Source organism: Phascolarctos cinereus, unplaced genomic scaffold, assembly GCF_003287225.1.
Source record: "Phascolarctos cinereus isolate Bilbo 61053 unplaced genomic scaffold, phaCin_HiC Scaffold_1;HRSCAF=81, whole genome shotgun sequence".
NCBI lineage: Eukaryota > Metazoa > Chordata > Mammalia > Diprotodontia > Phascolarctidae > Phascolarctos > Phascolarctos cinereus.
The window spans coordinates 254,263,907-254,335,995 of NW_027555514.1; positions in this window are offsets into that span (position 1 = coordinate 254,263,907).

A 72,089-nucleotide genomic window follows, 5' to 3' on the forward strand; every position below is an offset into this window, starting at 1 on the left:
GCATGAAAAGGTGCAAAAAACCCTATTGCAGTGGAGGGAATGATGGGAGGGTGGGTGATGGGCATCACTTAAGCCTTAATCTCATCAGTACTGGCTCAAAAAGGGAAAAATATATGTAATCAGTTGAATATAGAAATCTATCTTACCTTATAGGAAAGTAGGAGAGGAGAAGATTAAGTACAGCTGAGTATGTGTGGAGGTGGGGACTGAGAAAAGAGAAAGTTGACCAGTGGAGGTAGTAGACAGAAGCAAAACACTATCAATGAGGGAAACGCTAAAGGGAGAGAGAGAGCAAAAACAGGAGGACAAATAGAAAGGAGGGAAATACACAGGTAGTAATCATAATTTTGAATGCAAATGGAATGAACTCTCTCACAAAATGAAAGTGGATTGCAGAGTGGATTAAAAAAAAAAACAATATGTTGTTTACAAGAAACATACCCAAAGCAGAGAAACACACAGAGTAAAGGTAAGGGGTGGGTGCAGAATCTGTTGTGCTTCAGCTGAAGAAAAAAAAAAAGCAGGGGTAGCAATCCTGAACTCAGAGAAAGCAAAAGCAAACAGATTGAAATTAAGAGTTAAGGAAGGAAACTACATCTTGCTAAAAGGTACCATAGTCAATGAAGCCCCAAGTAGTACAGCATTAAAATTCTTAAAGGAGAAGCTAAGTAAGTAACAGTCTCATGACCAATCAAGAGACAGAGAACATTACGAAATGCAAAATAGATCATTTTAATTTCATTAAATTAAAAAAAATGTTTGCACAAATAACAGCAATGAAACAAAAATTAAAAAGAAAGCAGAAAACTGAGAAATAATCTTAACAGCAAGTGTCTCTGATAAAGGCTTCATTTTTCAAATATATCAAGAATTGAGTCAAATTTACAAAAACACAAGCCATTCTCTAATTGATAATGGTCAAATGATATGAACAGGCAGTTTTCAAATGAGGAAATCCAAGCTAGCTGTAGGCATATGAAGAATGCTTTCAATTATTTTTTAATAGAGAATGCAAATTAATACAACTCTGAGGTACTACCTCACAACAATCAAATTGGCTAATATGACAAAAAAAAGGAAATGATAGAAGTTGGAGAGGATATGGGAAAATTGGGACACTAACACACTGTTGGTGGAATTGTGAAATGATCCAAGTATTCTGGAGAGCAATTTGGATCTGAAGCAAAGTAAAACGAGCAGAACCAGGGAAACACTGTAGACAATATCAGCAACATTGTATAGTTATCAACTACAAATGATTCAGCTCTTTTCAGCCACACAATGATCCAAGACAAATACAAAGGATTAATGGAGAAAATCCATGTTTAGATAAAAGAACTGATGAACTCCTAATGGAGATCAAAGCATACTTTTTTCACCTACTTTGTTTTTCCCCTTTTGATCTGTTTCTTCTTTTACAACTATCATTAATATGAAAATATGTTTTTCATGATAGCACATTACATCTTATATCAAATTGCCTACCATGTTGGGAAGAGAGAGAGAAAAATGTAGAACTGAAAATCTTGTAAAGATGAATGCTAAAAAATTGACTTGACATGTATTTGGGGAAAAAAATAAAATACCCCTCCAAAAATAATGAAGAAAAAGTCATTTAACATTTCTGCTCCTCAATTTTCTATCTAAAAAAAAAGGAGTTTGACTAAAGGCCCTCAAATGTATCTTTCAGCTGTAAGTCTTATGTGCATTCTCATATTTGTACGTTAAAATCTCCCACTATTTTAAAATATCCATTTCTTCTTGCAAGGTTTTTTTTTTTCCAAAATGAATTTTCTTGTGGTACTATTAGGGACACATTCATTTAAGAATGACATATTTTCATTTTGTACTTAACTTTTAATTTGACATCCTTCCTTATCTCTTTTAAATTTTTTTTGGTTATATTCAACTTTGTCATTAGTTCCATTTCTCCTTTCCATGCTTTTGCAGTAGCACAGTAAATATTAGACCAGACTTTATTTTTGAATATATTTAGATGAGTAATTCTTAAATGTTTTGCCTCATGAACTCATTGGCAGTATGGTGAAGCCTATTGGTTTTATTTTGTTATTGGTATTAATATCAGTAATAATAACAATGAGAAGGATGCTGTGATAAATTTCAGTTATAGTGAAGTGAAAAGTTTTGTTTTAGTTACAGTTTAGTGAAAATAAAGATTTATTTATTTTTTCCAAGTTCATGGACTGCCTGATGGGAATCCATGGACTTTTTGGGAGCACGTGAACCTCAGATTAACAACCCCTGATTTAGGTCTCTGTAGATTAAATGTGTTCCTTGTAAATAAAGTGTTGTTAGAGTCTGCCTTTTAATCTAAAATTAATCTTTTGTTTTTTTCTTTATTGTATTGTTTATATTTTAGCTATTCATTATTCACGTAATAAGCACTTATGAAATGCCTGAAATGCTGACGCACTGTGAGACGCTGGGAATACAAACTAAGCTATATTTAAGGTTCTGTTACTTTTGCTAAATTTATTTTTCTTTTATTTATACATTTTATTTATATATGCACATGCATATTTGCTTATTAAAGACTGGGTATTCCTATTTTGCCCAGGCTGAATGCAGTGACTCACCACCCAATCCCATTGCTGGATTTTTCTTTTCCTTTCTTCTCCTTTCTTCCTTTCTTCTCCTTCCTTCCTTTCTATTTCTTCCTCCCCTTTCTCTCCTTTCTTTCTCTCTCCCTTTCTTCCTCCTTTCTCTTCTTTCCTTCTTTCCTTCCTTCCTTCCTTTTTCTTTCTCTATTTCTCTTTGTTTCTCAAAGAAATATTTAGTGATTTAATCCAAAACAACATTCTGAGATATTTCACATCTTGTTAACAAATATTTTATCTATAATTTTAAGTACATATCTGTGTTGTTAAGAAGTTTATTTATTGTTAAAACACTTCCTTGAAGTGGATTGTCTCTCTGTAAACTTTTCAGATACTTCTTTCTTCTTAAATATCTAGGTCATATCTTCATAAACAGGCTAAGTTTTTCTGGGTTCACAATTCTGATTTCATAGTCCATGCTTCTTAATTATGTTTATACTGTATTTTAGTTTCTGTGGTACTTTTTTTGTCCTTCAAAAGTTCATTGTGGTCCTACCTACAGTTCCTTGATAAGTGATTTCTCAACTTCTGACAACTTCTGGAGTTTCTTTCTTGTTTTGACAGCACTGAAACTTAATTATGATGTGTCTAGGCATGTAAAGTTTTGATTCCTTCTAAATTCTATTCACATTTCATCAGACATTTTTTTCACCAGTTTCGGAAACTTTTTTTTGATAGTTTCCTATAATATAATGTTGTAGATATTTTGAATTATTACAAGCTATTATTTCTAAATTCCCTGGGTTGTCAGCAAGCATTTCCTCCAGCTCTGTCACATGGCTCTGTATGTTTTCTCACAGTTTGGAAAATTCAGGTTTTGTTGTTGTTATATATTTGTGGTTGCTCTGAATTGTGTGAAATTCTATTTTCTACTACTGTGAGTCTATTGTTCATTGCTTCCCGGGATTTTTTTCCCAAGTTTTCTATTGTATTCTTTATATTGGTTATGAGAAATTGAAGGTCCTTTAGGGCAGGGGTTGTCTGACTTTTTTATTTGTACTTTCACTCCCTAGCACAGTACCCAGCATGTATTAAATGCTAAGTAGACACATTTGATTGACTGATCACATTCTTCATTATTTTATCTCATTCTTCTGCTTCCACCTAATTTAAAAAACTGTTTCCTCTTATTATGTTGTTATAATTATAATTTTCATGCTATTACTTGGTTTTGTGATTTTCTTAGTACTAAAAGTTCTCAGTTAGCCTGATTTAATAGTTCACTTATGCATTTAAAGATATCTCCTACGATGTTTTGTATAGGTTATTTTTCTGCCTCCCTTAATCCTGGTAGCTTAACTGATTCTTTACTCTTTGGTATTTTAAAAATTCTATTAGCACTAATCAACATTTAATTTATTTTAAATTTAAATTGTTTTATCTTTTCTGGTTGTATTCTAAAAGGTTATGTAGTGATATAGCACATTTCAGCATGTCATTTTGATATTTCTTTCAACTTGGTGTTTCTCTTGTTTGGGAATATTTTAATAAGCATTTTAAAGCATCTGCTATGTGCCAGGTACTGTGCTAAGAGATTGACAAAGATTTTATTTGATTCTAATAACAATATTACAATAACACTATGTAGGTGCTATTTGTATCCCCATTTTACTGTTGAGGAAACAGACAAATCAAGGTTAATTAATTTGCCCAAGATCACACAGCTAAGTAAGCTGTTCTCATTTAAGCTGTTCCTACTTTCAGACCCAGTGCTCTATCCTCTGCTCCACCTAGCAACTGCAAGTCTATGTTGTATGTGTAAGGAATTTGACTTCCTTCTATCCCTCTCACAATTTCCCACTCAAATTTCTTGGATAAGTCTACAATATAGTTATAACTAAGGTGGGTCTGTCCGAGCTTTCCCGAAGATCTCAACATGCACTTCCCCTCCACCAACAGCTCTTTTCTATAATGGTTTAGAGATTACGGTCCCTACACCACCCAGAGACCACAGTCTCTTCTGGGCCTTCTCCAAACAGATCCAATATATTATATTGGATCTTCTCTTTCTCTTGTCCTCACGTAAAGAACCGACTCTGGCATCTCTCTATATGGGTCCTTCCTCCAACTAGACAAGTGGGGATCATATAAGTCTCTTTGGAGGATGGGTCAACCCTTTTCCTACATGGACTGCAATTGTATTTGGACTATCTTCTGTACCACTATTGATGATACAACCCTCCCGCACCTGCCCCTGGTGAAAGTGTCTGATCCCTACCAATATTATTTTTATAAACTCTTACCAAATGCTTGTGTTTCTCTGCCTTGATAAACTGCATATTTTTCTATTTAATAGTTCCTTGGAAAGTGATAAAAGTTGGAGAAGAGATGGGAAAATTGGAATACTAGTGCATTGTTGGTGGAGCTGTGAACTGTTCCAACCATTCTGGAGAGCAATTTGAAACTATGTCCAAAGAGCTATTGAACTGTGAATACCCTTTGACCCAGTAATAGCACTTCTAGGGCTGTATCCCAAAGAGACAATAAAAATGGGGGAAAGACCCACATGGACAAAAATATTTATAGCAGCTCTATTTGTGGTGGCAAAGAATTAGAAATTGAGGAGATGTCCATCAGTTGGGGAATGGCTGAAGAAGTTGTGGTATATGAATGTAATGGAATAATATTGTTCTATAAGAAATGATGAGCAGGCATACATCAGAAAAACCTGGAAAGACTTGCATGAACTGATGCTGAGTGAAGTGAGCAGAATCAGGAGAACATCATACATAGTAACAGCAATATTGTGTGATAACTGACTTTGATAGACTTAGCTCATCTCAGCAATGCAAGGATCTAAGACAACTTCAAAAGATTCACAAAGGAAAATGCTATCCATATCCAGAGAAAGAACTATGGAGTCTGAATGCAGATAGAAGCATACTATTTACTCTCCTTTTCTTTTGTTGTTTTGTTTTTGGTTCTTCTTTCTCCTGGTTCCTCCCATTAGTTCTAATTCCTTTTTTTACATTGTGACTAATGTGAAAATATGTTTAATGTGAATGTATAAGCAGAGCCTATATCAGATTGCATGCTGTTTTGAGAAGAGGGGTGGAGAGGGAGGGGAAGAAAATTTAAAACTCAAAATCTTATGAAAGTGAATGTTGAAAACTAAAAATTAATTATATAAAAAAGAGAAGATAATGAATGATAGTACACAGAAGTTTAAAAGAGAAGCGAGGGAGAAACTGAGAGAAATATTGTTAGCTTCATTTTCCACAATAAAGAAGTCTATTAAAAAAAAGAGTTCCATGACCTAGTTACCACAGTCATACCTTACTTTGTAACTTTGTAAAAAGCACACACTTAAATCCAATTCATGCACAAGTCAAGACATCACCTATCATGCCATTGGTACTCTTTGAAAACAAAGGATTAACATCAACATTGTGATTGCTTCCATTTCCCCATCAGCTGTTACTTTCTAAAAAGGTGGGACAGGAGTTATAATTGTAAACTGAGTGTTGTATTTGGAATCAGAAGGACCTGAATTTAAATTTGACCTAAAACACTTATTAGATATCTGAATTTGGGCAAGGCACTTACCCTGTCAGCCTCAATTGCCTCATCTGTAAACTGTGGAAAATAATAATACCTATATCACAGGGTTGTTTGCAAGGACCAACCAACATAATAGGAGTGAAGTACTCCAAAAATCATAGAGTAATATATAAATGTTAGCCATGAATTAGTATTATTATCCTATTGTTGTCTTATTCTGGTATTCCAGGTTGACAACTGTTTCCCCCACCCACGCACCCATATATTCTAACCACATACTTTAAAAGGAGTAAGAAAATATTGATTTAATTCATGAGAATTTTTTTTCATGATTTTCTGGTTTGTTTTTCCTCTTTGCAACAGGGACATGGAATATATTATTTTCAAATCCTATAAATGATTGGCCTTACTACAGATGAAATAAAATGGAAGATAAGAAATTGCTAAGTCAGTGAAAGTAAAAAAATAAATAGATAATTGGATATTGTCTTATAAAGTTGGAAAGATTATACACTTGATTAAAATAAATGTTATTGTATGTCTCATTTAAAATAGATGATGAAAAAGATACATATGAATCAGTGAATGAATGATAAAGCACTTATTTACCACTTATTATGTGCCAGGCATTGTCTTTGGTCTGGAAGACAGAAATACAAGAAAGCAAGAGAGTTCCTGCCTTCATGCAACTTACATAATCATGACAAAGACAATATATAAAAGGGATCTAAAGGCTGCATAGTTAAGGAATATTGGGGAAGTAATATGGAGACATAATTAAAGGCAAGTTAAGGCTAAAAGCTCACTTATCAGAGGCCAGTATCCTAGAGGTGAGCAACCCAAGAATGTAGTCCAAAGTGCCAATGGGAAGGTGATAAGACAGATGAGGAGGATAGCTGGGGTGCAGGCAAGATTTGGAAATATCTCAGAAGTACTATATGCTATAGAACAAAGACTCAACTCAATTAGCTTCTATTCACTGGGAGAAAATGTATTGAAAGAAAGTTAAAAGAAAGGAGTATTAATAATGAATGATATAGGGAGATTCAAATTTCCCTCTTTTCCCTTTATCCTCATCTCAAGGCTCCAGTAGCTGAAGGTTAGCTAACCTTCTCTTCATTCCAGACCCCACCCAGATGGGGCAGCCATTGTGTGCTGCTCAGGCTTGGGGGTGCCATGAATTCTTTGAATAGATTGGCCAAGACTGGTGGAGGGGAGAAAATAATCAAAGGTCAGGTCCAGCTCAGCATTGTAATTTTCATTCTCTCACTGACTGTTGGCCAATCAGAGTTGATTGCTGACCTGGGGAACACTTCTCTTCCAAAAGGGAATATAAACTAAGAACCCACTTCCACGACAGTCTTTGATCTAAGACAGAGATGGCCAAATGACAATCCTTTTTAGTTAAAGTACCCAGAAATTATGTCTCTTGAACTTTTAAAATACCACAAAGTCAGAAAAAAGGTGATAGCAACATGGAACCCCCCTTCCCCACAAACATAATGAAAATCACCTCACTGCCTACCATACAACCCATGATTTCAGTCCTATTTTTTTTGTTCTGCCTTGAGAAAACACTCTCTTGATGCACATTAAAGTCATAAATACTTTATCTTCCTATTAAGAGTTCAGCCAAAAGTTCAGTCAATCAACTGAAAACTGTTAGTGGTTGATATATTAGAAAACAAAAATAAAAGTGATAAATGTAACTAGAAAGCAATTGCATTCTTCATTTACATATCACTATCCCCATATATTGTAGTCTTTATGGAAGCAAACACTAGAATTAAAGATGAAAAGTTATTTCCATTAAAAAATATTCCTGCTAATTCACTAAGGAAAAAAAAAATTCCTCCTCTGAGTATTTTTTAACAAAAAAGCATTTTTTTCCCATCTGAGCAGGTGGTGAGGAGAAATATGAAGTCAGTCCCTTCAGCATGTTTTAAGCGACTCGAAGATGCAAAATACATATCCCAGTCTAAATTATTTTTTTTTTACTAAAAGGATGCTCTCAGATCTATTTCTTTCAACACTGAAGTTCAACAGCTCTGAAGTTAAAAGTGTTTATTCAATGAAATTCATCCTGGCATGGTCCTCCTAAAGAAAGAGCAAAAGTAAACTGAACCCAACAGAAGATGGAGAAGTACTTTGATATAATCCTGTCCCTGGTATGTGACTCTAGCAGATAGATACCTTCTTAGCCTTTTTTCTCCCCACCCTTCTCCGAGGGAGACTTCAATTTCTTGTGGAATGGGAAGCAGAAGGTTGGGACCTGAGTCAACCACTCTGCTTTCCTCAGAAGTAGTACCAAAGTGGTGGTCCTGGTCCCAACCCTGTGCTTCCCATCCTGTCAGGAATTAAAGAATCCCTTGGAGAAGGATGACAGAAGAAAGTAGGAGTACATCTATCTGGTGCCTTAAATATTGTTTGTCTAAGAGATATGATTGGATTCCACCCAATTTTTGGAAGGAATAGGGACCTCAAGATCTTTAGGTCTTGATTCCTTTCTTATTACCAGTTCCACAATGAACACATATAGATAATAATAATAATAATAATAATAATAATAATAATAATAAAGCCCATTTGTCCAAATCATATCAATACAACTATCAGAAAAGTTATACATGGGAGACTAAATGCCAGATAATACAGAGTGAAGGAACTCTCCCATTGGGAGCACAGTAATGCAGCTCAACCCAAGAGAGAGGGTGCTGGATCTCAACCAAGGGGAAACTGTCTGAAGTCTATAGAGTAGAAAGCTGAGAATAGGGACATGATGTATACTTCACACTTCTCTTCTTTCTTCTTTTCTTTCAGCAATCTGAAGTGGAGTTGGTGTCTTCCATTTTTTCTCTTGAATTTGGAAGCCAGGAATTCCTGAATGATGAGTCCTGAAAGGGGAACTGGTGAAGGCTAGGGATATTTCATCTCTCACCAACACTGCCCTGGCTCCTTATGCAGGTCAGAGCATTCATTTCCATCAAGGAGCTTTGGGACAGGGTTTATATTGAAAACTGGGAAAAAATATTATATAAGTTTGAGCCAATCATGGAAGATCCTATTCAGTTTATGATCATAAATCATAGGGATTATAGACTTGAAAGTGACCTTAGAGGTCCTCTTATTTTACAGGTAAGGAAACTGAGGCTCAAAAAAGTTGAGTGATTTGCCAAGAAAATATAGTTAATATGTAGGAAGAGAATTATACTCTAGAATATTGTTTTCTTTAATAACATGATAAGCCAGTATTCAAACTCCTAACTCCACATCCAACAGTCTTTTCAACTGTATAATGAATGGTGTTTATGAAAGGTACTTAAATATATTAAATCAAATTGAATAAACTTATAGGCACAAAAGTTCATATCATTTCTTTTTGGACTTCTGAAACATGAAATCAATGAGATGGAGGACTAGGCATTTTCTCTGAGCTTTTAAACTTCTACCAAATGGAAATCACACGCCAAAAATAAAGCAACTTTAACTGTCTTCATGATTTAGGACACCCAGAATCCAAAAGAAAGTAAAACCATAAACAAAAATAAACCCATAAATTGCCTTCTGTACTGAAATCACCAAGCAACTCTGCACCCCCCTCCACCTCCCATGCTATTGGAATCAAGTCCTCACTTTGTTGATCCAAGGATCCAATGAAAGGACCTAAATAAAGGCTTGAAACAAACCCTGCACCCATGCCCACCCTGGTCCTTGTTCCCTCTCTCCAATGCCTGCTCAGCAGTATTCCAAAGTCTGAATCTTACTGTGATCCCAAAAGAAGGTGAAAAACAGCACTACAGCAACATTCCAGGGGCAGAAGTTTGCTTTGGTGTTTGAGAGAGAGGTATAAGGTTAATGTGTAAGTGTGTATTTGGAGAGGATGATATTCCACTAAGCCACAGAGAAAGAGCTCTCCATTTAGCTGGGAACAATTTTGTCTCCTCAAAAGTGACTCGGGACAGAGGCCTACACTGATTATCCTTAAATTATCCAGATTTGGAGGAGGTTGAGACATTTTGAGATCTCTCCCCCAAGAAACCACCATCATATAGGACAGAGTCAGACAGTGAACAACAGGGGAAAATAAAGGCAAATGAAATTATTAAAGATCTCAGGAAGAAGAAAACTTAATGACCATAAACTTACATAGATAAACTACCAGGGAAAAACATTATCGTCAAAAAGAAATTTGATGTCCAGATCCAATAAATGAATTCAGAAATCTATGAATACATGGCAAAGGAAAATAATCCAATGAGAAGGAGGATCCTGTAGAACTTGAGGACATGGAACCACAAAATACTGTGAGTCATTTGAATTTTGAAAACAGAATTTATGACCTGCACATCAAAAATAAAGAATAAAATTGGTAAAAAAGAGAAATTGAATCTACAATAGCATTTATCACCAAAGAAACAAAAGACACACAAGACAATGTGAACGCAAACATCCAGAAGTGAAAGACAATCTAGAAGAGAATCTAAAATAGTAATATTATGGGAAAATGTGCTCACTATATAAGCAAACCATACTGACATAGAAGATATGATATATCAAAACTATCTAAACATCATAGATCTCGAATAAAAATACAACAGGACAAAAAGCTTAACAACATAATTCAAAAAATAATAAAAGAGAATTGCCCAGAACTTATGAACATAGAAAATGAAATACCAATTGAAAAAATTCATAGTTGGACTGTAGGGGAAAAAGGCTGCTGTGTTGCTATAAATAATGTACATGATGGCTATAAGGAAGCAGGTAAAAAGCTCTATCAACTGATGCAGAATGAAGTAAACAGAGCCAAAAACACAATATACATGATCATTGCAACAATGCAAAGTGAAAGAAGAACCACATGCCAAAAAATCAAAAGTGAATGTTACAATATTTTTAAGATCAAGCATTACATGAAATGATGCAAAGTAAAGTGAGCAGAACCTGGAGAACACTGGTAACTGATAATGACAAATTTTATCCACCTCCAGAGACAGAACTGATCAGGTGTGAACGCAGACTGAGGCATACTGTTTTAGTATTATCATCATATATTTTTTGGTTTTAGTGAGGCAATTGGGGTTAAGTGACTTGCCCAGGGTAACACAGCTAATAAGCCAATTGTCTGCTTTGAGGCCAGATTTGAACTCAGGTCCTCTTGACTCCAGGGCTGGTGCTTTATCCACTGTGTCACCTAGCTGCCCCTGAAACATACTGTTTTTCACTTTATTTTTTGCATTTTTCCTCTCTTTGGGTCTACGTCTTCTTTCACAACATGACTAATATGGAAATATGTTTTACATGATTGCACATGTATAACCTGTATCTAATTACTTACTTGCTTCAGGGAGGGGGGGAAGTGAGAGAGGGAGGGAGAAAATTTGGAACTCAAAATCTTTACAAAAAGTAAATGTTGAAAACTGTCTTTATGTGTAATTGGAAAAATAAAATATGACTTAAAATATTAAAAAAAAGATGAAGCATAATGTGAATGAAGAGATATGAAGAAACACCCCTTTCTTACCTCTTTGTATGAGTTGGAAATCCACAGATATTACACATTGCACATTCTTTTCAGACTTTTTCAATGCATTGACTAGCTCCACTGATTACTTTTTTTCTTTGAAAAAAAAACCAAACCCTAATGTTTGTTATATTAAAGACTCCCTGGGAGATGGAGGAAGAAGGATAGTTAGGGTAATAACCATGATGAGAAAAAAAGAGAAGACATTAATAAAAATATTTTTAAAAATTAAAAAAACATTGAATCACCATAAAAATCTCATTTTTAAAGTGGAATTTCATTGATTCTTTTACTTTGTCTAAATTTTCTTGTCTACTCACCTTCCCCCTCCCAGAGAGCCAACCTTCTCTATAACAAAATTTTTTGAAGAAAATGAAAAAGAGTAATAAAAGTAAATAATCAGCAAAAACTTTTCAATAAAATAGGAAAAATTACATTTTATGCAATCATGTGCACATCTCCACCCCTCACCTAGGCAAAGGAGCATAAAAAAGAAGTGTTTTCTCATATTTCCTTTTTGGAGTCAACATAGTTCAGTATTCAGTTTCAATTATTCAGTTTCAATTGTTTTGTGGGTATTTTTTCTTAATGTTTATATTGTTGCAGTCATGTATATTGCTTTCTTGGCTCTTCTTTATTTCACTTTGTATCAGTTCATGTAAGCCTTTCCAAGTTTCTCTATATTCATCACGTTTGCCATTTCTTTCAGCACACTAGTATTCCACTACATTAGTGTACCATCATTTGTTCTCCAATCAATGGGCATCTACTTTGTTTCCAGCTTTCTGCTACCACAGAATATTTTGCTATAATTGCTTTGGTCTATATAAAACTTTTTTTTAATGAAAATAACTTTTTTAATGACAATAACTTCTGTAAAGTGTCTACCTAACAGTAGATTTTCAAGATTTAAATGTAGAGACATTTTTGTTACTTTTTCATTATTACAAAATGTTTTCCAAAAGTTTTACTAATCTATATTCCTCTAGCAATGTATTAGAGTGCTCATCATTCTACAACCTCTTCTACATTGACTATTCCTATTAAAAAAAAAACGTTGCCAATTTGAAGAGTAAGAGGGGAAATCTCAAGATGCTTTGATTCACATTTTCTCATTATTAGCGATTTATAACATTCTTTTATATAGTTAACAGTTTGTAATTCTTCTTTTGAAAGTTCTTTATTCATATGCTTTGGCAATATATCTATTGGGTTAGATCTCATTTCAATCAAAATATTACACTCTATTTAGAGGGAAACAATATGGTATAGTGGAAAGCACCTGAGCTCTAGAACCTTGGTCCAAATTCTACCTTCCTGGTACAATAGATACAACATTGCACTTGGAATCAGGGAAATGTGATGTCACATCGAGTTTCAGACACCTTCCTCATGTGTAAAATGGGGATATTAATAGTACATATTTCTCAAGCTTGATGAAATAGATAATAATTGTAAAGCACTTAGCACACATAGTAAATGCTATAGAAATGTCTGATCGCTCTCCTGCTGCTGCTGCTACATATAACTACTATGTTACCATCTGTGTGATGTTAGTCAAATCACTTCATTTTCCTGGACTCTCAGTGTCCTATATTTGTTAAATGAGGGGGTTAGACTAGAAAAACTCTTAAGTCCCTTCAGTTCTGTGGTCTTGTGATAAGAATTACGCATATAGTGGTTTAAATCTAATTTCAAATAAAATACTAAATGATGTGCTAAAAGTGAAGCAGTATATATCAGTGTTGGGTGATGAAGAGCACAGGAGTTGAAAGACATGGGTTCAAATACTGGCTCTGCCATTTATTAACCTTGTGTTTTGGACAAGTGCTACTTAACCGCTGGGACTCAGTTTCTCATCTGTAAAATGGCTGAGGTTTTGGGGGGTTGGACTAGATTGCCTTCAACACCATTTCCCGCTTGAAATCCAAGGTCCTCTTCTTTTCAAGAACAATGTCTACCCATTAAAATGGCATTAGAGAGATCCTGAAGCTCAGAGACATTAAGCTACTTTCCCCTCTTAAGTCAGATGTGAATTTACAACTTCCAGAGTCTATCCATATTTTCTCTTTAGGAAAGCAAATAGTATTGTTGAAGTTCTGTGATGAAAATATCAAAAGATGATGAACATGATATATAGTCATGTGATCATAGAGTTAGACCTAAGAGCATTCTAGAGGTTATCAAGATTAACTCCTACATTTTACAGTTGTGGAAACTAAGGCCCATGTTAAATGATTTGCCCCAGGTCACGCAGGTAGTGAGTGAAGAGGCCATTTTTCATCTTCCCAGAACTCTTTCTACCTGTAGTGCTGTATAGATTCAGACATCCTTTGGTTTTCAGTCTAAGACATATAGATCTAGAAAAAGAGATAAAGATCATGCAGAAGACAGCTGAATAAATACTGAATGCATACACATGCTAATATAAATTATATTTACTTTATTTTTAATAAATGGAGTAAATGTAGTGGAGACTGAAGCTACAGAAATAGTGATGACTTCATATTTCTCTGCTTGCACACACATACACATTGTAGAGTCCCTTGTCAGTCTAAAAATGGTACAAATAAATTGATAAGTTTTTACTGAGTCTTCACAATGTTGTGAAATTAGAAAGCTGACAGCATGAGTTTCTGAAAAGCAAATCAACGTGAAGGGAGGCAGAAGAAAGAATACACTGTCTATGGAGGGAGGAAGGAAGACAGGTTTCCCATCCTGCCTTTGATAATTTGATGCCTTAGAAAGGTAAATAAATTGGTTTCTGCATAGGGCAAGCATTTGCCTAAGCTGAGAGTTAATACGTCTAAAGCTTTGGAATGGTCCTGAATGAAAGGCTCTAAGGTCTTTGAGGGTAGCACCTATTGAATTGCATCCCCGATGAATGAGACAGTGCTTGACACATAATCGGCATGTGATTACTGCTTATAGATTTTACAACTGGAAGTCATCTAGCCTCAGACCCTCATTTTACTAGCATAGAAAGTGAGACCAGAGGGATTAAGTGACTTACCAGGTTGATTCATGTGTTTGAGGCAGAATTCAAACTCATGTCTTCCTGACTCAGAATCCAGTGTTTTAAGTACATTATTGAATTGGCCAAAACAATGATCTAATCCAATCACTTCCATTTGTGTGTAAGGCCCCTGACTCCTAGAGAACTTTCCTGAAGTCCAACAGTTAGTGAGGCTAGATCAAATCCAAGGAAAAAAAGGTAATGGAGAAGACTAGAAACATAAAGTGGTATGAAATCATGGAAGGATGAGTGATGGAGGAAGAGAATGAGAAGAAATGTGGTAGAGATGACCTGGTTCAATATGTTCTTCCAAACCTAGCTCCTACATGAACCTTCCTCTCCAGTTAAGCCTCAGCTACCTCATTGCCCCTTAGAAAGCTACCCTCATTCTACCCTTCTCACTTTTGTGCCTACTATTTACTATTCTTTATTCTCATCTTCTCTATAATCATCTCATGGATATTGTCCATCTTTTGTCAAGAGGTGGATTATCATCTTTAGTTCAGTTGATATAATTCCAGAAGACCCATAATGCAATCATAATATATCAATGAGGTGTTTAATTGTGAAGGGTGTGACTTATGCTCTGTTTCTTTTATGATATGCAAATACCTCTTTTATTATATTAAGAGGATAATAATATGAAAAGCTGAGAAGATAAACTATCCCCATAGTGGGAAGGGGGAGTGCTTTAAATAATTACTTATTGAGGAGTTTAGGAGTTTTGAAATGAGATCTCCACAAGGAAGGATGGGTAAGTTGTTGCTTTTTTCTTTCTCCCTCCTAATGGGTCATGATAATCAGTTGTGACTTGTTCAAAAAAGGAGACATCCTAGCCAGCAGTTAACAGTTTGGCAAGTGGGAGCTATGGGAATTGACTATGGAGGAGACCCCTGAGTGAGATAGAAGGAGAAGACTACTAGGAGGGGGGAATGGGTAACATGAAGGAAAGAATTGGATGATAATACATCATAGAAAAGAAGAACAAGGAGAGATATCAGACTCTATAAGTCAAGTCAGATTTTATTTTGTGATACTCAAGATTTTGGTGGTTGGGTCTACATGAAGAATAAAGATTTCTAACAAAATCAAATACAACTTGAATCTTAATGTGTATGAAACCCTGAGACTCAGATGCTTTGAGGGATATGGGGGAAATATACTGCGTTTGGGACACAGGCTTAACGGCTAAAATCTTGTATTGTCTTCAAATTACTTCATGCATGACTTGGTTTTTCAAGGATCGTAACTTTCTAAAAAGCAGGGACTCCACCATACAGCTATTTTATATTCTCTACAACCTCTGGTACACATAGAGTGGAGCACAGACTATCAGCATGTTCAATTCAAATCAGTTTTATTTCACTAAGAATAGATTCCTTGGTCAAGCATTCCCATGAATAAACATGGTTTTGGTAAAAGACAGTTTGGTGTAGTGGTCTGGAAACTGAAAGGTCTTAAATTGAGACTGATAGCACTCTGCTGTGGTAAACTGGGTGCTTCCTTTCACCTCTCCAGCCTCAAGACTTCTCATTTCTACAACAGGGCTGATGGCACTTGTATTTCTGGTCTCACAGAGTTCTCAGGAAGAATTCACTGGGTAAACTGTAAAGTGATATGGAGAAGTGACCTATGTGTTGTGCTGCAAGTTCATAGAATTATCAACTTAGAGAGAGGAGGGAGCGTCAGAGATCATTTGACTTAAGTCATCTATTTTTTCAAGAGAGGAAATAGATGCCCAAAGAACTTGAATAGCAAGGCCAATGTCATGCAGTGGGTGAGTGGGGAAATTACTATTTTAACTCATCATAGGATTACAGATTTATAACTGGAGGAGACTTCTGAAGTGATCCAGTTCAGATGTCTCACTTTCTATGGATGAAGAGACAAGGAACCTAAGAAAATTAAGTGATCTGCTGAAGGTCACATATAGAAAGTGGTAGCGATGGGATTAGAACACAGCTCTCTCAACTCCAAATGCAGCCTTTGTTCTACTGTACCAGACCATTTTTAGGGTGCATTTTTTGGGGAGGGGAGTTAGAGCTATGTCATTATGAATTCGCATAGAAATAAAGGTCACATATGTAAATCTCAAAGTTCTAGGAGAGACAAGTACCCCAAATGACAAAATCTAGCATTTGTCAGTGAATGTGCCTATAATTTAGAATAAAAAGAAAGCATTTTTCTTTCAACTTTTCAACAGCTTATGTGGCTTTTAGTTGTAACACGAAAAGTAGAATGTTTAGGTTCCAAAGAATTTTTAATTCCAGGCCTAAGGGGAATGCTTGACAGCACACATATTCAACAACACATACTCAGGAGAAATTTCTGAAATTTCCTGAATGCCCCATTTAAGATAGTGAAGAATTATAGAGCATAATAGAAAATTCCCCTTACTCTCCCATGATTCCTAGCCATATGCTATTGATTTCACTATTTTTAATGATATCTGGCATAAAATGTTTTAGAGGTTAAAATTAAAAGCACTAAAAAGTTCTCATTTTGCTTTTTAGCAAAAAAAAAAGGTATTGATTTTTAAAATTCAAGCATCTAGTATTTACTGTGTGATTGTGGAAAGTCGGTTAACTCACTAATTCTTTTTTAAAAATAGGATTAATTTTGCCTGTTATGCCTTCCTCAAACGACTGTTGTGTAGCATATATGAGATAATGTGTATGAATTTTAAAGCTATATGTATACATAATATACACATATATTATATATTTTCATTTATAATATACATTTGTGTGTATCTGTCTATATCTGGATCTTGAACACTGATTTCCAGACCAATCTCTGACATCAACTAGCAACATATCAATGGACAAAGAGGTTGTTGTCTCCAGAACTTTTCTTTTTTTCATAGGGTCACCCAATGGGAAGGGCAGCCCTCTTAGGTTCATTCTAATTCTCCAAGATACTTTGTGACATAATGGTTCAGGAGTATGAGTCAGCAAAACTTGTCTTTAAATCTCACTTCAGACATTTACCAGATGTGTAATGTTGAGTAAGTCCCTTAAAAACTCATTGAATCCTTTTCCTTACCTATGAAATGGGAATAATAATAGTGCATATCTTATAAGGTTGTTGTGAGACTCATATAAGAGAAGGAGGAGAAGGAAGAAAGAAGAGCAGAAGTATTTATACAGCATTTTAAGGTTTCAAAATGCTTTTAATATATCTCATTTGATCCTTATAACAATGTTGTCAAGAATGTCTTATTAAGCTCATTGCTTTATCTTTCAGTTTCCTCAAAAATAAAAAGGAGGTAATAATAGCATCTAAGGTCAAGGGTTGTTGTGAATATTAAGTAATATTTGCAAAATTCTTAGTATGGTGTTTGGAACATACTGTGCTAGTTGCTTACCTTCCTTTTCACAGTTGAGGAAACTGAGGCAGTGACCTTGTCAGAAATACAGAAAATTCAACCTTAAGGAATTTAGAATTATCAATGGATTCAGAATGTGTAAGGGAATGGTAGAAACTAAATAGCACAATGAAGCAGATAACAAAGACCTAGCATTTGCTACACACCAAGAAAGTCAAGTGGTAAGAACTATACTCCCAAAACTTGATATCCTTCAGAAACAAACAGATTGCAAATCCACATACTAAAAATATAAACCCCAAAATATCCTTGAGAGTTCAACCAATAAACAGAATAGGGATGAAAATATTGTCACAGCCAAAACGGCTGTCCACAACTATCTGAACATAACATTGACTCATAAAAATTTAGGAACTCCATTTTTAATACAGTAGATGACATAGTCCCCAAAATTTATAAGTCACAAAGTAGCTGACAGGAAACACGCAGAAACATAGAGACATGCCAGAAGAAACAAAAAATCATTTTGCAGAGAAGATAAAGTATATATCATTCCCATGTCCAGTTTGCTACTGGAATTGTACCCAAGATATTTCTGGTGAGCCTACTGAGAAAAAGCTTTCATCAAATATTTTTATTCAACTCCTAAAAGTAATCAGTTTTCCATCTGTATAATAGACTTCCTAATATTAACCATAAAGAACAATAACAAAATAAATTATCCACAGACTATTTCTCTACAAAGTCTGTTGAATGTAAAATGGGAATCATCATCATCATCATCATCATCATCATTATTTATCGTGCATTTCTGGTGTTTTTATAGTATACAGACCATTTGACATATTAAAAATAACTTTCTAAAGTGAGAGGTCTTTTGGAATCAGTTCCAACTGACTCATGAGAATGGGTTGTTAAATTTTCATTGTATTTATACCTCAGAAAATTAGAAAGTGCTATGTATAAATCAGGGCTTGAATTATTGTTTTGATTGTCTAGGCTAGTGATAGAAAATTGATACTAACACAGATTTAACTTAAAAGTGTGTTGTCTATACATGCCACTCCCCCCACCAGAGATCTGCTTGTTAAACACTTATCAGTACACTCTTTTCTGTAGCTATGAAATATATTATTATTCTCATTTTACAGATGAATAAATTAAGGCTTAGGACAGCTATGACTTGTCTAAGGTCACATAGCTGCCATTCAGTGGCATCGATGTGTGTCAAACCCGGACATTTTGACTATAAAGAAAGGAAGACACAGTCAAAGGTGGTGCAAATTAAGGCAAGTGTGGAAGCAGCACACACACAACGTATTTCATTTCTTTAATTTTTTTTCGTGAAATCATTTGATCTGGGATGGGGGAGGAGGAGTCATTTGATGTTATTTTATGAATTTTAGACATATTTGGGACAACACTATTTCATTAAACCCTTACTTTTTAATAAGACAGAGACAATTGCTTTTACCATAACAAAGAACAAATGAAAATGCTTTTGTGGTGCATTTCCATGTTTCTTTCTTTTTTCATAAAATATTTTTATAGTTAATAATATTTTTGGAGCCACTGTAAGCTCTGGATCATCATTAACTCACCCTGTCAGAGATAGTTAGGTTTACAGATCTAGACAGGCTACATATACCTCGTGGGGTTCCAGGGGTAACCCAGAGCAGCCAAAGGTGATTCTTTTCTCTCTTTGACTTCAGCTCTCACCAGTGTGCTTCCCCCAAGATTATCAGCTGAACATCACCTAGTTAGCCAGCTTCAGGTAAAGGGAATATTTACTAAAATGGCACAAAAAATTGGTACAAAACCACCCCTCCAACATCTCCTCTACAAGTGCATAAAGATTGCCAGGGAAAATAGGCTTAAGCTTAGATAGCATATAGGGTGAAGTGATAACTCACAGCTCCTGTTTGTTGGAAATCCTTTTCTACCATTTATAGGGGAGTAAAGCAGTGACTCTTAAAAATTTGCAAATCACTGTACAGTTAATCCTTGACTCCCCAAGCAGGGAAAATTGAAATCCAAAATTTTCCACAGTCAATGAAGCTAGAAGCACCCCCTCCCACCCATTCTGCTCTAGTCAAGGTAGGGGTTGAGGGACATAGAGGACAAATCCAAAGACTCTTCTTCTCCCTACGCCCATCTCCAATCTGTTCTTTCTAAAGGCTCTCATCTAGAACTGTACATTCAATTCCCAAGTCAAGAATTCCACTTCCCTCAACTTTTTTGATAATTTATGGAGATCCCTGGAGGCATTATCAAGTTTACTATTCTACTGGAAGAGAGTTCCATCTGGCGCTTCCCCCCCCCCCCCCGCTTACTCCACTGGCTGTCAAAGACTTCTCACAATTGTCAAAAAGTGTTTTGATTGATCAAGACATGTCTTAAACTACTTAAGATATCAGAGCTAAAATAAAACTGGATAAAATGGTTTTGACCCTGTTTTCACATTGTCCTTTTGCTATGACATCCTCAGTTATCAGTTATTGATATTTCCATATAGTAATAGCTAGTATATAGCCCCTACTATGTGCTAGGTGCTGTGTTAAGCACTTCTCATTTGATTTTCACAAAAACTCTGGGATACAGGTGTTATTATTACCTCCATTTTAGAGTTGAAGACTGAGGATAAGTAAGTTGCCCAATATTACACATTTTTCTTCAAAAATACTTCATATTTGTCATTTTATAGAACCAAAATATTCCATTACAATAATTTGTGATAAATTATTCTGATATTTTCTAGTTCGTGAATGTATAAGTGGTTTCTTTCTTTTTTTTTTTTCTAAAAGGAATAAAACTGCAACAAATATTGAACACATGAGTAATTTTTTTTCCATCTTTGTTTCTCAAAAAAGGATCCTAGCAGTGGAATTACTCATTTAAAAGTAAGACCAAATTTTATAACTGATTTCTTATTGACATGTGGCTTTCCTAAATATTTATACCAGTCAGCACTTCAGTATATTAGAATATAAGAATATATTAGGATGCCTGTTTCCCTACATTACCACCAACAATATATTTTATCTTTGTTGTTGTAATGTAGTCATTATAAAGAGCCTCTGTTTCTTTGTATTCAGAATGAGGAGCCTAGATTAGATAGATAGCCTTCGAGTTTCCTTCTAGTTATAGACCTAAGATTCTATGACTATATGACTTCTAAAGTTCCTTCAAGCTCTAATTCCTAAGCTATCTAATTGTTTTGGGGTCTCCCTGAGATCCATTGCATTTGTTACCTCTGCTCTAAACATACCCTACTCCTTATCCTTTTTTTTGGGGGGGGAAGGGAAATATCTGACACCTTCACTATCTATTTTTGTTGTTGTTGAGTTGTTTTAGTTGTGTACAACTGTTTTTGACCCCATTTGGGGTTTTCTTGGCAAAGATACTGAAGTGGTTTATCATTTCATTCTCCAGCTTATGTTATAGATGAGGAAACTGAGGTAGATGGGGTTAAGGTATTTGCCCAGGATTGCACAATAAGCAAGTGTCTAAGGCCTGAGTTGAACTCTGATTCTCCAAACTCCAGGGCCGGTGCTCTATCCACTTTACCACCTATCTGCAAACATATTCCACTGCCTACATAGTTGATCTGTTATCAAACTTTCCCAAAAATGACATCAGAAATGACAGACAAATTAAACATTCCTAAACAAAAACTGATCACCATCCTCTTAAGGCCTATTACTTTAGTATGTGTTATAGAGCAGTCCAGGTTGTATTTCTTCCCTGGAGGTTTCCACCATTACTTTGATCTATGGTCTGCATATATGGATTTTTAAATGCCATAATAAATAAAAAAAAATACTCCAGTGTTTATCTTATTTTTCTGTTAAAAAGTCCTTTGAGTACCAAAAGTGAGTAGGGAGAAGAGAATCAACATTTACATAGCCCCTGTATGCTATTATTATCCTCATTTTGAGGAAACTGAGGCAGAGAGAAGTAATGTGATTTCCCCAGGGTCACATAACTAGAGGCTGGATTTGAACTCAGGTTTTCCTGACTCCAGGCCCAATATTGTATCCACTACATCACCCAGCTTGGCTACCAAAAAGTCTGAAGTTGAATAGACACTTGGATTTACTTAAGGTTTTATATAAAATAAATCTGTCTCTCTCTCTCCCCCCTCCCTCTCTCTCTCCATGTGATCTCATAGCTGTTAGGAAACAGTAACTGTTTTCGACTTATAATCTTAGAAATTAAGACTAATACTGAGAGGTGAATTGCTATGTGCTCTGCAAATAAAGGAATTCTAACTACTTCACTGACCATGTTAATTTCTTTATTTCCATTCATTCTTGCTGTTTAGAAGATTTTAAAGATAGTTAATATCCAATCGATAGTAAGACAGTATATATTGAGAGACGGAAGAGACAATGGAGACTTTCTTGTTTACCCCCTACCCCAGCTTTGACAGATGAGAATCTTAAGACTCAATGACTTAAAAAATCTTGTACAAATGTAGTAAGTGCCAGAGGCAAATTTGAACCCAATTCTTCTGATTCCAGACTCAATTTTCTTTCCATTGTTAAATACTTGCTATTAATTGGGATGCTACTGGTGTTTTTCTATTGTGTGTTACTAACAGTTGAAGTTTTAAAATATATACCTTTTGGAGCAGCGAGGTGGTGCAGTGGATAGAGCACTGGCTCTGGGGTCAGGAGGACATGAGTTCAAATCTGGTCTCAAACACATAATACTTCCTAGCTGTGTGACTCTGGGCAAGTCACTTTACTCCAATTGCCTCACTCAAAATGAAACAAAACAAAAACAAATAAAATGTATACCTTTTATTCTATTATGCAAAGATCACTCTCATCCTATTGTTTTAAAAGTGTTTTACTGTAGATTAGAACCATATTTTATTGAAGGCTTTTTTGTATCTTAAGATATAAATACATAATCATAATTTGTTCTGCTTAGCAATATGATGTACTATATTTTTTCCCCTAATATTAAACCATACACATTCCATTAACATCACCACACAATACCATACGTTATCTGCTGCTGCCACATATATACTATCAAATAATGTCTTTTCAGACTAAGAAAGACTTTAATACTCAATTTTTAGGATTTAGTTTAGATTACAAAACAAATTTAATTTAGCTCAGGTTTTTCTTTTCTTTTGTTTTGTTTTTCAGGGAACAAGAAACTTGATCATAGTACCACAGATTTGGATCTGGAAGATTTTAATTGTGAGCTAGTGGAACTCTTTCACATTAAAGATGAGAAAAAATGTGGCTCATTGATCTTAAGTTACCTAAGTCTAGGTAAAAAAGTGATAAAGCTGTGACTTAAATTCAGGTCGTGTGAATCCTACTTCAACACCCTTTTCACTATATCATACAGTTTCAGGATCACAATATTTGAGAGTTGGAAAGGACCTTGGTGGACATCTGGTCAAAGACAGACCACTAAAAGAATTCCCAATATGACATATGTGATACGATCATTTAGCCCCTGCAGACTATTTGTTATGAAACCATGGAACCATTAATGGTAGCAGTATGTCCCATTTTTAGAAATTTTTGCATTTAGCAACATCTATATGTTGATTTTCAACTTAGGACTATATTCAGCTTGATTCCTTAAATAGATAGAAACTGTATTTTGAATCTCTAGATTTTAAGAAACTTCTATTATCCGACAAATTTAAATACTTTGTATTTAAAAAAACCATGAAAACAATCATCTTTAAACACCCTAGTATCTCTGAAAAACTCTTGTTGCAAAGCTACTTAATTAGCTGTGAGTAATAAAACAAATAAGTATTTTGAAGAACTGATTGATTCCTACATCTCATTTAAATGATTTTAAGTCACACCTTACTTGGAGAAAAACAATCCTGTGGGAAACAAAAGTTGAAGTGAGCTTGAATATCTAAAAAGACAGGAAATCAATGAAAGTCATGTACATTGGCACAGGGAGGGAGTAGAGTGTAAAATTTTTTGTGTAACAACCCATTAAACCTTCATTCCTGTCCAAGGGTAATGAAGAAGCTGAAAATGTGCCAGAAAGATGAGGGAAGTTCTTTTTCATTGTTGTTAATGTATTCCAGTTGTTGCTATTTATTTAGGAGACATCTAATGCTCACATTTCTGCATATGTGGAGAGTCAAGTAAGGCTTTTGTGGGATTGGAACACAAAAGAAAACAAAGTCCAAAACTTTTTATGGGCAGTTTTATAATTTTTTTTTCAAATCACACTTACTGAATTTACAAATGAATAAAAGAGAATGGTGCTATAGGTTAATTAGATACTATCATGCCATCAAAATGATTTCTAAATAAGCTATGTTCAGGGACTGGAACTACTTAGTTTGATGAATGGTATGTCAGCCAAAGAAAAGAAAGTGTGAAGGCAGAACAAATGCAGTAAATACTCACTTAAGAAGCAAAATAAGTAATTGGTAAAGTAGACCTATGAAAGACATCTTGACTTAATAAATTAATCTGATCAGTCTCTTACCAAATATATGTGTTTCTGGTACACTATATCACTTCCGCTTCTCCGTGATTATGTCTTCTGATTAAACAGCATGCCATGATCCTGTTAGGAAAATCAGTGAAGATTTTTTTATTTGGTTAAAAATCAAATTATTTTCAGAATTTTTTTTTCTAAACTGTGCTATGAAGGCAAAATGGGAGAAATGGTTAAAACATGCATGTTGATAGTCTAAATTCATACACTCTATTTAGATCTTGGTCTTTGTGCAAATTTCCAAAGTAAACAAATACATCAACTTTTAATGCATTATGTAAGCACATGTCCAAGATATTTTTTAATCAGAGAAACAGACAGATAGATAAACAGATGAGAGAGGAAAATGAAAAGTGAGAGAAGGAGGGAGGGAGAGAATGAGGGGGAGAGAGAAAGAGAGATATCCAAATACACCTATCCTATCTCTCTATGGGAAAGAAGAAAAAGCCTGGACATGAGGTTTCACTGATGTTAAGATGTCCTGATGTAGGACTTTTTCAACCAATATAGAACAACAGCTTCTCTGTACCTTATAGTTTCAGAAAGTTGCCTAGAGAATCTAGAGGTTGAGTAACTTGCCAAGGGTCATATAGTTAGTATATATCAAAGGTGAAACTTGAGCACCATTCTTCCTGGTATCAAGTCCAGTTGCCTATTCTTTACGGCATACTGCCTCGATAAGTACTTATAGCATAAAAAGAAACAATTAGAGAGTCAAATAAGGTGAAAATAACAGACTTCAAAAGAAAATGGATCTCACTGGCCAAGTTAAGGAAGATTTCATGGAAATCATACATTTGAGCAAGGACTTGAAGGACCGATAATATTATGCACATATAAAGATGGGCAGAGGGTATTTTTTGCTCCTCAGTCATTCAGGGCTTGGAACAGGAAGCAAGGGTCACAGATTCTCATTAGTGGCCAATGTCTGGTCCTGGGGACCCTATGATATTCATATCATGGTTCTCCCCATGCTGGACCTCTCAGGCACTACCTTCATTTCATAGGTTGCATTAATGAGTTTAGGATAGTAAAGCAAATGTTTGCTAAATTACAAATACCAAACAAATTTTTAATTTGTGGAACTCATGAATGGATTATGCTATAATTAAGGGGAAATTATTTCCAAAAATCATTCTTTTAAATTATATTAATTGCACATTACTTGGGTGATTTAGGTGTGTGTGTGTGTGTGTGTGTGTGTGTGTGTGTGTGTGTGTGTGTGTGTGTGTAGGGGGATCAGAATGTATATTGACCCACACTTAAGAGAATCTGCCACTTTTACTAAAACTTATAGTCAGTAAACCCTTGGAATATTTTAGAGTTGAGAGAATGAATCAGCCTTTCACTTATCATTCAGTCCATCCCTATTAATATCTACAAATACTGAAGAAAAAAAGTAGCACCCTGAAAATATATAGATGTGATTACGTATGACTTGACGTCTTCCTTCAATTTATACTCTCTCCTGATGGAAAGTGCCTAGTTTGAGGCATGTAAAATGTGTGAAGGTTGCACTGAGTAAATCTTATCAAGGCATTTGGATAATTCATATCACAACTTGTAGAACACTATCTTTTCAAGTTTGGATAGGTGGAACACATTAAATCATAATGATAGCACTTTACCAAAAGTTATCTCCTCATGGTCTGACAGTAGACTGCCTTATGCCCTCTGCGATGACATTTAGAATATAAATTAATCAGAATGACAAAATGTTAGCATGAAAAGACATTTTTATGGTCATTTAGGCAAATTGCCTTTTTTTGATATAAGACAACTGGCCATTTTGGTAGAAGGTTCTAAATTTTATAAAGGACAGATTCAACTCTTCTGACTGCAAATATGATACTGTTTCCACTACAATGCATGGTTATGACTTCAGACTAGACATATTAAAAATAAATCTTTTTTTTTGCTTCACAATGCCAGATCATATAATTATTTAAGCAATCTTTTAAGTTTTAACTAAAAATGCTATCTTCTGTGAGTGTTATAAAAAGGATGAATCAACATGAAATGTTGACCTACTAAAAAGATAATTGTGTGTGTGTGTGTGTGTGTGTGTGTGTAGATAGATGATATAGATTTTTAAATCCATAAAATGGACATAACTTCTTTTTTTCTTCCCCACAGGACAAAGCAGGAGAGAAAAGTAAGAAAGGCAATTCTTCTTAGGTATGTGATTGATATTATGGAATATCCATTTATGTAACTAAAGTGACTATGAGGCAAGTGTATATAATTTCGAGCATTTCAATTACAAAATTAGTATTGCATAATTCCTAGAGGAGAGAGGAGACTTGTATGAATGTATAGGTAGCCACTGAAACTGACTGAAGAATTCCCCCACGTCCAAGACTATATTTGCAGAATAACAATCAAAATAGTTATCAGAATACTGAGGAAAGAATCCTAGAACCATTAAGCTGAGATATATATAACACTGGACTTTCAGTCAGATGTTGGCTCAGATATTTACTAGCTGTGTTATACTGTGCAAAACTCCCAACACTTTTGAGTTTGTTTTCCCTTCTGTAAAAGGGGATGAGTTAGCATTTATCAGATATGTACATACATATATGTATATTTGTGACATGTATTATATATAAATATATGTTTGTCATGTGTGTTCTTATGTGATAACATAGTTTAGAAGCTTATTAAGTACCCACTGTGTACCAGATACTATATAAGGGGATACAACAAAAGGTAGAAAAAACAAAACAAAACACATGAACAACCACCAAATGGCCTCTAGGAAGATGACAGTATGATGGAAGAAATAACATTCAAATAATTGCATAAAAACAAGCTATACACAGGATAAATTGGAAAGAAGGAACTAGCATTCAGGGGGATTAGGAAAATTTTAGGAAGCCAAGGAATTAAGGAGATAACAATTAAAAGAGAGATGATTGTAGGTATGTGGGATAGCCAGTGAAAATGAATGTCTGGAATGGGGAGCTAGGGTGTCTTGTGTGAGGAACAATGAGGAGGCCAGTATCAGTGGATCACGGAAGATGTGGAGGAGAATAAGATGTAAGACTGGAAGCCAGGAATAGGCAAGGTTATAAAGGGCTTGAAAAAGCAAACAAGATTTCATGCTTGACCTGGGAGGTACTAGGGAGTCACTGGAGTTTACAGAATAGGTTAATGGCATGATCAGACCTGGGGTATGGGAAGATCAGTTTGATAGCTGGGGGGGGTAACAAACTGGTATGGGGAGAGTCTTGAAACAAGGAGACCAACCCCAAAACTATGGCAATGATCCAGCTATGATGTGACACAAACTTTTATGAGGATAATGACAGTTTCAGAGGAGTGAAGGGGGCATATAAGACATGCTACAAAGGTAAAAATCAACCAGACTAGCCAAGGTTTGAATGTTATAGATGAGAGCGAAGAGTTGAGAAAGACCCATAGGATAAAGGCCTGGATGACTGAGAGACTGAGATAGTAAAGGGGAAAGTTGAAAAGAGAGAAGGTATTGAAAGGAAAGATGAGTTCAATTTTGGATAAGTTGAGTTTAAGATGTCTACATGACATTTTAAAGAAGTCTTTAAAGACATCTTAAAGACAGTGTATTCACTTTGTATATGAGAATAGAATATATAAACATCAGTCATCATTATTAAGCATATAGCATTAAATGTCAGCAGCACAAAATGTTACCTCTCAAAAAATACACTTTATTCTAGACGGTTCATAAATGCCATAATCAATTATCATTTTTAAAAGGATGAAACACTGCTGCTATATTAAAAATAACATTTTGACCGCACACTGAATAGGGAGCTTTCCATTATTTGTCACAACACGGGTAAAGACAAATATTGGTAAAGAAACATGAAAAAATGTATATTTGCTATAAATGGAAACTCTTTTTATAAAAAAAAAACAGTAGTGGAAGAATAGAGGAAAAAAGACTAAAATCTTACATGTAGTGCTGGAAAGGACCTTGTTTAGTCCAATGCTCTCATTATAAAGATGAAGAAACCCAGGACCAAAAAGGTCATATTGAAGACCATAGAAGTAGTGCATAACAGAACTGACCAGGATTTGAATGCAATATTTCTGGCTCTAAATCCAGCACTCTTTCCACTGTGTTATGCTGCTCCAATTAAATGTCTGCTCTGGATTATAAGAACTATCTAGTGTATGCCATGAATCTTCCCATCATGGATAAAACATTGCTATTGAGAGTTTAATTCAAATACATATCACTGTACTGGGTCACACATATAATATGATCTCAAATGTGTCCAGGAAGCACAAATATTCATATGCTTACTCCTGACAGTCTAGTGATGCCTTTGGGTCAAGATCCTCATACGTGTGAGGCTCAGGGAGAATTGAGGATATGAATTTCACTCTTTGGCATTTGAATTTGGATAAAACCAGTTATCATTTCCCCATTTTCCAGAGAGATGCCAAATTCTTATAATAGAAATCCTTTGAAAATTCTGAGGCAAAGAAATAAATAAGCCCTAAAAACAAAAGATGTACAGAATAGTCACTCTTTTCATGTGCATCCAATTCCCATTACAGATAGTGGGAGTTATGTGTTTATTTAAAGCAAAGACTTTTTCTGAAGCCCTCATTCTTAAAATATTTCAAGCAAGTAGTTTCTTTTTAAGCTTTAAGCATTAGTGGCTACATGTTTTTCACCCACACTTGTGCTCAAACACTTCCAAGGGGACTTCACTCAACTTCAAAAACCAAAAATCATAAAGGCATGTTACATTAACTACCTTCAATAAAAGACAGACACTAATAGAATACAGGAGATCTTTCCAATCCCACAATAATCACTTCTTAATGGGAATGATTACCACCTGAGGATAAATATGTGTGTGTGTGTGTGTATACATGCATGAATATATATATACACACACATACACATATGTGTGTGACCATTAATTTTGTCAATGTAATTATTAAAAAAAAATAACCCCTACAAATGATCATTAATACAAAACAGCTTGTATATATGCATATATAGATTAGGCATGGGTAGCTAAGAATATATGTATCAACAGTATATGGATTCTCAAGTATGTATATAATCAAATCATCTCTAAATATTACACTAAGGATAGAGGCTGAATTGTGTATCATGTGCACATTATCCAGACACAGGAAACCTACCATGAAGGCTGTGAATTATTGAGACGTGTTTCAGGTTTATGGCAACAATTAAGATTATTCCATGCTTTCTAGCTAAAATCTGTGACTATCACCTCAAAAGGGTAAATAGCATTTTGACACCCCTGGCTGTGCACGCGTGTGTGTGTGTGTGTGTGTGTGTGTGTGTGTGTGTGTGTGTGTGTGTGTGTGTGTGTGTGTAATTATTCTCCTTTCTCATCTGCCAAAAAACTTTTTAGAAGTTATTTTTTTGTATACAGTGGACATTCTAAATGTCTCTGGGAAAACTTGTGTGCCTGTTCTGGAAGAGTCTTAGAGCACCTGAATATTAGTAGAGATTATAAGAAGTGTCATGAATGAGTGCAGGTGTTGGAAGCTTAAAATTGATCAAGCAATTAACCAACATGTATTAATTCTTACCTGCTATTTACTTAGTTGTACTGGTACCTTTCATAGGGATATAGACAAAATATATCACATGGTACCTATCTTTACGGATGTCACAATTTATTTTTAGCAATCCCAAACCCATTGAAGTAATTAGAGAATGATTAAGTTTAAATTACGTGGCATTTAACTGTAGATGGTGCCTATTTTAAATGTACAAGGAGTTCAGAAAAGGGAGAAAGCATTAGGGTTTGTAGTAGTTGAGGAAAGGTTTCATGTAGAAGAAGAATTGGGGACTTCATTTGAGCCTCAGAAGACAGGTGAAGGTTTGGGTTTAGTTGGGTGGAGGGGAGGATACAGGGCATTCTATTTCTGAAACAAATAATATGAAAGGGTTAGAGAAAGGAATGAACAAGTAATTTGTGTATGATAAGGGGAGGGAGGGAGTAGAAAATACATAAATCAGCTGCACTAAAGAGTCATAATATTTTCATAATGTCAAATTCTTCCCCTGGCTCATTCCTCCTTCTAGTCTTCATACACATAGCTCTTCTACAAACACTATATTCCACCTGTACTGGTCTAATACTTGTTCCTTGCACAAAACACTTGATTTTCCATATGGGTGCCTTCGAATGGTTGGTATGCTTATAGTCAGCATGCTCTTCCTTCTCATCTGTCCCTTAGAATTTCTTAATTTTTTCAAGACTCAGATAAAATTGCAATTTCTAAAGGAAGCTATTCCCAGTAATTCCCTGAAATTGACTGGTCTTGGCAAGAGATTGGGAATTGGGGGGTGGTTGGATGAGAGATAGTGAGTAGTTGAGGTTATGAATTTGGGTGACTTATAGTATAATGCCCTCAATGGCTATAAGGAAGGGTTTTAGTGGAAAGATAACGAATTCGGTTTTTAACTCATTAACTTTATGATGTCTATAGGGCATACAGTTTGAGTGCAAACCTGCTGGTCAATGAGGGATTAGGGCTAAGAAAGTATATTTGGAATTCATTAGCACAGAAATAATAGAATCCATTGGAACTGATGAGACCACCAAGTGAAGTAGTATAGAGGCAGAAGAGAAGGTACAGGGTTGAATTCTATAGGACATCCACAATTACTAAATATGACATGGCTGAAGATTCAGCAAAGGATACTGAAGTGTTCAAAAAGTAGAAGAAACAGAAGAAAGAAGAGTCACAAAACCTTAGAGAAAAGAGAGAATCAAAGAAAAGAGGTTGATCAACATTATCAGAGTGTAGAGACATCAAGAAGAATTAGTATTGGGAAAAGACCATTAGATTTTGCAATTAAGGCATCTTTGAGAGATCTCTAAAAGTAATCTGGACAGCACAGTTTTGATTAAATGATGAAATCAGAAGTTAGACTGCGACATGTAAAAAGAGTGAGAGGAAAAGAACTTGAGGTACCTATTGTGAATGGCCTTCTCAAGGAGTTTAGTCACTAAAAGGAGAAAAGATAGGACATATATGGATCAAGTAAGAGGGTTTTCTTTTAATTGAGGGACACATTGGCATACTTGCAGACAGTAAGGAAGCAATCAGAAGATAACAATGTGATTGAAAATAAGTGAGAGAGGGAGGAAAATTTATTTTCATAGGTTGTCCCTATAATCTTAGTGCATTTTTGAGCTAAAGCTTAATCAATCAATACACATTATCTCACTTAATCCTTCATTGTTATCCTTCACCCCCACAGTGGGGGGAAGTGAGACTTAGAGAGATTAAGTGACTTATCCATAATTAATTGAACTACTTGTACTAGGCCTGGGAATTGAACTCAGGTCTTCTTACTGTATTTTCAGTACTCTTTTCCCACATAGCAAATTATTTAAGGAAAGATGAATCTGGAAGCACTATGAGAAATTGGCTAGAGAAGAAGAAAAGGATGGATGTAAGAAGATAGAAAAGAACTAGAAGGCCACTGTAGAAACACATAGCTGTAAAATGAGTAACAACTTCTGTGGGGGTTCATTCATAGAAATGAAATGACCTTGTGTTGTAGAAATGGACATTTAGGAGGTGCTGGTAAAAGCTGACATTTCCCCCCTTTTTTATTGCTGAGCATTATTCACTAGTGTCCAATTAACCAAACTGTCTTAGGAACTTTGACTTTGAAGCTCTTGGGAAAACAAATCCATAGCAATTCATACATGTGAAGTTTCCGGGGTGTCTGTGATGTACACTTTATCTAGAGAGTAATGCAATATTGACAAAGGAAATTCAACAGTGATTTAACTTTATGTTATGGTTGGGTTTTTTTGGAGCCTGAGGTCAGATTCAATTGTGTTCCATTCAAGTGTACACTGTTGTCCCTGCTAGAAAAGATGATGAAAAGGTTTAGGGAATTTGTTAAATGTAATAATTGATCTCCATTTTCACCTTTGCTTCCTGACTTCTCTGATACCCTTCAAGACTCAGTTAAAATGCCACCTTTTACAGGAGACCCTTCCCTATAAGCTGTCTTTCCATTTACCCTGTATATGTGTATAAAGTAGTGCCTAAAGACACATTGGATGGAGTCCTGGATCTGGAGTCACAAAGACCTGTATTTGCAAAATTGGCTTCAGGCACTTGCTAGTTGTGTGACACTGGGCAAGTCACTTAACTTCTAACTTCCTTAGATTTCTCATCTGTAAAATGGAGATAATAATAGCGGCTAAGTTCTAGGGTCATTCTAAAGATAAAACAAGAATATATTTGTAAAGTACTTTGCAATCTTTAAATTGCTATATAAATACTAGTGATTATTATCATTATTATTCTTGGTGAATGTAATTAGTGAACAATAATTATGATGCTGCTTCCTCTCATTAGAATGTAAGCTTCTTGAGAGGAGGCACCTCACGTAGCATGTTACCTATCACATTCTATGAATTTAATAAATACTTGTTGACAGATGAATTATTCTGTAATTATAGGTATCTTATAGCAATGATGTCAAAGTTGAGTATAAATGAGAACATTAAACCACACATAAGAACCCCTGCAAGCTGCATATTGACTCTGAAAACCACAAGTTTACAGTATCTCTATTTTATTGTGTCGTTATTTACTTTGTTAAATATTGCCCAATTACATTTTAATCTGGTTTTGGGTGTTCTCAGGAGTGTTGGAGGTCACTTGTGCATGTTTGACACTTCTGCCTTAGAATATTAAAAACTTAGTGTTCACTTTATGAATATTCACCAGAGCATCTCTATTAAAAGACTGGCCAACCTATTCAGCACTGTACACTTATTTAGAACATAAGAAAAAAGCCAAATAAAATGTCCAAACAAGTTATTGTGGAGAATATGTACTACAGAGTAAAGAACACGATGGAAGAGATGCCCAGGATGTCTCAGATGAAAACAGTGGGCATGGGGAGACGATATGGATACAGTGGAATACATAGTGTCATTGTAAATGACATATAGGATTTTCACAGAAAAAAGAGGAAGATTTACATAACCTAATGAAGAACTAAGAAAACAAAGCCTAGAGAATAATAGTTTTTTTTTTTCCAAAGGTTGTACCACAGTTATAAGTTTCAATTGCTTAAAATGGTAGAGTAAGAATAGTACAAATGGAGATAATAGTATGTACATCTCAAGGCTGTTGTGAGTATCAAGTGAAATTTTTGGAAAGTGTTTTGCACTTTATAGCACTTAAAGCACTATATAATGCTAATTAATAACAATAATAGCAATATTAAAATCACTGATGCTGCTACCAGTGCTGCAGCCACCACCATCACCACCATTACTACATGGTTCCTATAACTTAACAAAGTGTTCTATATCTCATTTTATCCCTATTCAGTCACCTCTATTCATTAGTTATCTCCTCTAGCTTCATACCAATCAAATTTTAATAAATATACCATCTTTGCTTTCATACAAGTCATTAATAAAATGTGAAATAGGAAAGAGTCAAGGAAAAAATTCTTCTCAACCAAAATGCAGCAGATGACACTTTTGACTATTCCTTACTTCTGAATTCCTTTTTTTCTATAGCTTCAAAGATGTCATAGTTTTCTGGTTTCCCTTCCACTTATCTACTTTTTCTGTCAGTTCTGCTAGCTTCTTTATTTTTTTTAAAGGTGGTATATCTCAAGTTCTTCCCTGAACCCTTTTCTATTTTCTCTCATTATACCCTTACTACCTCCAGGATTGTTGTGAGGATCCAATCACTAAATACATATACATATATACACACACATATGTATATATATATATATATATATATATATATATATATATATATATATATATGTACATAGATATATGCATGTAGATATATAATATATGTATGTATATGTATACATATCATTTGAAATATGTACATATGTATATAAAATATATATATACAAATACATACATATACATGTATATAATTTCATTTGAAATATGTATGTATGTATATGAAATATGTATACACAGTATACACAGCATACACAAATATATATATATATACTTATACATGTATATATGTATGCATACATAATCTTAAGAATAAAGGAAACGTTTATTAAGTACCTACTACGTCAAATCTATTATACTAAGCATAGTGTCTTGCACATGGCAGGTGCTTAACAAATGCTTCTTCCCTTTTTTCCCTTTTCTTTCATCTATCTCTAGTTTTATAATCCAACTCTGACTTCTTTTCTAAGCTCTGCACCTGTTTCCTGAAAGCAATTGCCTTAGGACATCTCAATTTAGATTTTGCACTGAAATGTTAAAAGCAACATATATAAAATTATATATAATAATTATATAAAATTAAGCTGATTATTTTACCTCTTCAATCAGATATCTCACTATTTCTATTAATGGAACTGCCAGCTACCAATCTTCCAAGTTTTAAAAATATGAATGGAACATCTTGCTGTTATCATTGACTTTTTAATTTTGTTTTATTTTATTTTTTGCTTTTAGGCAATTGGGGTTAAGTGACTTGCCCAGGGTCACACAGCTGGTAATTGTTAAGTGTTTGGTCTGAGGCCAGATTTGCATACAGGTCCTCCTGACTTCAGGGCCGGTGCTCTATCCACTGTGCCACCTAGCTGCCCCAACAGATTTTTTTTGCTTTTTTTTTTTGGTGAGGCAACCGGGGTTAAGTGACTTGCCCAGGGTCACACAGCTAGTAAGTGTCATGTGTCTGAGGCCGGATTTGAACTTGGGTCCTCCTGACTCCAAAGCCAGAGCTCTATCCATTGCGCCACCTAGTTGCCCCTATCATTGACTTTTAAATAGTTTTTTTCATCAAGCTTTTTTGGTGGCTTCCTTTTTTTTTTTTTTTTCCCCTTAAGGGACTAGTCTTCAATAATGGCTTGTTTGAATGTCTGATTGGATAGAACCCCTGGGTTTTAGGTTGTGGCAGAAGAACTCAAATTTTGTCAGGTCCAGTACAGTCAGAAAGGTTTCAAGTATGGCACCATTTCATGGCCCTAACAAGGATAGCGTTGCACAGAAGAAGGAACATTGACTGAATTTAGAAACAGAAAATGTAACTTTGATTTCCAGCTCTGTCATGAATTAGTTGAAAAACCTTAGGAAAGTAATTCTCTGAGCCTCAGAATTCTCTTCAATGTAAATAAAGGATCAAAAATATTGAGAAGACTGTGTGTCTATGATCTAAAGACCATCCTAGTTAAGTTTTAACTCTTCAAATTTAAAGACACTTATTAACTAGCTGACTGGAGGGGAACAATGATTCTCAAAGCCTATTATGTTATAGAATCGGTTATGACTAATGGCCAAAGGATAAATTTAAATCTCTGGAGTAGAGAAGGTTTGCTTGTGGTCTGCATCAGTGGAGAAGTCAACAAGCATTTAATTATGTACATCCTATGTGCCAGGCACTGTGCCTGGGGATACAAAGAAAGAGAAAATCAGTTCCTGCTCTTAGGGAGTTCTCAATATAATGTGGAGACTACAGGCGAACGACTACGTATAAACAAGATAAATTTAAGGCAATCTAGAGGTTATCTTTGTTGTTCAGTAGTTTTTCAGTCATTTCTGACTTTGTGATCCCATTTGTTGGTGTTTGGTTTTGGTTTTTTTTTTTTGGCAAAGGTAGTGGAGTGGTTTGTCATTTCTTTCTCCAGCTCATTTTACAAATGAGGATACTGAGGCAAAGAGAGTTAAATGACTTCTACAGGTTCACACAACTAGTAAGTGTCTGAGGCTGAATTTGAACTCATGAAGATGAATCATCCTAACTCCAGGAATAGTGATTCTATCCACTTTACCACCTACCTTACCCCCAGAGCTTATCATAGTAAGAAGACATTAGCATTAAGAGGTTCTGGAAAGGCTTCTTGTAGAAGGTAGAATTTTAGCTGGGATTTGAAGGAAGCCAGAAGATGGAGTTAAGAAGGCAGAGAATTAGAGGCATTAGGGACAGACAGTGAAAAAGGAATCAGGAGATGGAGTGTCTTCAAATAGGAATAGCAAGGAGGCTAGTGTTACTGGTTATAGACTAAGTGTAGGGCAGTAAGGTTTAGGGATATTGGGAAGGTGGGTAAGGGGCAGGTTATGAAGAGATTGAAAAGTGAAATACAGAATTTAAATCTGATTCTGGAGATAACGTAGAGTCACTTGAGTGTATTGAGTGTGTGTGAGGGGGAAAAGGGGAGGAAGGGGATCGGGGAGATGGATGATCATTAGGAAGCCCCACTTTGACAGCTGAGTAGTAGATAGACTGGAATAGACAGAGGCTTGCCACCAACTATCAGGCTATTGCAGTGGTCCAGATATGAAGTGATGAGGCTCTATGCCTTGGCACTGGAGCTGGAAAAAGGGCCTAAAAATCCAAAATCACTGATTGTATCTGGATAGCAAAATTTCTCATTTTCTCTCTACCTATTTCGATGTTATAGGAATTATAACATAGCATTTTCCCCTGTGAAGAAACATCCACACGTTTCCAAGAGCTGAGCAATTTACTCTTTTCGATAATGAGATTAAGGTAATGGCATTTCCATACTATATCAGACTATCTCACATCATAACATCACCAATTTGTGTAATGTTTTCCATGTGTTATCTCATTTGATCCTCTTAGCAGCACTGTGAGTGAGGGGAGGGTATGGCTTATTACTTTCTTCACAGATAAGAACACTGAGGCTCAGAGAAATACTTTCTTTAGAACATTCATCTAGTTGAAGGAAGAATGAGAACTTAACATTTACCCTCCAACTTTAAATTCAGTCAGTTTTCCTTCTGCAGTACCATGCAACCCTTGTTAGCCCATGAAATTCTGTCATTAGAGATAAAAACAATCATGAAATGGGGATGGGGAGAAATGAGTCCATTGGCTATTGAAAAGTACTTGCTATAATAGATTACATTGGGATATCTTTACTCTTCTCCACTCATTTGGGTGGGCAGTTCAAAACACAGGTATTTTTGCAACTCAAAAATGAAAAACAAAACAAATTCATCCAAAAAAGAAAAAAGAGTACATTTGTCCTTTAGAAAAGAGGTAAGACTGATAGACACACAGACACAGATAAATAGACACACACACACACACGCACACACACACACACACACACAATCTCTCTCCCCCCTCTCCTTCCCTCTAACATGTGTGTATACATATATGTCTGTATGTATGTTTGTACATATTTTTTCCTTTTCTTGGTTGTATTGGAAGCACAGCCCTAGTCCCAACAACCTCTGTTCAGGTTTTCTGTTGGGATGAAATCAAACACTCCAAAGTCACTGCCCATCTAACAGAGGAGCTTTTCTTTGCCCTAACAGAGCAAGGACATGCAGCAAGACACAGGGCCACCAAGCTTCTCTGGACATGATTTGCCCTGTCTCCATCTGGAAACAAGTCTCATCAGTAAGTGATCAAGGGATGGTGACTTGCATAGTACCGGGCAGCCATCAAGTGAGAGAAGCCCAAACAAAATATGGCTTTTTTTTTTTTGCCCATAGACCTCCAGGAAGCTGAAACAGGGCAATCCCAGCTAATCAGGTTGCTTGGGTGGAGGAATTCACATCAGGGAAGCTAGAGCTGAAGTGAAATTTCATCAATAAGACAGTCCACAAAACAGAAACACCACAAAATCAAATTTCTAACCCTATTTGTTACCACAATGTTAACCAGGCAACTCACCTCCACTAAAGTCCTACTTTAAATCTGACTCTTTATTGTTTCTATTTTCTTTGAATCCTCAGTGCCTGGATCAGAGACTTCCTTATATACAGAGATAGAAGTTGGACCTGTGATTTCATTGACATAGGGAACTCTAAGGTAATGAAACTCCTACCAATGCAGGCTGGAACCTTCTTTGCAACTTATACTCTTAAAGTGCTGCTAAAAAACTGAAAAAGTAAGCTGTTTGTCCAGGTTCTGGTTCCTGTCAGAGGCAGCACTTGAACTTGAACTTCTTTTGGGGCACTTTGTTGGTACTATGGAAAAAGTACCAGCACTGGAGTCAGGAGGACACAAGTTCAAATCCAGCCTCAGACACTTACCAACTGTATGACTCTGCCTTGTTTGCCTCATTTTCCTCATCTGTAAAATGAGCTGGAGAAGGAAATGCAAACCACTTCAGTACCTTTGCCAAGAAAACCCCAAATAGGATCACGAAGAATCAGACATGACCGACTATACGACAAAAACAACAACTTTGTCTTTGAGAGAAGCTCTCTATTGCCCTATTTTTTCCAACTTTCTTATACTTACTTGGCATTTAATAAATGCTTATTGAATTGGATTGAATTGATGGTCTTGTAGTGCTCTAGAGATGACTCTGGAATCTCAAAAGCTATGCAGGCTATGTGCAAACTATGGCAGGATCTAACAGTTTAGAAAGGCTTCATATATGGGTCCAGTGTTGGAGTTTATATCCATTGTCCAAGAATCACCAGCTTCAAAGAATCTTATCAACAAGTTAATCATAGGATGTTCATATGCACGTGTATGCATATATATATATGCACAATTATATGTGTGCATATGTATATGTAAATACAGGTACATAAACAAATATAGATATTTGTACATGTGTGCATACATACACATACTATATGGGCCTATATACACATAATTTTTATATATGCACATCCATGAGTAATTTATACGTACATAGTCTACATCAGTGCAGAGAGCAGCCTTTCCACAATGAAAGCCCAGATTCTTGGCTTATTCAAGTATTCACTGGGGGAACGTTCTTGACAGCATTTTCTCTCAAGCACATTTTTGTACGGATTTTGCGACTCCCATTTTCATTAAACATTCTGTTCAATAATTCATCTACAGTATTTAAAAATTGGATGATTCTCCAATTTTCAGAATTCTTTCAGAGAAATAGCAAAAAAAAAGTGCTATCATATCACTGGTGCCATTAGGAAAACCAAACAAAAACATTGCCTTTATCTTGCAGCGTTGAATGCTACAGCTTCCCACACTATATGGATTACACAAAAGATTTTTTTAGAAAGGTAGTTCTTTTTTTCTCTGTTTATTTTTTTTTGAAGAGCTATGAATAAAAAAAAAAATACCAAGCAAGCTTACTTTCAAAGGACATACTTTCCCCTTGGAAATATATCCTTCTTGTTTTAGAAAATATACCAGGGAAAAATCAACGTATAATTTCTGCATGGGAGAAAAATTGAGTCAATTTTTCAAAAAGGTCAAAATCTGCCTTCAAATCCACATACAAACAATGGATCTCATTTGACTAATGATTCTTTTTGTGCAACCTTGAAGCCTGATGTTTTCCATATAGGTTATAGAAATTATCACTTTTAATAGCATTTTGCAATTGCAACTGTAAATGTCCCATTCAAGAATGCATGAATAAATGCATTGGGCCATCTAAGGCATTAGAGAAAATGAATTTTATTTTAATTCTTGGTGGGCTAATTTTACTGAAATTGCCTGGAAGTAATGGAAAGTTTAGAAAAAATAACTATAATCCTCAAATAGTGGTTGCTGTTATAATTATACATGGCAAGGTACCATGTCGCTTCTCATAACCATTACAAAGTCAATGAGGCTAATTATTGGAACAACAACACTGTTCTTCTCAAAAGGTAAAGCTGATTGTAACAATTTAGCAACTAAAGTTTACTAAATTATATTATGAAGACTTAATTAAGTGTATTCATTTTTAAAGAGTTAAAATTATTAAAAACACAATTTAACTTCATATGTATAGGAAAAGATGCAGTATGGGGTAATGGACAGAGAGCCAGCCTCGGACCTAGGAAGACATGGATTCATATCTAACCTCTGCTACAACCCTTAGCAAGTTACTTAAATCTCTCAGTCCTCTAAACAATGGTGTCAGATTCAAATAGAAAAGGAAGCAATCAATCCCTATATAAACTGTGGTGCCATATTGACTTTGTTTTAAAATGTAATGTCATGTTTTATTGTATTTTGTTTATTTTGTTAAATATTGCCCAATAACATTTTAAAATTATTTTGGGTGTGCTGAGGAGAGTGCATATTTGACATCTCTACTCTAGGCAACTCTTTAAGAGGGTAAATTGAGGAGAGGGTGAGGGCCTATATTGGAAGAAGGAGTTTGCTCATCTTAGAATTTACTTAAAAGCAATGAAATTATCCATCTAGTCCCAATTCAGGGCAATGTAGAGAAATTCAGGAGTTAATTTCAGGGCTAATAAGAATGTCATTAAAAAAGCAAAAACAAAGGGGAAAAAAACCTTTTTCTGTATTCTGAAATGTAAGCTCTAAGAAACCTATGATTTTTATAATCCTACTGAAGTAGGGCTTGTAAAGTACTTATTGGCTCCCCAGATGGCCCTCAATTTTACTTTTATATATATAAAAGACCAAAAAAGGCATGCAATGAGCTATTATTATAATAAGGAGTTTTGGAATTTATATAGCACTTAATCTCATCTAAATGTATAAATATTAACTAATTCATATGTAACGATTCCCAAATATACTAACATTTCTTCTGAAATAATTAGATTCATGAATAAAGCCAACACTAACTGTAGAAATGTGGAGTTTTTAAAATTTCAATTATTCTGCAAGAAAAGGCCTTAAAAGCAATAAAAATTCTATAGATGAGAATAAAAATTAAAAGTTGGCAAGAGATGCTTTAGTTTATCAGGATAAGATAAACCCTAATGGCAATATATTTATATGAAAGTGTGCCATATTTGTTATTGTAGTTGTTGTCTTCTTTCTCACTAGGAAGAGCAGTGAAGAGGCAATTAAAAACAATGATTGAAGGATGGATCAACCCTAGAAAGCAAGCCAAGATCTGAAGCTAAACACTGATCTTGTTTTTCTCACTTTATCTGCAAAACTCAAGGATGTTTTACTCCTCCATTTACCTTTACATAACAGTCTTGTTAAGGAATTTCTTACAAAGCTAAATTTTTCGAAAGAGAGAAACTGAAAATGCCAAGAGTGAAGGGTGCATTTGAACATTTAAAGGCACAGCATAATAGGTAGGCCTAATGGGGAGATGTGACATGCAGGATTACAAAAAGTGTCTCATCAGACTGGGGTTCACATGGGCATTTGCTCTTGAGAGGAAAGTGCTTCCAGCAGTTAGCTGTCTGGTAGACTTTTGGCCAAATCTCTAACAAGAGATGACTTGACAAGCATGTTTGAGATTGTAATGAAAAATAACTTTGAAACATGGATTCTGACAAATGCAATGACCAACCACAGGAATGATAATGAAGTGTGATGCCTACCTCCTATTAAAGAGCTGATGGATTCAAGGTATAGAATAAGGTAAACATGGAAAATGAGTGGGTTTGTCTTACCTGACAATGCTTATTTCTTACAAAAAGAAAAAAATGGCATTGATTCTGGAGGAAAAGCTATCAAAAGGTGGGTTTAATTTTATCAATCTGTTTAGTTTTTAAAAACTTTTTTTGGACTTTCTAATTTCAAGCAAATTTCAGAAGGAAGATGTATACCAATATAGTTACTACCTATTGAGTTGATCAATAATTGGTTTCTTGAAGAGGAATAAGCAGAGTATTATTGTCCTTTGGCCATGTCTGGAAGTGATCTCTAGGGTATGATACACAACTGTGCCTCTGGAGGTGAACTAGATATGTAACGGCACAATGGGACAAAAGCTGGACCTGTGTTCAGAAGAACTGAGTTCTATAATAATAATAGCTGATATCTTTCTAATTCTTTACGGTATGCAAAGTGCTTCTCTCACTTAAGCCTCACAATAACGTGGCAATGTTGGTACTGTGAGTATGATTATTCTTCCCCCTCCCCCTGAAAGGTAGGAATCAAGGTTCAGAAAAGAGATGGTATGATAATACATGACCATACAGTTATAATGACTGTTGAAGACTCTAATTCTAACCCAGGTCTTTTCTGACTCCAAGTCCAGGAAACTCCATTAAATGTGATCTCATATTCATCAGTAAACCTTAATTAGTTCCTTCCTTCCTTCTTTCTTTCCTTCCTTCTCTAAAGGATTAAACTAAGCCCTAGACTCTATATGCACAGCAGAATGCCGACTTTCAAATATGTTCAGAATCTTTTGTGTTTCCAGCTAGGATCATTGAGTAGTTAGAACAAAGGAGAAAATAAACACCACAGTTTGAGAAAGAATAAAGACAAGAAGACATTTACCGCTAATTCTCACAGGAAAAATGAATTAGAATAAAAATGCATATGGCCCTGAGTATGAAATGTATTTGGGTATGCAGACTTTGATTTAGTATGCTAGTAGAATTCATGTATGTGTGACAGAACTATAGATTGAAAATGAGGTAGGACCAGAATCAAATTGGTCGTAGAAATCAGACACTGGAGTAGAATTAGGAATTCATGCAGTGTTACTGCTGGAATATATCTTTTTACAACCAAGATTTTCTGATTATTGCTATATGACTATGAATTATTGAATTACAATCTCAGAGACCAAAATTTTGGTAACAAAGGATTATGAAAAAGATACCTGGTGGGGAAGGGTGTTGAATAAGCTTCAACATGTTCCTTCATTCATTCATTCATTTACTCATTTATTGTTTCAATAGCATATCTTCAGTACCTTCTATGTCCAAACTGGCAAAACAAGGTCTAGCCCTCAAGGGCATACAAGAAAAGAAACAGTGTCTGTCCTCAAGGAGATAATATTCTGTTGGAAGAAACAAAAAATAAAGCACATGCAAAGGGAATATGAAGTAATTTGCAAAGGACTAGCAGCTGGGGGAAAATAAGAACATGCCTCCTGTAGGGCTTGGAAGGAAGCTAGGGATATTAAGAAGAGGCAGTGAGTTTGGAATGAATTCCGGGCATGGAGGACAGTCCACACACAGGGATGTTATAAATTCCAATCAAACAACAAGCATTTATTTATCTACTATGTGGCATAAACTCTGTAAGATATTGATGATATGAAGACAAAAATTGAAACTTTCCCTTAATTCAAGTTGCTAACATTCTATTAAGGCAGACAACAGACGGTCCCAAAAGTCTTAGTGCAGTTTTAACTTATTACAGTTTGAATTGCCCTAAGACTTTTGGAACCCTCTGTACATGTATATAAAAGATATCTATGGGGAGAGAGAGAAAGGGTAGAGTAGTGGATATTAATGAGTTGGCCTTGGAAGAAGGAAGATCTATATTCAAGTTCTGCTCTGACACATACTGGCTGTGAGATTCTGGGCAAATCACCTGACCTCTCATATGTCTCAAAAATTCTCTAAGACTCTAAATTGCAGAGAAGGAGCTGACCTCCATTGGTAGAGGTACTTATTGGTATTAGAGTTCTCTGTTCCATGAAATTACAGATCCAAGCCCTATCCCTAAGACAAAGACAAGGTAATTTAAGGGGAAAGGCCTTGATAACTCAAGGGATAAAGAAAGGCCTTATATAGAAGGTGGCAATCGATATGAGTTTTTCTAAAATGAGGTTAGTAGAGGTAAGAAAAGAATTTTTTTAGGGACATAGCATAGCCTATACAAAAGCATGGATGTGGAGGTAGAAATGGCACATTAAGTTGTATTCAATAAAATTAACCTTTGGGGAATCACTGACTGACCTGTCACTAATGACATGGCATTGACAATCAAGAAGTCGAATACTATCCTAAATTCTTGCTAACTCAAGTTCTTTCTAACTCAAGTCATATCCTGGGTATTGAAGGAATTCACCAATAATTCATTGGTTGTTAGCAGTTTTGAAGTTTTGAGCTTACCTTACTTCAGGATACAGTTTCAAAGGGTAAAATAAGAGCCTAGACATTGTTGCCACTGACAGTTGTCCCAAATTTTGCTAAATTAAAAGAACTTGGTCATCAATCCCATTCCTTATAAGTACTAGCCCATAACACATAATTGCTGCCTTGTTGGCTTTCCTGGACCACTATTTCAGCAATACTCATCTTCCATGCTTCATTCCACGCTCTACGCTCTGGTCATCTCTTCCAAAACCTTGCCACTATCAGTTTATTCTTTCTTCCTTCCTTCCCTTCCTTCCATGCCCCTCCCCATTTCTGGAATAATTAACCCAGATCAAAGCAACTCAGACATAGTTTCTGGTTGAAGTATGCCAATGTATTTCATTATGGCCCAATTCAACGTTTCTGTAATTCGTCAAAACTGTCTCTCCTAATTGGGTATAAGCTTCTTGAATACATGCTTTTGTATTTTTATCTTCTGTGTTTAGCCCAGTTCTTGGCATGTAGAAGCATCCAGGTACAGCCTGGACCTGAGTTCCAATCCAGTCTCAGGCACTTACTAGCCATATGACACAGGGCAAATCATTCAACCCCAATTGCCTCAGTTTCTTCATCTGTAAAATGGGGATAATAAAATAACCTGCCTCTCAGGTTTGTAGTGAAAATTTAATAAGGTAGTATTTGTAAAATCCTTAGCATATAGTTGGTGATTAATAAATGCTTATTTATTTTCTGCATATGATAAAAATTTTCATTGAGTATGCTTATAGTAAATGTACTGACTTACCTAGACAGCTAGGTGGCACAGTGGATAGAGCAGGCAGGCCTAGAGTCAGGAAGACCTGAGTTCAAAGCCTCCAGGAATGAAGAGGAGATGGTCTTACTACATTTTGCACCAGACCGACTTCATTATGAGTTTTGGCATCAGACCCTAGCTTTGTGACTCTTGGCAAGTCATTTAACCCCATTTGCCTCAGTTTCCTAATCTGTAAAATGAGCTGGAGAAGGAAATGGTAAACCACTCCAGTGTCTCTGCCATGAAAACTCCAAATGAGATCACGAAACAACAACAGAATGGAAATAATGGTGCCTATATACAAGATCTGTGCCCCATGATTGTTCACAGCTTCAAAGGAGATCACTTTCTAAATGTTAACCTGCTACACAAATTCTAGGTTTTAAAAATCATTCTTTTCTTCCACATTCTCAGTTAATTTTTCTATCTGGTGCACTTAGGTTAAAATCCATAGGAAATTAAACAAATTAATTCCAAGTGAGTATTATCAAGTCAGGACAGAGACTTTCTACAAACAATTTGGAAGCTTAAGAGTAATCAAGAATGTGATTCTTCATTTTCAGTCATGTCCAACTCTCCATGTTCCCATTTGGGGTTCTCTTGGCAAAGATACTGGAGTGGTTTGCCATTTCCTTCTCCAGCTCTTTACAGACAAGGAAACTGAGGTAAACAGTGACTTGCCTAGGATTATACAGTTAGTGTCTTAGGTCAGATTTGAGCTGACAAAGATGAGTCTTCATGGCTCCAGGTCAGGTACTCTATTCACTGCACCACTTGGCTGCCCCATGTGATATGGCAACTCAAAAAGTTAATGGAATTTTGATTTGATTTTAGGGACTCCAGGGATTAGGAAGGGATGGTCTTACTATATTCTACCCAGGCCAACTTGATTCAGACTACTGTATTCAATATTATGAACTAGAGTTTAGAAAGGATATTCAAAAACTGGAAAGTCCAGGGAAGGTCAATTGGGATGGTAAAGGGTCTTGAGACTGCTGAATGAGGGTTTGTAGAAAAAGACAAAATATTTAGGTAGAAGGATACTGGGGAGTAGATCCAGGCAGGACTTGAAAGAATTGAAAGAATAATAACAACAATAATAGCTAGCATTTTTCTAGTACTTTAAGGTCTGTACAATGCTTCACAAATACTAATCTAACCATTTTCTATTAGCCAAACACCTAGGATTTGATTATAACATCTTCATACTTCTAGGAAAAGCTCATCAACAAATTAACTTACCATCCCAGAGTTTTTCATCAGCTTTGAATATTCACACCTCATTAGAACTCTTGGTAGCTTCTGCCTCTCTGATTGGAGGGCTAGAGGGCGAGTGGAAATAAAAAATTTCTGCCAAAGCCTCCATTTAAAGAGGCTCACAACTCAACTAACTCCCATTGGCTGCACTCCTTTGATTGGATTGAATGATGATCACCCTAGCTTACCTCTTCCTCCTCTCCTTTTTAGCTTTCTTTTGTGTATTATTTTCCTCATTAGACTGTAAGCTTCTTGAGGACAGCAATGGTCTTTCTTTTTCCTATTTTCATTCTCACCTACTTAGTATAATACATGGCACATACTAGACACTTAATAAAGTTTATTTATGATTGAAGATTTGATCCTAACAACAACCCTGGGAGATAGGTACTATTATATATCCCCATTTTACAGGTGAAGAAACTGAGGTAGGCAGGAGTTAAATGACTTGCCCAGGGTCAGCTCTCCAGGTTCAGCTCCTGAACTACTGTGCTACCTCACTGCTTCTTTACGGAAGAAGGCATAACAACAAATAAGGGGTGTAAACAATGAAGAAGAAGCAAATTTAGACCTGACTTCAGAAAAGAAACCAAACAAATATAAGAATAACAGATTTCCCTAAAAATCAGAGTTATGCAGAAGTAGATATTTAAAAGTCATAGGGGTGATTCTTTTCCCAGTCCTGGTTGGTTTTAATGGCCTCTTTATTCTCTTGCAAATATTAGATTATGTGATTAACGAATGGGAAACAACAGCTTCACCCTGTCCTTGGTTAGCCTATGAATTTTCTAGACCAGATAGGAAAATGTACTAAGTTCCCATTTCCCATGGTGACCATCAGACAATAGGACACCTAAATATGCCCCTCTTAACGTTTGCTCTTCTCCACATGCCTATTTGAAAACCAAATATTCAATGACGATTTCTTAAAACTGACACTGACTTTCATATGGTCTCATTCCTCTGCAGTTTGTACCCTAGTCTTCCATCCTGAGACAGAACCATACCCCAGCTCTTTATCCTGAAGACTCACACCTTCCTTCCCCTTGATTTTACACATTGGAAGTACCCTCCACCCCTGAAGCACCCCTCTCTGGTTGGATGACTCTTCCCAGAAGCTCCATGGGAATGAGGAGGCATCCAGACCGGCAATGTCCCATTCTTCTCCATTCTGTACCTCAGACTTCTTCTACCATACCCAACACTGGGTATCTTCATCTATCCATTTTACTTTTGGGGACTGTCTTCCCCAATTAAGATGCCAATTCTTTGAAGGCAAAAGTTGTCTTTCTACTTTATTTGTATTTCCAGCTTTGCACGTAACATATTTATTAAATATTGAACAAATGCTAGCTGAGTACTTGCCACATTCCTCAATCCACATTTCACTAATTCACAAAGATGTCTGAGCACCTATTATGTTTTCACACTGTGAAGAATACAGAAGTATGACTCACGCCGGGAGAAGCTTAAATAGCTATCAACACCTTGAAACAGAAAACAAGTGTAAACAACACAAATACAAGAGTTGTCCTACCTGTCTAAGAGTATGCATTTTTTTAAAGTAAGCATTTTCTCCCAAAGGATTTGAATTTAGGAGCCCTTCTTTCTTTGGTTGAATAATAAAATCTAGAAAAATGAAAATCTTTGGGAAAAATAGCCCTCTTGTACATTATATCATGAAAATAAGGGAAAGGGTAATATTTCCTTTAAATCAAAACATGCATTTATAAAGAAATCTGAATTATGGAAAAATATTAATTACAGATATTTCCCCTAGTATAACAATGGATAATTTACACAGACACACAAATTTAAAAGAGTAAATACAATTTCACGAGGAAGCCTGGCATCGGGGACAGGAGCTGTCTTGGAATTAGGAAAATCTAGATTAATAACAACTATAATAACAACTACAAAGCACCTGACTTAACAGTAAAGCAACAGTGTTAACAATATTTATATGATGCTTTAAAGTTTGCAAAATGTTTTATATCTTTTATCTCATTTTATCCTCACAATTACCCTGGAAGGAAGGTGCTATCATTATCCCCTTTTTGTTTAGATGAGGAACTAATGGTAAAAAACATTAAATGGTTAATCAGAATCACATACCCATCAATTTCTGCAGCAAGATTTGAACTCAAATCTTCCTGATCTCAAGTTTAAACACTATCTACTAAACATCAAGTGATTTTCTTGGTATAAGGAACCCTCCTTCTAATGCAAGTTTCCCTATTAATGACATTTTGCTCTGATAGGATTGCTTTTATTGCTGGAGAGGTAAAGTAATTTATCCAGGGTCACAAAGTCAGTTTGTATTCAGGGTCAGAACTTGAATGACCCAAGTTTCTGTTTCTGAGGCTGACTTTTTTTTTTAATAGTATTTTATTTTTCCAAATTACATGTAAAGATAACTTTTAACATTTATTTTTTTTAATTTTGAGTTCCAAATTTTCTCCTTCCCTCCCTTCCTTCCCTCCCCCCTCCCTAAACAATTTGATATAGGTTTTATATGTGAAATCATGTAAAACATATTTCTATATTAGTCATGTTGTGAAAAAAGAAAGATACTAAAAAGAAAAAAAATGAAAAGAATAAAGTGAAAATAGTATGCTTCAATCTGCATTGAAACTGACTTTCCATTCCCTCCACCAAGCTGTTCATCATAAAATATATTATGTTAGATTAGAATATATTATGATATCTAAATTGTGAATTCTCACAAATGAAATTAACACCTGATTTTTTTTTTGTAAATGCTTTTTTAAAAGAGCTATCATCTGAAGTGGTAATCATACTTGCAGCTATTTTAATAGTCTAAAAAAAAGCAATACATTAAAAATAAACTCAAATTTAAGCCTCAGTGATACTAATATTTCATTCCACACCAACCTCTGATTATGACATTAATCTATTTAAAAAATTAAAATGGGGCAGCTAGATGGTACAGTGGATAGAGCACTGGCCTTGGAGTCAGGAGGACCTGAGTTCAAATCCAATTCAGTCAGATAACACTTACTAGCTGAGTGACCTGGGCAAGTCACTTTACTTCAACTACCTCACACACACACACACACACACACACACACACACACAAAAATAATAATAATTAAGATCCTTTGATTCAATACCTGCATCCAAGGGTATGCTGGTAAATGTTAAACAACCAACTTCCTCCCACTCCCTCCCCTCCCCCCACAAATAATGTACTGATAAAAAAAATTTTACATTTAATATGAATTATTAATTTTGCCTCCACTTTCTTTAATAATATTTTTAAAATGTTTTTCATTATTCTGAACTCTACAAACATCAACAAACGAGCACTTCCATATATAAAGATCAGAAAAAGAGGATTATATATGAAACCATACATCTCCATTATATGCATTTTTTTTTACAAGCTCTATTGGGCAGCTAAGTGGCACAGTGGGTAGAACTGGCCCTTTACTCAAGAAGACCCAAAGTCAAGTTCAGCCTCAGACACCTACCAGTTTCATGTCCTTGGGCAAATCACTTAACACCATGTGCCTCAGTTTCCTCATCTGTAAAATGAGGTAGAGAAGGAAATGGCAAACCGCTTCAGTATCTTTGCCAAGAAAACCCCAAAATGGGGTCATGGAGAGTCACATATAACTGAACAACAAATTCAACACTTAGTTTCAGAACTATAATGCTTGTCTGTTTCCTTCTGAACTTCCTTCTCTTCTTTACCTTTGAAAATGCTTTACTGACTTTTAAATTTTTTTCTACTTTTTACTAAGTCATATTTAAATGCTGTATCTTATTCATAGGTACACCTATGAAGGTGAACATCCCCCCTTAATTAACATTGTAGTTACATCTGATGACTATAACATATATGATCCTATGTCATTGCTCCCTAGATTTGAGGTGGCTACTGAAGTATTTATATAAAGCAACCATGGTTCAAGCCAATTGCCTGGTGAAGATGTTTGCTTGGTTTAATTCAGGTGACCCAGATAGAAAGGATGAGTCATGTACCATGGGGCTAGATAATTACCAGTCTTGTGAGATTTAGAATGCATCTCTACCACTTTCTTAAGTTTAGGACCCAATAAACAATAACTCAATCCCTGATTTGTATCACTCCTGATTTTTGAGATTATTCAGTCATGCTGAAAATTTAACGTTTGGCTTTTGCAAGCCAGTACAAATTGGCTCCAGAATACCACTGCCTATATCTAACATGAGGGAATTATAGGAAGTGCTGAGAGATATTAGGAGGAAACCAAAACAAGACAAAACAAAAGATCTCATATTCCTATCCACCTCTCAATTCCAATGGATTTCGTTGCTTTGTCGTAGAGTTATGCCTTTCTTTAACAAGTCAAAGTTTCCCTTGTTAGCTAAAGGATCAAACAAAAATTGCTAAACTTCCAACCCAGAGAACAAGTGAATAAAATTATATGAAGAAGGCAAAGATGTACTCTAGTAACAGAATATAGCATTAGCAGTTTATAACCAGGAAAGATGGGCCCAAGAGGAAAGATATATCATCTTTACTCTGAAAAGTTGATTCAAAGTCTAAAGAAATCCTATGAACTAAATTTCCTAGTCCAGGCTTCAGTAATATGTGACCCACACCTCCATACATAAAGATCTATCAATTAACCATTAAGTTTTCTAAGACCACTTTTAGCCATTTGTATTTTTAGCTCTAAAGTTCATATTTTCATAATCTTTGGCTTCATTAACATGTATACCCCTTCCACTATTTCTAATTCTAACCACTCTACACAGATACAGTTATCACAAATTGCTATATCTTAAAAATGTCTCTCTGTGACCCTGGGCAAGTCACTTAACCCCAATTGCCTAAAAATTAAAAAAAAATGTCTCTCTTTGAGGCAGCTAGGTGCTGAGCCTCTCCAAATGTAGCTGGGCTAACACTCAACCAAGTGATGTGCAATCTTTTCACAGGGCTGTGATCTCAGCTCTTTCACTTTGGTGGGAAATGTGAGAAATTACCCTATGCTCATAAAGTCTTTGAGAACATAGGGTCATCTGCATCCCACCATGATCAATCCTCCAGGGGCAAGTTATTAGTTTAGAAGCAAATGAAAAGCCTTGTAGTCAGGGCACAGAGGGTTGGCTGATCTTACAATCTCAAATAACTTAGGTTCAAATACATACAGTGACACACAATAGCTACATGAAACCAAACAAATCATTCAGTGCTATAAGCACCTCCCTAAGACTATTATAAATTGCTGAAATACACTCATAGAGGGATTTTATATAGCTATATACAGTGATTAAATCACAAATTACAGACATATCATACATGGCAATGCATACATATGCATACACATACATATAAAACATATATACACCCATGCAATTACCAACTGCCAGAGGAATTTTCAGTTCTTTGTCCTAAAAGCACTGCTTCAAGGTAAGGAGTCCATTTAAATTATTCTAATCTAGGTCTTGGTTAGTAAATCCATGTTAAAGTATTAGGCATGTGGCTCAGCGGATAGAGCACTGGACTGGAGACAGAAAAACTCAAGTTCAAATATGGCTTCAGACATTCACTAGGTATGTGTCTCTAGGCAAGGCACTGAACTTCTGCGTGATTCATTTTCCTCATCTGTGAAATGGGGATAATAATAGAATCTACTTCCCAGGGTTGTTCTATCAGATGAAAAAAATATTTGTAAAGCACTTAGCGCGGTACCTGGCACGTATTAGGCATCATATAAGTTGTTATTCTTGTTATTGTTATTATTGTTATTGTCATTACTTTTATTATTGTTATTGTTACATTTGGGTAGAAGAGCATATTCATAGAGATAATGTATTAACTTTTAAATTAATTAACACTTTTATGATTTTACAAACTTTGATCTCATCCTTACTCAGTCTTCATCTTTCCAGATTGATTTTTTTTTTTGTCTATCTCCATCCCATTGATTCTCTTAGTCTTCTTGAAGATTTTTCAGCTCTGTCACATCTTTCTTTGGTTCAGTAAGTCAAGCGAATGGTAACAAGAAATGTTGTAACACACTCCCATTGAAAGCGTAAGAAATTCTGGCAGTCAAAAGTTCAAGAAACTATGTTAAATGATGCATTTTGCTCATTAAATCTCTGTTCTCTTACTAAATAATGATTTTTTCAGTAATTTTCAAACTGTGTTTAATGTGTTATCAAAGAATAATGAATATTGTTTTTTATTTCAGTTTGTGTATTATCTAACCAAACTTTCAACTTTTTAAAGAACAGGACCAGAGATCATATATTCTAGTGATTTATGTTATGACTATTGGGACAGGAGGAGAATCATAAGGATTTGTCATTCATGAAGAAGGTTTCCAGCAGGAGCTATATCAGTCACTGATTGGCTGAGAACCATACATTTGCAAGGAAGCTTCACTTTGAAGATATCCCCACCAGAATTAAATGTGGATAATGGAAAACTGAGACAGGGATGACAAAAAAAATCAAAGGATTAGAGGGAACTGTCCCTTAAGTGAGAGAGAGAGATAGAAGAACCTCTCATCACAGAGAATTTCCGTGTGCCAAAGAAGATGCATACATTCATTTATCATCCATTCATTCAATCAACTAACATTTACTAAATGCTTAACTGGGACTGAGAGAACAAAATTTAACTTAAACACAGTCCCTGCCTTGATGAAATGTGCAATGTAGTATATCTCTAATACCCAAGTGCAGATAACTATAATATATGATTTTACATGAGAAGGGGCGTTAGAGTGAAGAAGCAATAACTAACTCAGAATGCTAAACTTGGAGTCACAGGAACTGACTTTGAATAGCAGCTCTTTCATGTATTACTGCTGGGGCTCTTCAATGGTAGGCATACAAAGTGGTAGGCATACAAAGACAAAAATAGAGTCCACACCCTCGATAGGGGCACCGAGGAAGCTCAATGGACAGAGTTGGAGATCTAAAGCCAGGAATTATGGATGTCATCATATAATTTATTCTCTTGGCTCTGCTTAATTTAGACTGCCTCAATTTATATAAATGTTCCCAGGTTTCTCACATTTATTAAAAAAAAAAACCTTAACAAAAGAAAACATCTCTTAACCTCTCCCATGAATTCTAGTTAGTTTTGCCTAAATTGTGTTTTGTTTGTTTTTTGAGGGAAGACATTTTTTTTGTTTGTTTTTTAAGCTTTCCTCTAGCTGTTTTGAAGTCATTCTCTTCTAGGTTAGTGTCTTGGACAGCCCCCTTCCTTTTATTTTTCCTTGTGGAATCCTCTTTTTGTTTGCTCATTTTCCCTGACCTTGGAATTTATGTCAGGGCCAGGCTCTGTGCACTTCTTAAGAGAAGGGTTAGACTGGCCTTGTTGCTGTTTTCTTGACGTATTGAATGCTGTATTATTCTTGGATCTCTGAGACAGCTCAGGGTAGGGACCTACAAGTTTTTAGTGCTTATAATGCAGTCTGATTTGGGACAAATTCTGATTGCTGCCTTTCTTGTACAAGCTCTGCAAGTTTCTGACACATGTTTAGGTCTAAGCAGCAGGCCTTTGGCCTTGCCGCTTTATAGTTTCTGTAGATTGCTGCTCGACTCAGTCACTGTTTGACAATATCTGAACCAGCTGGTTCATGAAGATAAAATGGCAGTCTCCCCTTTGGTCTGGCATTCCTGCCCTCTTTATTCCTCTGCAGGCTTCCAATTAAATTTAGAACCAATATCCTACTCCATTCCTGGACTCTGAGCTTCCTCTCTGCTGGCTGCTTCTAGACTTGCTGCTTGCTTGATGGAGAGTCAAAGAGCCATGACAACTCCTTGCTCTGGAATACTACCCTTAGGCCCAGATCCTGTTCTTAATCCACAGCAGATCTTTCAATTTTGTGAAGAATTACATGAAAGTTAAAATGCTAGGCATGCAGGAGCCATGTGTTAGATTTGAAGGAGACTTTTGATATGTTCTTATGTCAGCTGTTCAAGCAATACACCCAAAGGAACCATAATGAAAGGTGACCGTTTACAATTGTTACCAGTTAGCACATTAATTAAGTAAAAGGTAAAAACAATTTAAATGAATTATACTATTATAAAATTGAGGGTATATGTTAGGACAATTTTCATTTCTTTTAAATGAAAAGCTAGACTATATGTATATGTGTGTGCATATGTAAGTAATTATGAAATTTATTCTTAGAAAATTTGAAGCTGATTTTTCCTAAAAGAAGCAACTATGCACCTTTTAAATACTCAATTTTTCTGAGTGACTGCTATTCAAGGAATATTTTTAGTTGAGTTACTTGGTCATGTATGAAATAGTCATTTTATTTTTGGATATTTCTTCTATGGATATCTAAACAAGGTATACTTTTCTCTTTTTAGCCTGTTTGAATCAATTTCAAAATTTCATTACCACTTTTTTCTCTTCCCACTATTTCTTATTGAGGTGCATTGTGATACAATATATAAAGAGATTGGCCTGAAGTCAGTAAGATCTGCATTCAAAGTCTACTTCTGAAACTTAAGATCATCAACCTAGATTTGGAAGAGAAAAAGGTCAACTATCTTATTTCCTCAGTTAATTCATGAAGAAACTAGGTCTTAGGAAGGTTAAGTGATTTGCCCAAAGTCATATATTCAGTAATCATCAGAGACAGGATTTAAATCCATGACCTCTGACTCTAGAGTCAGTGATCATGTTGGTACAACACATGAACTATATGAACTATCTGAGCACCATGACTTCAATCAACCTTTTTGATTATCAGTTTCCCCATCTGAAAAAATGAAGATGATAATAGGGTTCTTTTGGTTTTTTTGCACAGATTTACATATGATCATGTATCTAAGACCCATTACTTACTTTAAAGTACTCTATACATGCCAATTATTATTCCTAATGCAAACTTCTATTGTGTAATCTTATACAGAACGACTATATGAATTAATTACAAAAGTAAGGTTGCATTTTTTTTAAGACAATGTACTCTAGCTGGAATAGAATGGAAGCTGATAGTCAATTCATCACAGTGTTGTTAGTCACTACCTCCTTTTACTGCCAAGCTGAACTAAAATCTTCTTTCACTTTTTGGATTAAGGTCAACATGAAGACATATTTTATTCTAAGTGCAATATTGTTTGTCCCTCCAGGTTTCTGTTGTGAGACCCTATAACTTCTTTGACAACAGTCCTATGGCCCTACAGATTTTTCAGGTCTCTAGGACATGGTGACCTGCCTACAAGGCAGGTTTGTATTTTTTTTTTTTTGGCCTGGAAGGCATATATGTTTATGATTGGGTCTTAGATTTTTCTCTGTCTGCCAGAAGTGCCCCGGTTAATAACTTGCCCCCAGGCCTGGTTCTTACAGTTTTCTCACTGGAAGATACTTTCCAGGTGAGTTAGTTGCCCAGGAGAAGAAATAATCAGTACGTGAGGGATTCAGTCCCCAAGTACAACCTAAAATATTCTAGCTTTACTTACTAGTGTTCAGGCACACCACATATAATATGATACATACACAATCAGAAATGCCTTAATCCACCATAAAACAAAACAAAACAGGAAACCATCTTCATGTTACATTTTCAAAATGATTATTTTCCTAATTAATGCTACAATTTAGCATCATCTTTTGAAGTTGTGGCTGCATCAGAGAAAATCCTAGCTGAAGGTAATGTTAAGGGTTAGCAAGCAGGCCTTGGTTTCAAGTCTGCCTCTGGCATATATTGACTCGGTAAGCTAATTAGCTTCTCAATGATTCAGGCAATTCCCTAACACTATAAATTGCAGATGTCAGTTAGTAGAAGGGGTTTCCAAACAGGGAGGTCTCCATAGGTTTGATGTATAACACTTTCTGGTCACAACTAAAAAAAACCTATGTCATTCAGATTCCATGATAATAACAATAATGTATTATTTATAGTGTTTTTATGTAGCACTCTAAGAATGGCAATATACTTTACATGTGTTAGCATATTTGATCCTTATTTTACAGATGAGGAAACTAAGGCTTAGAGACTTTAAGTGGCTTGTCTGGCATCATTTGGCTATTTGCTGAGGCAGAATTTGAACCCTGGGTTTGCATTCTTCCAACCTAGCACTCTATCAACTATACTACCTAGATTCATATAATGAAACATTGTATGGGATTAGGATCAGAGACCTAGAACTAGAGGGACCTCATAGGCCCATCGAGGGCACTTCTCTCATTCTACAGATGAGGAAAGTCAGATCAAGAGTGGTTAAGTGACTTGCCCAAGGTCACACAGTTGGCCAATAGTGGTGGTGGTGATGGTGGTGGTGAAACCTATCCTCTAACAATGGGATCATACTATCTTTCAGGTTATTCTAACTCCCATTCATAAAGCCCTTTAACATTGACAAAAAAGTTCCTTACAACAAGTTTTCCAGATGGATACTCTAAGTATCATTCCTATTTTACAGGTGATATAACTTTGGGGTTTGCTCAACAAAATCATTAAAAAGCTTAAGATGTTCATTAAGCATTGAAGAGGAGCTTTGAAGCTAAGTTTCTTGACTCCAAGCACTGCACTTATTCCTCCATTTCACACTGCCTTTTTGATGGCTCAGGAATTACTTAGGCTCAAAAATTACATACACATGCAATGTAAATGTTAAGTGCTACTTCAGGAAAAAAAAATGAAGGAAAATGATCAATGAAGAGCAAATGAGATAATGGGAATGAAAGGGCTTTTCTGATGCAAAGTACTACAAGGGAGTGATGAGTCTTGCTTGTCATGAAACTCATGTTTTATGACAACAAAATACGTACACGATTTAAAATTGGCAAAAAGGGTAAAATAATGCTTTTAATTACTAGTCAATAGTATTAAATTTATCTTCAAATCTTATCTAATCTATAAAAACTCAATAGAAACATATCTATCTAAAGCATACATGCATGCACACCTATGCCCATACATATGGAAACTTCTAAGTGTATGTGTTAACCAGCTTTGTATATATAATGAGGAGGTGATGTGATGTGATGGAGTAGATAGAGCTCCAGACTTGGAGTTATAAATATCTGGGTTCTAACCCTGTCTTAGATACTTACCAGGTATGTGACTCTATACAAATCCCTTAACCATTCTGCTCTAGGTCTATTGATTTGCTCATCACCTCACATCAAGATGACATAAAGGTAAAATCAACTGGCTTTGGCAACAGATTGGATATGGTGGATGAGAGGCTGGGAGACTAGGAGAATGGTGGTACCCTTAACAATAATAGGGAAATTTGGGGTCAGCTAGGTGGCACAGTGGATAGAGCACTGGCCCTGAAGTCAGGAGAACCAGAGTTAAAATCTGGCCTCAGATCAAACACTTGACACTTACTACTGTGTGACCCTGGGCAAGTCACTTAACCCTAATTGTCTAAAAAAAATAATAATAATGGGGAAACTTGGAAGGGCAGAGAACTTTGCAGTGGGGCAATAATGAGTTCAGTTTTTGACATGGTGAGTTTAAGATCACTACAAGATATCTAGTTAAAGGCATTTAATACGCACTTGCAGATGTTAAATTGGCTGTCAGCAGAGAGATTCCAACTGGATAAATAGGTTTGAGAATCATCAGCATAGAAACAATAGGTGAATCTGTAGAAGTTGATGAATTCACCAAGTGAAGTAGCATAGAGAGAGGAGAGAAGAAAAGATGGAGCAGGATAGGAAATTTTGGGATACCTATGGTTAGTGGGCATGACCTGAATGAATATCCAACAAAAGAAGACTGAAAAGGAGTGGTCTGATAGGTAAAAGGAAAAATGAAAGTGTAGAGAGAAAAAGCATCATGGAAAAGAGGGTAATTGACAGGTCACAGGCTGCAGAGAGGTCAAGAAGGATAAGGATTAAGAAAAAGTCAATGGATTTGGGTAAAAGTGCAGCCTGCATTGAAAAGGGATGTCAGGGAGGTGTGTTATCATGAGTGAGTCAGGTCTCAGTGGGAGCCAGAAAATAGAAGAGTGGGAAAGAAAAGATTTGAGATGAAAGTGATTTTGTGGCAGTTACTAGATATTTGGTAGTTTTATTTTAAAATCTGATCTACAATTTTATTTTCAACAATCCAAAAGGTGACTCTACACACGGACATCTCTAGATGGTCAATATTGAAATCAGATTGATTATGTAGTTTGCAGCCAAAGGTGGAGATGCTCGATACAGTTAGTAGAAACCTGGAGCTGACTGTGGCTCAGGTTAGGAACTTCTCATTGCAAAATTCAGACTTAAATTGAAGAAAGTAGGGAAAATCATTAGATCATATAGGCATGACTTAAATAATTTTCCTTATAAATATGAAGTAGAAATGAAGAATAGATTTAAGGAATTAGATCCAGTAAAGGCCTGAAGAACTATGTACAGAGGTTTAAAATATTGTACAAGCAGCAGCAACAAAAAGCATTCCAAAGAAAAGCAAGAAAGCAAAATGACTGTCTGATGAGCCTTTACAAATAGTTGAGGAAAGAGAGAAAATGAAAGGGGAAGGGAAGAGAAAGAGAAAGAGACACCTAAATGAATACAAAATTCCAGAGAATAGCAAGGTGAGATGAAAAGTTTTTCTTAAATGAGCAATGCAAAGAAATAGAAGAAAACAATAGAGTGGAAAAGACAAGAGATCTCTTCAAGAAAATTTGATATATCAAGAGAATGTTTAATGTGAAAATGATTGTGATAAAAGACAAAAATTATAAGGACTTAACAGAAATAGAAGAGATTAAGAAGTGGCAAGAATATACAGAAGAACTATATAAGAAAGATTTTAACATCACCAGTAACCATCATAGTGCAGTTACCGATCTAGAGCCAGACATTCTGAGAAAGAAGTCAAGTTGGCCTTATGCGGAATTGCTAACAATAAGGCTGGTGGAGGTAATAGAATTCCAGCTGAGCTATTTAAAATCCTAAAATGTGATGCTGTTAAAATGCTGCACTCAATATGCAGGCAAATTCAGAAAATTCAATAGTGGCTACTGGATTTGAAAATGTCAGTTTATGTCCCAAACCCAGAGAGGAAATGCCAAAGACTGTTCAAATTACTGAACAATTGAGCTCATCTCATGTGCCAGGAAGATTATGCTTAGGATTCTACAAGCTAGGCTTCAGCAATATATGAACTGAGAATTACCAGAAGTGCAGTCTGGTTTTGAAAAGGCATAGGGACTAGAGACCAAATTGCCAACATATGCAGAGTACATCATGCTAAATGCCAGGCTGGAGGAATCAAAAGCTGGGATTCAGGTTGCCAGGATAAACATCAACACTCTCAGATATGCAAACAATACCACTAGGATTGGCAGAAAATAAAGAAGAAGAATTAAGAAGCATCTTGATGAGTGTGAAAAAGAAGAGTGTAAAAGCTGGCTTGAAACTTAACATAAAAAAAAAAAACCTAAGTCATAGAACTGGTTCCATCACTTCCCATCAAATAGAGGGAGAAGTAGAATCAGTGTTATAAGTTATATTCTTAGCTTCAAAGATCACTGCTGATGGCAAGTGCAGCCTTGAAATTAAAAGATTCTTACTCCTTGGAATGAAAGCTTTATCAAATCTGAAAGTATAATAAAAAGCAGAGACATCATCTTGCCAAAAGAGGTTCATAGAGTCAAAGCTATGGTTTTTCCAATAGCAATATATGGTGTGAGAGCTGGAGTATTAGGAAAGCTGAGCATCACAGAATCAACTTTTTCAAATAGTGGTGTTGAGATTTCCCTGGACAGTAAGGAAATCAAATGTCTATACTTAAAGAAATTAATTCAGGCAATTCATTGGAAGGTCAAATATTGAAGCTGAAGCTGAAATACTTTGGCCACATAATGAAAAGACAGGACACATTGGAAAAGACTCTGATGTTGGGTAGGATTGAAGAAAAAAAAGGAGAAGGGGAAGGGGAAGGCAGAGAATGGGATAGATAGATAGTATCATGTATGCAATGAAAATGAGCTTGTAGAGACTTTGGGAGGTAGTAGAGAATAGAAGGGGCTGGCTTGCTGTGGTCCATGTGGTCAGGAAGAGCTGAATGTGACTGAAGAACAAGATTTTATTAGTCAGAGGGCTCCTGGACAGGAACTTCTCTACCAATGTAGATCTTCAATATCGAGTATTAGAGACTTCTACCCAAGGACCCTGAGAAGTTATGTGGTTTGTTCAGGATCACATAGCCAGTATGTGTCAGAAGTGGGACTTTAACCCAGGTGTCCCCAGCTCTAAGATGAGCTTAGCATCCACTACACTAGGCTGCCTCTTTCCCCTATATTATACACATGCATGCACTTGCGCGTGCGCACACACACACACACACACACACACACACGATGATACCTACTCATATTTTTATGATATAGAGATATGAAATGATCATGTGTGTTTATGTATTATGTATGTGTGTTTATACATGCATAGCATATACATATATGCATATACATATACACACATATTATATATAGTGTGTGTATATGTGTGTGTATATATACACACACACACACACATACACACACATGTATTGATGGCAGCCTGGTGCAGGAGATATACATCTATACACATGTGTTTGTGTGTACATATGCCCACATACATCCATACATATAGTTAGGATTTATATGACACTGTAAGCTTTTAAAGTGCTTTACAAATATCTCATTTGATCCTCTTAATTCTATAAGGTAGGTGTTGCTACTATTTCCATCGATGAGGAAACTGAGGCAGGTAGAAGGTAAGTGGCATGCCCACTAAGTACATAAGTATGTATATGTAATGCAAATGGATATTTACATAATCTTGTTGATTATTGATTTCTTGTTCATTTTATCTGATTAGCTTTTAGCTAATTTTATGGTAATATATGGGAAAAAGGATCCTGAGATGATTTTTGAATACAATTGTTATATACTCACTGAAGAAATTTAACACTACATACAAACAATAATATTTTTGGTAAAAGTTTTTCCTGTGTTCTGATAGTGGCCCAAAATTGGACTTTTTTTTTTAATTGGAAGAGAATATGATGGAACTTCCAAAAAAGAAAGTTTTTTCTAGACCTTTAGATCCATGAAGACAGGGACAATGTCTTTCATAAATAAGACATTTCCTCTGGGTGCCTAGGAGAATCCTTGGCACCTAAGTACCTAATATATGTTTAAGTCTCACCTGGTAAGCAGCATTCACCAAATGATAATTTGTCATATATTATCAGATGAACTTAACTAATGATTCAGATTTGGATCTGAAATTTACCCTCTATTTCTCTGCCTCACCCACAGACTAAAATAACAGCAGTCTTTAGGAAGGCAGTAGCAAAATTCAACACCGAGATAGCTCAGTATGGTGAAGAGACCACCACCACTGGAGTTAGGACAAACTGAGCTCCCATCCTGCCTCTGATACATACTAGCTTTGTGAAGTCATTTTAGCTCTCGATGCCTCAGTTTCCTCATCTAAAAAAATAGGGATAATAATCTCCATAGAACCTACCAAACAAGACTGTCATAACAACAAAATCAGAGGAATAGGAAAACCCTATGTAAAAGTCAGTTATCATTTCTCATAGTTGTAGTTCTACCAACCTGTGTGACTCTTATCATACTTCCCACCAAAGATTATATACCATTTTTCACATACATTAAGACCAGAAAAATGTATAAACAACAACAAAAATGTTGCAGTTATAGCTCTAACTTACATTTTCTTTGGCTGGAGCAGTTTCATAAGAGATGTTCTGAGCAAACAGTATGAAAAGTGAACTTTCACCACCAGGTCAATGTTTAAGACAACTTCAGCAGCCAGGAAGTAAAAATATCTGGATAGAGTAACCAGAACACAATAAAACCAATGGGTCTGTTGGGAGAAAGGAGTGGAGATACAGGAGCTCACCTGGAGGTGAGGTAGCAGAGGCTTCCTATTTAAACTAATTATTATTGACAACAAGGTGCAAATGTGGAGGTATTTTTAATGCTAAGGGCATGTAAGCATTGCTAGCATCCCTCTAACTCTGGGGGCTTTAGAACAGAACTCCATCCACCCTTCCCTAATTATGGAATTGATTTCAGATGTGTCATTAGCAGACTAAAAATACTGTTATAACAGTTCACATCTATTACTGATCATGCTGTAAAGTGCTAAGAATGATCACAAAACTATATTGTGTTAGTACAAACTGATAATTTGTGCAAAATTCCTCTTTCTAAACATTACAGAGTGTCATAACAACAAAAAAACATTTATTAAATATCAGCAATATGCCAGATAGCATTAGGAACTGTTAATACAAAACACATATCCCTGAATGAAAGGAGAAAGGGACATCAAATACTCAGAAACTTAAATTCAAAATAGATTCAAATTAACTTGTGAGGAAGATGATTAACTTCTGGGGAAGAGTAGGTGGGAACAGTATAGGCTTCTTATGTAGGTAGAACCCAAGCCAAATGAACATTTTCAGAAACCAGGGATTCCATAAGGGAGTGAATTTCAGACACAGTGGACATCCATTGCAAAGGCAGAGAGATGGGAGATGGACCATTGTGAATGAGAAATAAGAAGCTGGACAACTTGAGTGGGTGAAGAAATACAATGTGTGTGTGTGTGTGTGTGTGTGTGTGTGTGCGCGCGCATGCGTGTGTGTGTGTGTGAGTGACAGTGAACATGGGAAATGTGTTTTGCTTGAGTGTGCATGTTTGTGTAATTTTTTTTTCTTGCTTTATCAATTGGGTGTGGGGGCAGGGAAGGAGATGGAATTGGAGGGAGACACTTATATTTGTTCAAAAAAAATTAAAAAAAACCTAATCTCAGAAGTTTGTATTTTATTCTCTAGGAAAGAGAGAGCCACTGTATCTTCCAGAGTACGGGCTGGGAATAGAAAGGATATGGTTAAGACCTGTACTTTTGGCATTTCAATTTGACAACAGTGAGAAGGAAGGGTTGGAGAAGAGAATGATTGGATGTTGGGAGACCAATAAGGAAGCCATTGCAACCCCAGATGTGGGTTGATAAGGCCCAGAACTTGGAAAGGGTTCATGGAAGTGGAGCAGAGGGCTGGGTGTGGACAACATTGTGAAGGTAGCATCCACAAGATTTTATAATTGTAAGGAAATGAATGGTTAGGAGACGGGAGAGTCAAAGATGAGTCTGAAGATACAAACTTGGATGATTGGAAGAATGGTGGTGCCTTCAACAGAAACAGAAGTTAGGAAGAATGTGATTTTGTTTTTTGGCTAGGCAATGGGGGTAAGTGACTTGCCCAGGGTCACACAGCTACGAAGTGTTATGTGTCTGAGGCCGGATTTAAACTCAAGTCCTCCTGAATCCAGGGCCGATGCTCTACCCACTGTGCCACCTAGCTGCCCCAAGAAGAATGGTAAATCATGTGATGTGCCCTATATGATAATGAAAGTCGATGGAGTGCTGTTACAAATTGAAATGTCCAGTAGGCAAAAAAGCTACAAAATTCCTTTTAAAAATAGAGGCTCTTTATTCTGAGTGTACAAACACCATTCTGATTTTGCCCAAAATAGCTTCAGATCAGTGCTTTCCCCTCCACCCTCACCACTGAAACTCTGGGGAAAAATAAAAATAAATTGTGGAGTTCTTTGGTATTACTCTCAACCCTTTCAAAACAGATGGGATTGCATAAATGCAGGAAACCAGAAGAAAGGTAGAATCTAGTCCTGGGATTCAAGGAAGACTTTGGTTTTAATAGTCTTTTATCTAAATATCCAAGCAAGAAAAGAAGTTTAACTTAGATCGTTTAGAGACATCGGTTAGTTACTTAATAGCCTGGTTTTACCTGTCAGAGCACCATCCCTGGAGAACATGCAGGTTGAACTATAAGAGCTAACAAAATAGAGCTTTTCCTGAATCTAGAACAGAGACCTATAATGAACAATTTGGTTCTCAAATCTGTATTTAATTTCTAATTGAAAGAAAAGATCCATAATCAGTAAAACCTTGTTCCAAAAGCCCCAGTAAAACAACCACTAACAACCAAAAACTTACCTGGAGTATACTGGGTTTGTATTATCTATTGTGTTTAAATTAAGGAAGTCTGGGGAATCAAGGCAGTAAGGATGGCTACTTTGAATTCTGCTTATCATACGTACCTATCTATTTATAATGAATCATTCACAATTATATTTTTAATTGTGAGTATATCCCCCTGACTTGCATTAAAAACAAAAGCAATTTATTGAAAACTTGACTATAGTGACTAGAGTTTTAATTCCAGGCAATGCAGTTTTGTATTAGATAAAATCAGAAGGAATATGGGCTTTCTTTATACTAAAAGACTAATGCTTTTAGTGTTTCTTTTTTTTAATCAAGATCAGATTCCTCTCCTTTTCTGTTTCCTTCCTCCTTTTATCCCTTCTCCTCTCTTCCCCCCTTCCCCTCCCTTTCCTCTTTCTTCTCTATATCTCTCCTTTCTTTCCTGTACCCCTCTTTCATCTCTTCCTCTTTCTAACCCACTCCTCCTCCATTCCCCTTCTTTTTTCATATCCTTCTCTGTCCTCTCCCTCACCTTTTTCCTGCTCATATTCCTTTTCACCCTTCTCCAAAGCATATCTGTCATTTACCATTACATGGGTATCACTACAGCACTTAGACCACCCAACTTTTAACTCTCTCACTACACGACCTTCTTTCCATCACTATCTCATATTATAATTTTCTAGATAATATCTTTTATAATTTTTCTTGTGTGCAAATGTTCACTGAAAACATGCTGCAAACTATTTTATGCCCACCACGTATCTCTCTATTGCCTTCTGGGTTGCCTATAAATTTAATTCTTCAGGGATTATTATGTTCTAAAATTCACAATTATATAGAATCATAAGAACAATGCTGTTGTTTAAAGGACAGGCATTTATTTCAAATGCAGCTTGTCTGATGAAAGCAATGTATTCTATCCCATAGAAAATGAACCCTACTCTCTCCTTGTTCCAAATGATGTGACTTACCCTATCAAGATGTTCAGATTTTTGAGCCAGTTCAAAGAATTCCCCATTTAGTTCCATGTCAGATTAAAACCATAGGTAAATTAAATTGTTTAAATAAATAAATTACTGTTATTGTGCTTCTTTGAATGCATTATAATACAATGCAACAAAGTTTTCCTACACCATGGTAGATGAGGTTGGTCTCAGTCTCCTGAGCTATAAAATGAGCTGAAGAAGGAAATGGTAAACCACTCTAGTATCTTTGCCAAGAAAACCCTAAAAGAGGTCATGAAGAGTCAGACATGACTGAAACAACTGAGCAACAACATCAACAAGAAGAGAAGATCAAATATAAAGTTTGGAATATGTAATCTCTGCTCTCATGGAAATTAAATTCTGGTACAACATGACACCAACCTAGAAAGTTATACAATAATCCTTAAGTGCATCAGAAAGTAATAGAACAATCTGCTTTTTGACACCTGAAGGGAAAGATCACATGATTGGGCAATAAAGGAGTTTGCTTGGTAGAGAGCATGCTTTTAATTTAAGTTTTGACATTTGTTATATCAACAGGTAAAGAGCAGAGTAGTCCAGGCATAGTGTCAAACTTAGGATCATTGACTTAGCAATGGAAGGGATTGTAGGGGTCGACCAGTACAACTCCTTCATTTTATAGGTGAGGAAAGTGAGACTCAGAGAGTTTAAATGACTCATCCAAAATCACATAGGTAATGAGCAAGAGAAGCAGGATTATAACAGAGGACATTTAACTCCATAGCCAGCATGTATTTTGCAAGACCACATTGCCTCCCTTACAATATAAGCTTGGAAAGGTAGGATGGCTCCAGGTAATGGCCATTATGTGGAATCCCTGATTTCATTAGTAGAGGTACTTTCTTCACCAATGTTAATTACAACCCTTAGTCAAAAGTCTTCACAAATTATTATGGCTGAGAACAAACAAACAAAAATCCATTTCACCTGGCATACAGCCTTCTTGTGCCAAGCTTTTGGGGCATTCAGAGCAACAGATAACAGAAAACGGTTCATCTCTGATGACATACCTGAAATCCTTCCAGCTGGGTAGGACCTATAAGAATATAAGCTCTGATGGCACAGCTTTCAAAAGTTCAGGATTAATTTCACTGCAGATAAGACATTGGAATCTGACTTTGGAGGAGGATATTTCTTACTATCTGAGCCATTTTGTAACTGATTTAAGTAGATTTCAATTTTTGTATGTTGGCAGGAGATTGAGAAGTGGGAAACAATTTTCTTCCAAGATGGGCTATTACTCTTATTAATATTTTAAAAATCAACTACTGATGAAAGTTATTTCTTTTTTCATCTGAGGGTTCTACTATCTGATATGACTATAATATTGTTTTTTTTCTGTTTCTTTCTCTCCCCCTCCACTAATGAAAATGGTAATAGTTTGGACACCGAGCCATTTTGTCATGTAGTTACGGCTTGTCCTTTCACAAAAGAAAATTAGAAAACTGCTGAGTGTTATAGATATTAATGGTTGTTAGAAAAATCTAATAAAAGGCTCTCTTTCTACCCTCGCTAAGCTTTTATGTCATTATTCATGAATGACTAATGCATTCAAAGGAGAAGAATGCTGATCTCCAAGGATGTGATGATGGGCAGCCAAAAGAGAGAGTGCTTCAAGGGAAAGCAGTTTGTCCTAGATGAGGCCTGATCACAGGCCTCCCTGCAATGAGAAATTTCAGCTGGAGTTAAAAAAGGAAGAAAAAAAAAACACCCTTTCCTTACATGTGAGTTTTTTTTTCCAGACACCTCCAATTCACAAGTTTAGAAGACAACTTCGGATAACTTCCATCTTTTCTAAACACACATGACCAAATATTTGCCAGTAATAATATATAATCACTACATGTTCATTATTTGTTGATGGCACGATCTGACAGGTAGAACAATTGGACTGCTGAATTAGGATGCAGCATCCATTGCCTATAATCTTAAAGGGGCATCAGACTCTCGACTCTGAGGATGCCTGGAAGTAGTAGGATTCAATTTAATTCAAATAAATAAAGATTTATTAAATACTTACTATGTATAGGCAGATCAAGAACATATGGATTAGTGCTTATTAGCCAGGCCAACTATTTAGATATCAAGAGGCACTTATTCTTGAAAAACAGGTGAAGTGAGTGAGAGGGGGGTGAGGTCTGTGTGACAATGTAGCACCTCCAGTGGAATTATTTCTACATGGCTTTCTTGTATGTTTCTGTTTTCCACTCTGTGTACTCGTCTCAAGGGAGGCTCTTTGAACTTCTTTTTAAGTTCCCTGAGGTCTTGGTCACAGAGAACACCAAAGGATTTATTTGTGAGGAATCTTTCTTGAAACATCAATGACAGCAATACATTTTATAATTCTGTCTGATCCCTCCCATATTCCTATCAGAATTTTTAAGTCAGATGTTATAGGACTCTGTTATTCCAGGTTATAAGACTCTAAACATTTTTTAAATAAAGTTCAATTTTACTGTTTAACTGTGGGTATAATCAATAATGTATTCAACAAACCTGTATTAAGTACCAAATATGTGTATAGCATTGTGCTAGACTTTAAGAGAAATCTTCAAAAATGGTTAAGACACAGTCCCTGCTCTAGTAGCAATTATAATATGGCAAGAGGGAAAAGACATGTACATAGATAGTGAAGAAAAACTTGTTCTATAGAAATGTTTTTATAAATTGGGATTTTTAAAAGTAAATATTTATCTTAGAATCATATATCTCATAATGGAAGAGACCTCAGAGGCTATCATAGTCCAATCTCCTCATTTCACTGATGGAAAATGGACACCCAATGAGGTTAATTCCCCAAGGTCACATAGATAGTAATCATTAGAGTTGGAATTTGAACCCACCTTTCAACTCCAAAGCCAGTAATTTTCTTCTGTGAACCGTGTTTCCTGCACAGTACTGCACTAAATATTTTAATAATGAATTTGATAGAAAGCAACATCTTATGGAAAGTCCATTCTAAGTTTGAAATGGTACCACATTAATCATATTTCAGCCTATATAAATAAAAATGTCATGTATCACCCATCATCAGTATTGTTTTTACATTGGCAATAAAGGATTTATGTTGATCCTTCTGTGTTCGCTTATCTCACTTCAGAACAAAAATAATTGTCGTCATGCAGGGTACATGGCAGATTCTAAATAAAGACTCTTAGTTGACACTTGACAGAAAAAGCTGAGGTGAAACTTGTAATCTGTAGCTACAGGATACGAGGAAGGTAACTATCCCCCATGTTCCTTTAGAACCATACGTAGTCTTTTCAACTGGCATTTCTGACTGGCAACTAATTTTGGGTAACTGCTTCGTAAAGATCAAGAGTAGGCTTTCTTCCCGTCTGATTCTTCTGAATGATTAGGTAATAATAACAACTTATATTCATTTCATACTATTTATGAAGAGCTTTCCTTAAAAGCTGCTACATAAGTTCTAGAGCAAGTAATATGAATTCTATTTTCCAAATGAGAAAAGTGAGGGTCAGAGAGTTTCAGTGACTTGCCCTGGTTCACACAGATTTCCAGTCAAATATTTTATTCATGCGATGATGTTATGACAAACAGTACTTTGACAATTGCTGTACTAGAAGCTCATTGCATGTATTCTATGAATTGAGTTCAATTCAACCAACTCTAATACCAACCATTAAATGCATGGCATTCTGCCAGGCAAGGGGACACAAAGATAAAAAAAGTCATGGTCCCTGCCCCTAAATAAGCTTGCAATCTAATAGGAAGAAGAAAGGCTTATGGATATAAACTCATATACAAAAAAAAAGCTCAGATACAAGGCAGCATGTGATAAGTGAAAATTAGGGGTCCAAAGTGCTATGAGAAATTTAAGCAGAGAAAGGGCTCTTCCAGTTAGATGGGATCACAGAGGACTTCAGGAATGAGGTGCCAAATATATAAATCAATATTTGAAAGAGGTTATTATCAATACATGCCAATGGGAAAGAGAAGGACAAGAACAGTGACAGTGAGTAGTCCAGTTGGAGTGAAAATTAGAGCATATGAAGGTGGGCAGTATAAGCTATAGAAGACGAATAAGTCAGAGTCAGCTCATGGGAGGACACTGAATGAAAAAACATATGCCACTTATTTAGATCCATTTAACCCACCTGGTTAGATTTTTTTTAATCATTACATCAAAGTCAACTAATATTCACCCTCTTTATGTATACTCCATTATCATGGTGTAATAACAATACAGTTCTCAACTCTGTTGAGTTTTGTTTCATCTTTCTGATGCTTCCTCCTATTGGTTTTAATTTTTACTTACAACTTCACTAATGTGAAATATGTTTAATAGGAATGTAGATGTAAAGCCTGTATCAGATTGTGTGCCATCTTGGGGAGGATGGGGGGAAGGAAGGGGGAGAAAAATTTTCAACTCAAAAGAATATGGAAGTGATTGTTCATAAAACAAATTAATAAAATTTTAAAAAAAGGAAAAATATATCCCCAAAGAGCTTTAAAATGAGTAGAAATCCAATGAAATTTTCCACCTGTCTTTAGAAAGAGTCAATTGACGGTTGTTCATTTTGATTATTGCCCTCTCATGTATTTCTGTTTTCCATTAGGTAGTTCTCACTCAATTTTATAATACTCATGACACCAGTTGTTTACCATGAATATTAATGGGCATATCTTATTTCTACTTCAGTAACAGTCATCTACAAATGAATAAATAATAAAAAACAACAGTTATTTCTCTAATTCATTAACAGAGGAGAGATCTAGTAAGTAAAAGGGGTAGTAAAATTTTCTTTTAGCCCTTTTTTATTTAACCTTTTTATGAATGATGCTATTAGAATGCTGTCTGGCAGGTAACTGTTTCTTCAAATGCTGCTCAACATTTCTCTCTTTTTGTACGTTGATAGCATGGAGGAGCAAATGAGATGATTGATATATGTACAGGTTTTTGCAAGACTTAAAGCTCTATATTAATGTAGTTCCTATTATCACCATCATCATCATTATCATTACTATTGTTATGATCACCACCATCATAATAATCCTCATCATTATTATCATTATGATATTATCATCATGGTTATTGTTGTTTTCATTATTATTGTTGTTATTATCATTATAATTTTTCTCACTTATTTCAATATTCTAAAACTGCATAAAACAATAATTGCATTGGGTACTTTTTCTACTAAAGCAGATCTTCACTGAAAGGCAGTGTGGTATAATGGATGGAGTACTGGACTTGGAGTCAGGAAGACCTGGATTCAAATTCCACTTCAGATGATTATAAGCTGTGGGGGACTAAGAAAGTTAATCTACCTCTCTGGGCCTCAGTTTCCTCATCTGTAAAATGAGCATCTTGGTTTCCAAATGTTCTACGGTAAGCGCCATTCTAGATCTAAATCTATGAAAATTGGTGACTTAGTAGATGATTTCCAAGAGGTGACATAGCCAAAACATTCATCACTCTGTGAGTAATCCTTAGATGAACCTTCCCAAACTTAAACAGGTTAAGATTCAGATAGTATACAGTTTGTCAATAAACCCACATTCTGAGCCTTTGTATCTTGGGGAGACTTCATAGAGTTTGAGTACCTTGAACAAAGTAGTTCAAAGATACCACAATGAACATTCAAGAGCACCTCTAAACCATGAATGAATGAATGAATGAATGAATGAATGAATGAATGAATGAATGAACCAACAAATGAAAACAATCGTCATGTACAAAATTCTCTTCTAAGCACAAGGGATACAAAGTGAAAAGCAAGAAGCTCATTATCTAGGGATTGAGGGTGGGGACTGTCCTAGTTCTGGTTCTTCCTCAGGTGAAAAGAGATCACTGCAACCTGAGGGTTCAAAAAAAAAATCCAATTCCTTTAATAAAACATTTAAATGCCCTCAGATAAAAGCAGTTTCCAAGACAGTTAAAAGAAGCCCAGAACATAAGAGCCACTAGTAAAGCAGTTAAAAGCAATGATTAAGAAGATCTCTTGGAACTTAAGAGCCCACTGTCAGATTTCTGGAGCTGATTTTGCATCCTCCTTGCCCAGGTGGCTCATAGTCGGGTACCAGATCAATTCACCTGCGCACAAAATTAGTTCAGACTATTCCAAGTCTTCTGCATAACTTCTTTGTTCACAATAGTCCTAGGAAGTATATGAAAGTATGCAACTAAGCCCTAGTGTTCCCTAGATGCTAAACCATCTTTTTTTCCCAATGCCATTATCATTTATAAAAATCCTATCTATTTATGATATTAATCTATTTGACAGTTTTGATGTTAATTCGATTGACTTTCTTTTCTTATTCTTCAGTAGCTAAAGAAACAGGCACCAAAGCACCTGTAGAATCAGTTGACAGGTTACATCTTCAGAAGTGTTGCTCCTCTGAACAATAGTTAGTCGGACCATCCTGGTAGTAAAGATTGTTGGTCTGGAGTGGGGGCAGGGAAGGGAACAAACATTTCTTAAATATCTAATGCATATCAGGCATTGTGCTAAGCACTTCACAATTATCTCATTTGATCTTCACAACCCTGAAAGGTAGGTGCTATTATTATCTCAATATTATAGTTTAGGAAACTGAGGCTTACAGGTCACAGACTCTTGTAAGGTTGCAAAGCTAGAAAGTGTATGAGGTTAGATTTATATTCTGGTATTCCTGACTCCAGGCTCAGCACTCTATCCACTGTGGCCACCTAGTTGTTTGGGGAGAGGGGAAAGAATTTGATTTTCATTCCTAGGGCTCTTGGACTAACCTGTCTGCTAATGGCAGTCGAGTTGTCATAAAGTTCTTAAAAGGTTCTAATAATCCCATAATTCAAAGCATCTCTCTTCATGTTGGTATAAATGTTCCCTCCAACCATGAAGATCCCCACCAATCCTGACTGCTCATCATCTGCAACTA